Source organism: Microcebus murinus, chromosome 1 (genome assembly GCF_040939455.1).
Source record: "Microcebus murinus isolate Inina chromosome 1, M.murinus_Inina_mat1.0, whole genome shotgun sequence".
NCBI lineage: Eukaryota > Metazoa > Chordata > Mammalia > Primates > Cheirogaleidae > Microcebus > Microcebus murinus.
In genome coordinates, this window is record NC_134104.1 from 77,542,713 (window position 1) to 77,614,801 (window position 72,089).

At 38.9% G+C, this 72,089-nt stretch overlaps 1 protein-coding gene across 1 annotated transcript; it reads left to right on the forward strand.

Moving 5' to 3' along the window:
* The first annotated feature begins 22,232 nt into the window (after positions 1–22,232).
* TRA2B (transformer 2 beta homolog) lies at positions 22,233–42,272 on the forward strand. Its single transcript, XM_012749805.2, has 9 exons — positions 22,233–22,450; positions 33,379–33,512; positions 34,463–34,625; positions 35,711–35,899; positions 37,885–38,000; positions 39,532–39,615; positions 40,750–40,809; positions 41,302–41,375; positions 41,870–42,272. The coding sequence occupies exons 1-9, from the start codon at positions 22,415–22,417 to the stop codon at positions 41,878–41,880; spliced, it is 867 nt and encodes a 288-aa protein (XP_012605259.1). The 5' UTR covers positions 22,233–22,414; the 3' UTR covers positions 41,881–42,272.
* Positions 42,273–72,089: the final 29,817 nt, after the last annotated feature.

Here is a 72,089-nt window from a genome sequence, read left to right on the forward strand (position 1 = left end):
TAGCCAGGCATGGTGGCACATGCCTGTAGTCCCAGCTACCCTGGAGGCTGAGGCAAGAGGATCGCTTGAGCCCAGGATTTTGAGGTTACTGTGAGCTAGGCTGATGCCATGGCACTCTAGCCCAGGCAACAGAGTGAGACTCTGTCTCTAAATAAATAAATAAAATGGAATTTTATTTTAACAGGCGAGACATGGACATGTTTGTGGGTTAAAGGTGGCACTCTCTATCCCTTATGCTGTACCTTATTTTCTTTCTAACATTTATGACCTAATGTGTTAAATGTATATTTGCTCATACATTTATTTTCTGCCCACCCCCCACTACTTTGTGCTCCATGAGGACAGTGACTTTGTTTTCTTCACTTATATATATCCTCAGTGTCCACAGCTGTATCTGGCTCACACTAGGTGCATAGTAAAAATTTTCTGAATGAAAGAATGCATAATTGGTGGAGTTAGATTCCTGAGAAAGTTTGAGAGCATGGACCCTGCAGCACAGATGGAGGGGTACTGGAGTTAGCAGTTACCAAGAGATACCTGGGCTTCACTGCCAAGCAGAAATACAGACCCCAAACAGGGGGCAGATCATGGATCTGCAGCCCCTCCATCCCCTGCCTTTCCCTACAAGCTACCATTCATGCGTGGTCCCTGCTCCAGCCTGATTGTCCCTGCAGGAGAATGCAATTCTCCTCACTGCCCTGCTCCACAATGTAAACCACAAAACTGAGAGGTAAATTCTGGAGTTCTAAAGATTAGAAGAGTTGGTCACTCTGATCTGTTCATTTCTTTCTTTCTTTTTTTTTTTTTTTTTTGAGACAGAGTCTCACTTTGTTGCCCAGGCTGAAGTCAGTGCCATGGCGTCAGCCTAGTTCACAGCAACCTCAATCTCCTGCGCTCAAGCCATCCTACTGCCTCAGCCTTCCAAGTAGCTGGGACTTCAGGCTTGTGCCACCATGCCCAGCTAATTTTTTGTATATACATTTTTAGTTGGTCAATTAATTTCTTTCTATTTTAATAGAGACGTGGTCTCGCTCTTGCTCAAGCTGGTTTCAAACTCCTAACCTCAAGCGATCCGCCTGCCTGGGCCTCCCAGAGTGCTAGGATTACAGGTGTGAGCCACAGCACCCAGCCATTTCTTTCTTATTTCTTTCTTTCTTTCTTTTTTTATTTTTTTTATGACTCCAGTGGCTTTTATTAGTTTTGTCTACTATGCCACAAATTCATAGGGAATAGGTTCCAGCAGCTCAAGGTCCTTTCCCTTTCTTCTCACAAAGTGTGAGATGCCTGTGAATTCATAGGGAATAGATTCCAGCAGCTCGGGCTCCTTTCCATTGCTGCTCACAAAGTGTGCCTTCTCTGGGTGGAGCAGGCTAGCACTTCAGTTGAAGCCAGGTACCTTTCTTTGGCTTCCTTCTTTTTCTGGTCATTTTCCTTCACACGTTTCAGGAAGCTATCTCGGCTCTTAGAGTGCTTAATATGCTCAATATGCACATTAATACTATTGGCAAGAATCTTGCCCTTAGCTTGTTTGTTTACATCAATTCCAACTGCATGCTGGGTAATATTGTAGACTCTTCCAGTTTTGCCATGGTAACATTTGTGGGGCATGCCTTTTTGAACAGTACCCATTCCCTTGATGTCTACAATATTGCCTTTCTTGTAGATTCGCATGTATGTGGCCAAAGGAACAAGTGTATGTTTTCTAAAAGGCCTAGAGAACATGTATCGGGTGCCTCTCCTCTTTCCCTTTGTATTCATCATTTTAGTGAATTACTGGAAGATGGCGGCTCCGGCCGAAAAGCTGATCTGTTCATTTACTGCGGGCAAAGGTGCAGTGGCTCAGCTGGGCAAGCTACATCCAGAAAACCCATTTCCAAGATAAAGATACTAATGGAATACAGCCAGGTATGTCCCAAGAAAGATATACAGTGCCTCTCCTGCCCTAAACTACACACAATCCTACACTAACCTTACTGAGAATTTTCAGTACGATTCAAAGCAGAGGTGTAAACGAGACAAAGATTTATATCAAAGGTAGCTTATCCACAGCATTATTTGTATTGAAAAGCATTGGCAATAGACTAAATTTCCAGTATTAGGGGATTAGTTAAATAAACTATAAAGTAGTCATAAAATAGAATGGTACATCTCCATTAAAAATTATATTTTTCAGGAATTTTCATAATTTGGGAAAATGCTCACAATATAAAGTTATATGAAATCAGCAGAACAGGGAATTGCATATATAATGTGATCCCAGGTTGTAAAGAAAGATAAAACTATACATACATGCATATCCACACATACCGCCTAAGAGTAGTTGAGTGATTTTATGCAATACATTGGAAGGTAGAGCCAGAGGACTGAGCGTGACATGGCATTTTTGTTGTCACACTTTGATTACAGCATGATACTCTAACATGCACATTCTGAGAGTTGACTGAAAAAAAATTAAAAGTCCATAAGGACATAATAGCAGGGTAGCCCAAAGTTGGAAACGACCCAAATGTCCAACTATAAAAGTAAGGGTGAGCTCAGTGGCTTACGCCTGTAATCCTAGCACTCTAGGAGGCCAAGGCAGGAGGATCACCTGAGGTCAGGAGTTAGAGACCAGCCTGAGCAAAAGCGAGACTCCATCTCTACTAAAAATAGAAAAAATTAGCTGGGCATGGTGGCACACGCCTGTAGTCCCAGCTAGTCAGGAGACTGAGGTAGAAGGATCGCTTGAGCCCAGGAGTTGGAGGTTGCAATTAGCTATGATCATGCCACTGCACTCTGGCCTGGACATGACTGTTTCAAAAAAAAAAAAAAAAAAGTAGAATGGATAAGGTGAGGAATATTCATACAATGGCATTTCATACAGCAACAATAATAAATGAACATTTGCAACATGCAACAACCTGGAACTCTCACAAAGGTTGAGCAAAAGAGAAAAGGAGTGTCTAGCATCTGATTCAATATTTATAAAATTGAAAAGCAGGAAAAACTAGTCCATGATGATACATATCAGAATAGTAGTTATGTTGGTGGATAGTGATTAAAAGGCACTGAAGAGGGGCTTCTGAGGGGCTGGTAATGTTCTATTTCCTGATCTGGGTGTGGATTGAATATGTGAGTTCATTTTGTGAAAATGTATCAAGTTGTACATTTAAGATGTATGCAATTTTCTATAAGTATCCTAAACTGTAATTTAAAAGTCTACTTTTAAAATTATCTTTAAGGAAATATAAGAAATATAAGTGACTGAACGGGAAAAGCTAAAATGGGCAGGTACCAGCCTGCAAAATATTAATATTTACACTGCATGGGGCGTGGGAGCAAAAAGCTGTGGCTTTTTAACTAGGCTGATCTCTACCAAGACAAATAGCAACCCATAAAGAACACCATGTGCCCATGGAAAATAATAGTCAATGATGTCTTTTTTTTTTTTTTTTTTAGTTTGAAGGCATTTTGAGCTGACGTCAAAGCATTTATTTCAGGTTCCCTTGGATGAAAGAAGTTTGCTTTTTGAGTCCATCTAATGAAAAGAGAGGGCAGGATTCTCAGCTCCTAACATTCAGCTGTGTAATAATTTGCCTATCTTTATGTCTTACTTCCAAGTGTAATTAGCTCCACCCAGCCAACTCCCAACTAGAAGTCTGTTTAACATAATGATTACAGCTGTGGAGTATGACAGTCCTGGACTGAACACCCAATTGGCTGCCACTTACTAGCTTTGTGACCTTACGCAAGTTTTAAAACTTCTCCCAGTTTCAATTTCCTCATCTATGAAATGGGGTTATCATAGTATCTATCTCATATAGGTAGGTGAGGATCAAATAAAATCAAATCACTTAACCTATATGGCACATTCAAAAGAAATGAACTCTTATATTTACTCAACACATTTTTTCATGATCAGCCTAGTTTCCTGCCCTAACTAGTCTTTCACACTACCTTATTCCACCTCACCAAACTGGTATGTACTAAAAGAATAGCAATTAGCTCATATTAGTAAAAAAGAGAAATATAAAAATACATCTGTCTGGGGATGGGGAGGAGACATAAAGTACATACCAATTATAATGGGAAAGATTTCAGGTTCACACACGCTCACTCCACCAGTTTCCCTTGCAGGATGCATAGCACCTTAACCCTACCCTTTTCCTTAAGTCTTAATAACAATATCCAAGGAAACAAGGAGAAGCTCAGGAATCTGGAGAGGCTGTCCTGACAGGGCTGGGAATAGAGTGAGGCAGGTGAGGCACTCACCTTGGTACGGAATTTTAAATATTGCCAAAAACTTCATAATCAAGATAGATATTTTGGCCGGGCGCTGTGGCTCACGCCTGTAATCCTAGCTCTTGGGAGGCCGAGGCGGGCGGATGCTCAAGGTCAGGAGTTCGAAACCAGCCTGAGCAAGAGTGAGACCCCGTCTCTACTATAAATAGAAAGAAATTAATTGGCCAACTGATATATATATAAAAAATTAGCTGGGCATGGTGGCGCATGCCTGTAGTCCCAGCTACCCGGGAGGCTGAGGCAGAAGGATCACTCGAGCCCAGGAGTTTGAGGTTGCTGTGAGCTAGGCTGACACCACGGCACTCACTCTAGCCTGGGCAACAAAGCGAGACTCTGTCTCAAAAAAAAAAAAAAAAAGATAGATATTTTAATGGAATATTTTTAAAAATCAAAATTAATGCCCAAAAATCCATGATGAAAAATATATCATAATTCAAATAAAGACAGGCAATGAACACTGTCCTGTGGTGAGCACACTAAAAGCCCTGACTTCAGCATTATACAGCATCTAGGTAACAAAAACACTTGCATACCTGGTCCTATCTTTTTTATGCATTCTTTATTTATATCCCTAAGATAATTCTTTTATGTACAATTTGATATCAGTTGAGGAGTAAAATGAAAATGAACAAAAGGGCTGGCAGCAGTGGGTCATGCTTGTAATCCTAGCACTTTGGGAGGCCAAAGCAGGAAGATCACTTGAGTCCAGGGGTTTGAGGTTGCAGTGAACTATGATGACGCCACTATACTTAGCTCCAGCAACAGAAAAAGCCAAAAAAAAAATAATAATAATAATAATAAGCACAAAAGTCAAAAATAAAGGTTAATAAAACTGATAATAAAAACATATTAGTATGAGGCTGGGCGCAGTGGCTCATGCCTGTAATCCTAGCACTCTGGGAGGCCGAGACGGGAGGATCATTTGAGCTCAGGAGTTCCAAACCAGCCTGAGCAAAAGCAAGACCCTGTCTCTACTAAAAGTAGAAAAAAATTAATTGGCCAACTAAAGATATATAGAAAAAAATTAGCCGGGCCTGGTGGCACATGCCTGTAGTCCCAGCTACTCGGGAGGCTAAGGCAGAAGGATGGGTTAAGCCCAGGAGTTTGAGGTTGCAGTGAGCTAGGCAGATGCCATGGCACCCCGGCCCAGGCAATAGAGTGAGACTATCTCAAAAATAAATAAATAAATAAAAATAAAAATTCAAAAAAAACCATATTAGTATGTTCAAGCTTTTTTTTAGTCAAGATTCTTGTTTGCAAACAATAGACACTGATTATGGAAAAGATAGTGTGTCATTTTTAGAATCTCCAGAAATGCTGAGAACAAAGCTCAAAATGATACCATAGAACTTGTCTAGCAAAGATACCGTGGCTGCTGCCACTAAGCACAGCCATCACAGCCCATAACTTCCTATACTACTGGCCCTGGACACTGGATCCCATAGCTAGAACTGCCACCGTACTGCCTCTGGCAGCTGTGCACAGCTGCTGCTGTGGCTGCTACCCATTTCCAGAATGTATTGTGTGCAATCTCAGTTTCTTTGCATCGATAACTTTTCATTCCAAGACAGAGATGGTACCTAGCTCCAGGCAAAGCTAAAAAAACAAGTGCTGTGGTTTGAAAGTGTCCCCCAAAGTTCATGTGTTGGAAACTTGATTCCCATTGCAACAATGTTGAGAGGTGGGATCTTCAAGAGGTGATTAGGTCCTGAGGGGAGCTAATCCTCATGAATGGATTAATGCCATTTTCAAGGGAGTAGTTTCCTGATAAAAGGGTGAGTTTGGCCCCCCTTCTTCTCTTGCTCTCAAGCTCACCCTGTTGTCCCTCTGCCTTCTGCCATGCAGCACAAAGGCCCTCACCGTCTACTCATGGACTTCAGAACTATGAGCCAGAACTATGAGCCAAATAAACTTCTATTGTTTATAAGTTATCCAATCTGAGGCATTCTGTTACAGGAGCACAAAAAAGACTAAGACAACAAATATCTGGGATCCACGGTTCTGTAATGGGAGGCAGGCCCTGCAGCCGCGAGTGGAGATTCTCCCAAACATAAGGAATACAATCGGACGCTAAACAACTATAAAGAGAGACAAATGTCCACCACAATCTACCTCTTTGGCTTCCCAAAATTAACATACACTTTTATTCCCAAACCTAAACTTCTTTTAAAACAATAATTTGTAACATAGTGCAACTACTTCTTACATTCTTAACCCCTCATAAAAGTGGTTAAATCAAAATTTCATCCATTATTGTACCTAAGATCCAGGACCTTGAGATGATGCTAATCCTCGTCTAGTTTTTTAAAATTTCATCTTGAAAATCTGTGCCCTATTCATTAAATTATAAAATTAACAAGCATCTTTTTCTATATAAAATATTGAGGGGAAAGGGAGAAAAATTAGTCTAAAATATATACACAAAAATGTCAATATATGATGTCCTCATTTGTGTAACCTCATTGTGTAACCAAGGCCATAGCTGATATTTATAATATGTTTTCTCAACTACCTATTGTTATCTTTGTCTACAGCTAGCAGTACATTTATTCCTGAGGGATTTGAAGTTTTAGTGGAATTCAATCACATCTGCCTATATAAGGTTACTTTAGTCTTCCATGAACTTTTACCACTAGAGATGGCATTACTGGTAAACAACCCACTAAGAAGTATTCTTCTTAGTGGTGCAACTATTAGAACTTTCATTTGGAGAGAAACCAACAGCTCCTTAGAAACTTCACTATCACTCCCTTATAATTTCATGAGATTCTTCTCCCACCTCATGGCATATGTTTTTTACCAAGATACCTGCTTTCGGTTTGGTAGGTCCTTGCAGCATAATGTCATCAATGTCACAGACTAGTGTATGATTGATAAAATTGATAGTCTGTGGATTGATGAAATAATAAAAGTTCCTATAGCACAGAACCAGTTGACCTAACCCTGATAGGATACAATGGTGTGTTGTTGTCCCTTCTACAATAAAGGTATTCTCAGTTTATTGGAATCAGGAATAAATATAACTTGCTAGATCAATAGCTACTTGCTGGTACTCAAGACTTATATTGATTTCTCCAAAATAGGACACCCTGTCTGGAATAGCAAATGCAAATAGGGTTGTCACCCGATTAGATAACCCACTGTCATTCTCTAAAACTAATCTCTTTTATACACTGTCGAACTGGTGAGTTTAATGGGTTTAAGATAGGAATCACCATCTTTGTGTCTCAGAAGCCTTTGATATTGGCACTAATGTCTGTGATTCTCCAAAATTTCACTATTTTAATATGAAAGGAGTGTTTTAGGTGCTTCCACTTGGTTCTTCCTACCATTGTAACTCCTACTTTATAGGTCAGAAAGCCACTATAGGGATTATGCCACTCACTAAATATGGTAAAATTCCAATGGTAAAATTTCATCAATAAGTGGAATCCAAAATAACAAACAGGCCAGGCATGGTGGCTCACACCTGTAATCCTAGCACTCTGGAAGGCCAAGGCAGGTGGATTGTTTGAGCTTAGGAGTTCAAGACCAGGCTAAACAAGAGCGAGACCCTTGTCTCTACTTAAAAAAAATAGAAATTAGCTGACCACTAAAAATATATATAAAAAATTAGCCGGGCATGGTGGTACATGCCTGTAGTCCCAGCTACTTGGGAGGCTGAGGCAGAAGGATTGCTTGAGCCCAGGAGGAGGTTGCTGCGAGCTAGGCTGACGCCACGGCCCTTTAGCCCGGGCAACAGAGTGAGACTCTGTCTCAAAAAAAAAAAAAAAAAAACAAAAGAAAAGAAAAGAAAAAGAAACAAAATATCAAACACCAAAAATGTAAGAACGTGTTATTAGAGATTAATAAAATGATTGAGAAAAACTGAATTCTTGACCCAGAGATCCAGGCCCAGCATTCTCCAAGCCTACTTGTTCTGATTGAGGTTTGGCACCACCTAGTGGAGATGATCTATTAATATTCCGGTTAAAAGCTGATAGGGGTAATTCTGAGCCCTATGGATGGCCAGGACTTCCAGAACAGATACAATAATTCCAACAATATGTTGATTGATTGATATTTGCTTTATTGGCCCACACTAGGAATACTGGGTCATCCTTTACCTCAGAATATCCACAGAAGCTTTCTACTGGCAAAGAACAGTCACTATTGCTCTATTTTTAAGAGTTGATACTCCTTTTATGAAAGTATTTCTCAGTGCTTTAACAAAAGAAGTATCTTCTGAGTTCTTTCACGCCATAGCTAGAGGGTAAGTGACAGATTGCAAAAGAGAAATCCACTACAACATTCCCATTTCTTTCAATCTTTACATTTGTCCTTCTACTTTATATCAAGTAATGACAAGAAATAAGAGGTATCAAAATTGGAAAGGAAGAGATAAAACTATCATTATTTGCAAATGAAATTCTCCCATATATAGAAAAAGCAACAGAATCTAGAGAAAACCTATTAGAACTAATAAGAAAGTTCAGCAAACTTGCTGCATACAAAATCAACCTACAAAAACAATGGCATTTCACACATAATCATATCATAATCATTTCATAATTCACATAATTCACATAATCATTTCATAATCAATAACCAACTAGAAAATATAATTAAAAATAAAATACTACTCATGATAATAATAAAAATGTAAAAGCATTTAGAAATTAATGAAGACTACATAAGATGTCTTGTAAAAAACTCTTTAAAACTTTTATGAAGGGCATCGAAGTTGATCTGAATAAATGCATAGACAGCTGTGCTTTAGGAATGGATGATTTATTATAAAAATGTCAAATATCCCCAAGTTATGCAATAAATTTGATGCAATCAAAAATCAAAATCTCTCACCTCAGTAATACGGCTATTGTCAAAAGACAAAAACTAACAAATGTTGGCAAGGATGTAGAGAAAGGAAAACATTTGTACACCCCATTGGTGTGAATGTAAAGTAGTACAGCTATTATGGAAAGCAGTATGGAGGTTTCTCAAAAACTAAAAATAGAACTACCAAATGATCCAGCAATCTCACTGCTGGATATATATCCAAAGGTAAGGGAATCAGTATATCGAAGAGACATTTGCACTCCCATTTTTTTTTTTTTTTTTTTTTGAGACAGAGTCTCACTTTGTTGTCCAGGCTAGAGTGAGTGCCGTGGCGTCAGCCTACCTCACAGCAACCTCAAACTCCTGGGCTTCAGCGATCCTTCTGCCTCAGCCTCCCGAGTAGCTGGGACTACAGGCATGAGCCACCATGCCCGGCTAATTTTTTATATATATCAGTTGGCCAATTAATTTCTTTCTATTTATAGTAGAGACGGGGTCTCGCTCTTGCTCAGGCTGGTTTTGAACTCCTGACCTTGAGCAATCCGCCCGCCTCGGCCTCCCAAGAGCTAGGATTACAGGCGTGAGCCACCTCACCCGGCCTGCACTCCCATTTTTATTGAAGCATTATTCACAATAGCCAAGATATGGAATCAACCTTAGTATCCATCAGTGGATACCAAATGGACAAAGAAAATGTGGTATATATATGTGATGGAATACTATTCAGCCATAAAAAAGGATAAAATCCTGTCATTTGCAGCAATATGTATGAAAATAGAGATCATTGTGTTAAGTGAAATAAGCCAGGCACATAAAGACAAATTATTGTATAATATGTTTTCACTTGTATGTGGGATCTAAAAAAAGTGGATCTCATAGAGGCCGAGAATAGAATGGTAGTTACCAGAGGTGGAGAAGGGAAAGGGATAGGACAAAGACAAGTTGGTTAAGGGGCACAAAAATACACTTAGATAGAAGGAATAAGTTCTAGTATTCAATAGTGCAATAGGCAAATTAAAGTTAGTAACAATTTATTGTATATTTTAAGTAGCTAGAAGGGAAGATTTGTAATGTTCCCCAACACAAAGAAAAGAAAAATATTTAAGGTGATGGATATCCTAATTACCCTGATCTAATCATTACACATTATATACATTTATCAAAATATCACATATACCACCAAAATATGTACACCTATGATATATTGATAAAAAAATGAAAAGAAAAAAACCAAAATTTCACATGGATTTTTTTTTGAAGACCTCCATAAATATCTCTACAACTTATTTAGAGGAATAAAATTTCATAAATTACTAAGTCAATCTTAAAAAGAAACAAAAGCATAAAGAGAAAGTATCAGCTGGGGTTAAAACTTAGAAACAGAACCAGTGAGAGATATACATGAAAGAGTTATTGCAAGAAATTGGCTCACACAATTGTGGGGGTTGCCCCAGCAAGTCTGAAATCCGTAGTGACACTCTCAGGAAGGGCAGGCTGAAGCTCTCTGGCATGGGCTGAAACTGTGGTCCACAGGCTAATTTCTTTCTTTTTTTTTTTTTTTTTTTTTTCCAGTAAGGACCTCAAGAGAAAGGGCTAGTTTCTTCTTCAGGGAAAACCCAGCTATGCTTTCTAGGCCTTTAAACTGATTGAATCAGGCACACCCAGTTTATCTAGGGATAATTTCCCTTATTAAAGTCAACAGATTAATGGACTTTAATCACATCTATAAAATACTCTCACAGCAACACCCAGATTAGTTTTGATTGAATAGCTAGCCAAGTTCATACATCAAAAAGATCATCACAAAGGGGACTTGTTCTATTAGTTTTAAAGACATACAATAAAACCTTAGTAATAAAATATTTTTTTAAAAAAAGCAATATTGTTCCAAATACAGTCAGACTCAAGGAACAGAATAGATAGCTTAGAGATAAACCTGAATATACATGGAAATTTAATATGCAATAAAAGTAGCACCACAAAGAAGCCAAAGACAAGTTGTTTAATACCCAATGTTGGGAAAACTGATGAGATATATATGGAGAAAAATAAAATGATCCATATCTCACACCACACACAAAAGTGGACTCTAGATGAAATTTAACCTAAATGTGATAGATGAAAACTGTAAATAGAAGAAAGCATAGAATATCTTTATAACTTATGAACAAGGAAAGACCTCATAAACAAAATTTCTCAGTAGACTGCTAGCCAGAGAGAGTATCAAATACAATAACTATACCAGCAAAGTCTGCATAACACACTAAGAGGCAAGTCATGTGGTCTGAATCAGAGGCCCCGATTTTCGTGGTCCTGGCAAGAAGTTGTAGACAAGTGCCACAAGGAGAAAACAAGTGAGAGACACCTCCCTAGGGACTTCCTGGACTGATCGGGAGGGATGGGGATGACAGGGAATGGGAGGAAGGGTTTTGGCTGGTTGAGCATAAAAAACTGTTTTGTAACTAGTCATGTGACTTCTCACCTTGGTCTGAGAATACTTGTGTTATATTTGTTTAAAACTCAGTCCAGGCCGGGCGTGGTGGCTCACGCCTGTAATCCTAGCACTCTGGGAAGTCAAGGCGGATGGATTGTTTGAGCTCAGGAGTTCGAGACCAGCCTGAGTAAGAGCAAGACCCTGTCTCTACTAAAAATAGAAAGAAATTAATTGGCTGACTAAAAAATATAGAAAAAATTAGCCGGGCATGGTGGCACATGCCTGTAGTCCCAGCTACTCAGGAGGCTGAGGCAGGAGGATCGCTGGAGCCCAGGAGTTTGAGGTTGCTGTGAGCTAGGCTGATGCCATGGCACTCACTCTAGCCTGGGCAACAAAGTGAGACTCTGTCTCAAAAAAATAATAATAATTATGATGGCAATAGTGTAGTGAACATTCATGGATTGCTACTATGAGTGTAAATTAATACAACTTTTCTGGAAAATAAGTTGACAATATGTTTCAGAAGTCCTAAAATGATCATACTTGTTGACAAAGTATTTCTCCTCCTAGGAATCTATCTTAAGCAAAAAAGTTAAAAACTCAGATGTAAATTTATATACAAAAGATCCATTGAATTTTATTATTTAAAATGTTGAAAAATTAGAAAAAACAAAGAAAATGATTAAATAAATTATATACAGCCATATGGTAGAATATTATACAGCCAATATTATACATGTAAGATATAACATCACTTTCATAATAAGGAAAAAAAGCCAATTAAAATGTTCCACTGCCAAAAACATTTCAGTACACAGTGCATAATTTGTTGCTTAACTCTTACTTGTTAAATAAAATTCATGGATGAAAGCAAATACAATTTATAACTTCCAGATATATAATAAGATTTTAATAAATATCCAATTTTTAATTTGTATATCCAACTGCCTACTTGACAAGCTCCACTGTGATGTTTCATGTCTCTTTCCCCCCCAAAAAACTACTTTCTCAAGCTTCCCCATCTCAGTCTGGGGCACCACAGCCCCTCTTGGGTCCTTCTTGACATTTCTGTTCCCTTACCCTCCTGCAATTCCACTCAATTCTGTCTCTAAAATAGATCTAAATCTGCCCATTTCTCTCCATCTCCTTTGCCATTAGTACTATATTGCAGGCCAGGTGCAGTGGCACACGGGGGCTCTTAGCACTCCGGGAGGCCAAGGTGGGCGGATCACTCAAGGTCAGGAGTTCGAAATCAGCCTGAGCAAGAGTGAGACCCCCGTCTCTATGAAAAGTAGAAAAAAATTAATTGGCCAACTAAAAATATATAGACACCAACGCTCTGTTTCTGGTGAAATAAAAATAATAATAAATAAATAAAAATATATAGAAAAAATTAGCTGAGCATGGTGGCGCATGCCTGTAGTCCCAGCTACTCGGGAGGCTGAGGCAGAAGGATCACTTGAGCCCAGGAGTTGGAGGTTGCTGTGAGCTAGGCTGATGCCAAGGCACTCTACCCAAGCAACAAAGTAAGACTCTGTCTCAAAAAAAGAAAAGAAAAGAAAGAGTACTATATTGCAATGATTTCTCTCCCAGACTAATATAATAGCTTCCTAACCGGTCTCTTAGTTTTTGCCTGCTTCCAACCCATTCTTCATCCAATGGGGAGTGTAATTTTACAAAAACCAAGTCAAGTCACTCCTCTGATTAAAAGATTTCAATAGCTCCCCACAGCATTTAAATAACATTTTTAACATCCTTTTTATGGGTTAGACATTGTTCTAAGTACTTCATTGTTTACTAACTCTTTGAATCCTGACAACAAGCCTATGAAGTAGGTATTATTATCATTCTAATTTTACAGATGAGGCAACAGAGGTTAAACTTGCACAGGACCTCTCAGCCACTGGGGAACCAGGAAACCACCCCAGGAAGTCCAGACTCTGCTCTCCGCAACACAAACCTCCTCTAGTATTTAGATATGCCCCCTGGGATGCCATGGGCCAATCTCTCTGTTTCTGAAACCTGTTAAATGGTCTCAATTCAGTGCCTTTGTGACTTGACTTTGTGACTGTTGATCCTCTCACAGGAACACTGGGGTTTTGGGGGGTTTTTTGTTTGTTTGTTTGTTTGTTTGTTTTTGAGACAGAGTCTCCCTCTGTCACCTCTGCTGAAGTGCAGTGGCATCATCATAGCTCACTGTAACTTCAAACTCCTGGGCTCAAGCGATCCTCCTGCCTCAGCCTCCAGAGTAGCTGGGACTACAGGCACGTGCCACCATGCCCGGCTAATTTTTTCTATTTTTCATAGAGATAGGGTCTAACCCTTGCTCAGAATGGTCTCACTCCTGAGCTCAAGTAATTCTCCCACTTGGGCCTCCCAGAGTGCTAGGATTATAGGCGTGAGCCACCACACCTGGCCCACTATTTTATCTGCTCTTTTTGTATTTTTATTTTTATTTTTTTAGAGACAGGGTCTTGCTCTGTAACTCATGCTGGAGTGCAGTGGCATGATCACAGCTTACTGCAGCCTTGAATTCTGAAATCAAGTGATCCTCCTGGTTCAGCCTCCCAAGTAGCTAGGACTACAGGCACGTGCCACAATGCCCAGCTAATTTTTCTTTTTTTCATTATTTTTTGTAGAGAAAGGGTGTCTCTGTCTATATTGCTCAGGCTGGTCTCAAACTCCTGGGCTCAAACGACCCTCCTGCCTCAGCCTCCCAAAGTGCTAGGATTACAGGTATGAGCCACTGTGCCTAGCCTATCTTCTTTTCTTCTGGCTTCTTCTCCAGGTCTTCACAAATAGTGAACTGTAAAATAAGTCATGGCACATATTTACAATGGAATACTATGCAACTGTTTAAAAATATGAGATAAATCTATGAGTACTGACATGGAAAGATGTTTAGCATATTTTAGCTTGCCAAGTGAAAAAAGCAAGTTACAGAATAACATGTTAAAACTTAGAAATAGGCCAGGCACGGTGGCTCACGCCTGTAATCCTAGCACTCTGGAAGGCCGAGGCGGGTGGATTGCTCGAGGTCAGGAGTTCGAAACCAGCCTGAGCAAGAGCAAGACCCTGTCTCTATTATAAATAGAAAGAAATTAATTGGCCAACTAATATATATATATATATATATATATATAGAAAAAATCAGCCAGGCATGGTGGCACATGCCTGTAGGCCCAGCTATTCGGGAGGCTGAGGCAGGAGGATTGCTTGAGCCCAGGATATTGAGGTTGCTGTGAGCTAGGCTGGCACCATGGCACTCACTCTAGCCTGGGCAACAAAGTGAGACTCTGTCTCAAAAAAAAAAAAAAAAAAAACTTAGAAATATGTGTAGCATGATTCCATGTGTTTGTGAAAATAAATTATTAAAATATATCTATCTATCAAAGGTTCAGAGGGTTATACACTACATTTTCTAACTAGGGTGATCTCTGAGGAGTGAGATTGGGAAAGAAAGGAAGATGGGAAAGAGAGTTTTCAATTTTTTTTTTTTTTTTTTTTTGAGACAGAGTCTCACTCTGTTGCCCAGGCTAGAGTGAGTGCCATGGCATCAGCCTAGCTCACAGCAACCTCAAACTCCTGGGCTTAAGCAATCCTTCTGCCTCAGCCTCCCGAGTAGCTGGGACTACAGGCATGCGCCACCATGCCCAGCTAATTTTTTCTATATATACTTTTAGTTGGTCAATTAATTTCTTTCTATTTTTGGTAGACACGGGGTCTCGCTCAGGCTGGTTTTGAACTCCTGACCTCAAGCGATCCGCCTGCCTGGGCCTCCCAGAGTGCTAGGATTACATGCGTGAGCCATCACGCCCGGCCTTTGGTTTATTTTAGGCTGAATTTTTCGTTAGTGCATTAGTGCTGAGGACATTCTAAAGTGATTGGCTATTTCAACTCAAGTATCTACAATACACAGCCACAGTCAGCATATGAACTACATGTTTTCTTAATTTCCTTTCAGTCCTAAACTGGTTCATGAAAATCTGTCTTAATTAAATCTCTAAGTTTTGACTTTCACATTCATATTCCAAGAAGTTAGTGGGTATTCAGTCACTTTATGTACAGAGAGGTAGTGCTACTAGTTCTCTGAGGACACCCTCACACTACTTATTTAAAGGTTTCCTTGATCATCTCTATACTGGTAGTTCCAGATCTATGTTATTCTACCAGCTCTCCCCCAAGCCCCAGATTGCCATAACCAGTACTCACTAGACATCTCCATTTGGGTGTCTCAGGAACACTTCAAATTCCACATGCCCCAAATGCAAATTATCATTCTGTCCTATATGCCCTCATTTTTATTCCTAGTTAATGGCACCACTGTCCCTCCAATCCAGAACCTGGAAGTTGCCCTAGCTTCTCTCTCCTTCACCTCCACATCCCAGCAGTGTTTTGAGGGACTACTCCCAGTAGCAATTCTGAATCAGTCAGTCAGTCAATTCTGAGTTCTTATCTCTCCAAGCAGGAGAGATCAATCATACAATAATTTGAACAGGGGAAACTTAATATATATAATTACTAACTATAACGGGGAATGGGGTAATAAGGGATTAACTAGTGAAAAGAAAAGAGAACTCTAAAGAATACAGGAATAGCAGATATAAGGAAGAGCCCTTACTCTATGTCTGAGAGGAAGTGTCCAAGAAGAACCTCCTTTCCCCTCAAGAGCTGAGATTCAGACCTTATTGGACAGAGCACAGCCACGGCTCATTGGAACACAGAGAAGCTGTTGTGGTGCCACATTGGCAGAGCTTGATGGGAATGTGCCCCCTGGAATTTTTCAGAAACCCTTCCTTTAGGATGCCAGGGACATTTGTTCATGGGGCAATGTCTCACCTACAAAACCGCCTAATGTGTTTCTAGGAGAAGCTGCCTGCCGCTGGGTGCTACATATTGCAGGCGCCTGGCACTGGAGAAGCTGTAAATGCTCTGCTACAAAACCTGGCTGGGAGTGGGGATGGATGCTTTCTCTGGAGGAAGCTGCTGCTACTAGGTGCTGCTGGCTGCCAGGCACTGCAGGAGCCAGGAAACTGGAGAGGCTGTCAGCATCCTGCAGAAGTTCAGTGCTGGAGAAGAGCTAAGAAGAGCTAACCGCAGGAGATGGTCGCTGGGAAGCCTCATGTGCTGCAGGAGCCTGTAGAACACACAATAGAACCAGGAAGTAAAGCCCTTTCCTCCTGGAATGGCTGTCCAATACCCTATACTGACAAAGCTTATGTGCTATCTGGCAAAGAAAAATTTTGAAAGGGCCCAGACACGTTTTCACTGAGCAAGCAAAAAGTATGAATTTGAAGCAACTACACAGCAATTCATGTCCATTCCATCCTCTCTAACCCCATTGCCATTGTTTTAGTTCAGATTCACTCACTTGCTGTCTCTTTTTATTCCTTGTCTGGACTGTAAAGAGTCTAGGAACTGGTCTCCTGGCCTGGCTGCCACTGGTCCAGATGATGATGCTGTGTGAATTTGAAGAAGGAGGTCCTTCCTCTGGGAGTACACAGCACATTACCTGGCTCTCAGATTACACTGACCCTTGCTAAGTTCCACCTGCACAACTCAGAGCAGAAGCCTTACTCTTACCTGCTCCCAGCTCCCAGCCTCCAATCTTCCCTGCCCATATCACTCCTCAAATCCACAGTGCCACCACTTTTTTAAAACCTAAAAATAAAAGCACAACTTACCTTTTTAACACCCCTCAATACTTCCCTATTTTCATTAAATAAAATGTAAACTCCTTAGTAAGACATACATGGTCTTCTGTGATCTGCCCCTTGCCTTTTCTCCAGTATGTTGACTAAATGAGGGGGTGAAGAAATAAAGAAAGAATACGTTAGTGAATTCCAGGGCAGAAGTTGAAAACCAAAGAAGAAATATTAGGAGAGAGAGTCTATGACTCTGTAAGGACCCGCAATAAGTAAGTATGGGGGCAGCCTCTGTCATCGTTCTAAGCTATGGGAATAAGTCTGTTAAAGGGCACTCCCAAGTGGGTGAGTTATTTCCTCCTATATATACCTCCCCTACCAGGACTCAAAGTGTTTTTCATTTTTGTTTCATTTTTTTAAGAGACAGGGTCTCACTCTGTTGCCCAAAGCTGGAGTGCAGTGGCATGGCCATAGCTTACTGTAGCCTCTAACACCTGGGCTAAGAGATTCTCCCTCCTCAGCATTCCAAGAAGCTGGGACTGCAGGTGCACACCACCAGGCCTGGCTAATTTAAAACAATTTTTTTCAGAGATAGGGTCTCACTATGTTGCCCATGCTGGTCTTGAACTCCTAGGTTCAAGTGATCCTCCCACCTTTACCCTCCAAAGTGCTGAGATTACAGACACAAGCCTGCACCTGGCCTGGATTCAAAGTTATCGGGTGTCGGGCAGGTGGGAGGGGGGGCATGGGCAATATATGTAACCTTAATATTTGTACCCCCATAATATGCTGAAAAAAAAATAATTTAAAAAATTATGTAATTACTATTGTATAATTATACTTGCAAATGATATGAATGTGAAGGGGTGCTATAAAAGTGTGTAAACAAGAGATCTAATCAAGAAATAGAATAAGGCCTGAGATCTAAGTAGGATCCATACCAGGTTTAGGTATGTATTAGGAAGAAGGGCATTCCCAGGAAGAAGGAAGAGCTCATTCAAAAGCCCAAGGATGAAGATACATCAAATGTAAGAAACTGTTTGCCTACAGAATAATGAACAAGGGAAAGAGTAGCAGGTAAGAAACACAGTTTGCAGAGAAGTGCGCATCATATTAAGTTTTTTAGACTTTGCTTTAAAAGTTATGGGAAGCCATTAATAGTTTCAGAGTATGTAGTATCATAACCTGACTTATGTTTTTCTCTCCCAACACTTTTTTATAAACATTTCCAAACACAGTGGAAAGAAATGTAAAATGAACACTCATGTTGGAGAAGCACTTAGATTTCACAATTAACATTATGCTCCTGACTTAATTTTTAATTAGATCACAATGACAATTATCCAACTGTTAAAAAGGAGGAAATAAATTTAATCTGTTCTTCTCAGGAAAAATACAAGAAAGTGTAGAACTGGTACAGCCTAGACAATGTAATGATTAAAAATAAGTAAATACATAGAAGTACAAGGGATCATTGCAAAATTTCAAACACAATTATCAGAAGAAAGGTTACTGTACTTGTTTTCTCAGGTTCACCCACCTGTGTGAACTATAACTCTAGCTCCAAGGTAATGGTTTCAATCTTTTATAACCCTATTTCCTCCTATTAGAACTTGAAATAATGTACTTAAAATTGTAAAAACTCTAATTTAGTTTCTTAGATACTTTGAAATTCTACAGATTAATGAATCCAAGAGGCCCTAATAAATGGTGGCAGTGGAGATGAAGAGGAAAAGATAAATTTAAAAAATATATAGGAAGTAAAATTGATGACATGTTTTAACTAATTAAATAAGGAGAGGAATGTAGAAGAATGTTTCCAGAATAGACATTTGAAGGGCACATTAGGGGTAGATTTAAAATGATTATTTTAATTTGGGACAAGTTAATTTTTAGAAGCCTCTGAAATATCCAGGTAAATATTCTAGTAGACAACTGGAATTTAAGCCTAGAACTGAAGAGGGTGTTCAAAACTATAAATATAGATATAAATAAAAGACATAAGCATATAGGTCCCTTATTGAAACCATGAGAGTAGGTCTGTTCTAAAGAATGTCTAAACACGGAGGAGAGTTGTCATATTGAATCACCACCAAATCTCTGGGTCTCAGCCACCTTAAATACCAGCGTTATTACAGATGGCCATTTTACACCCAGCAAGAATCAAATTGCCAGCTCTTATAACTCAATAATAAAAAAGATAAATAACCCAATTAAAAATGAGCAAGCATCAGAATAGACTTTTTCCAAAGAAGATCTACAAATCACCAATAAACACATGAAAAGATTATCATTATTGGTAGGGAAATGCAAATCAAAACCACAGTGAGATGCCACCTTACACCCACTACTAGAGTAGCTATAATTAAAAACAAAACTTGACATAACAAGTATTGGTAGGGATGTAGAGAAACTGGAAGCCTCATACACTATTAGTGGCAGTGTAAAATGTAAAATGAATGCAGCTGCTGTGGAAAATAGTTTGGCAGTTCCTCAAAAAGTTAACTAGGGTCTGGGAAAGGGGTGACAGTGCCATGTCCAGCTGCAAAGGTGGCAAGAAAAAGCCTCTAAAACAGCCCAAGAAGCAAGCTAAGGAGATGGACAAGGAAGATAAAGAGTTCAAACAGAAACAAAAAGAGGAGAAGAAACTTGAGGAGTTAAAAGGAGGCATCAGGGAAGAGCACCCTGGCCACAGGTGGAATTAAGAAATCTGGCAGGCCGGGCGTGGTGGCTCACGCCTGTAATCCTAGCACTTTGGGAGGCCGAGGTGGGCGGATTGCTCAAGGTCAGGAGTTCGAAACCAACCTGAGAGAGACCCCCGTCTCTACCAAAAATAGAAATAAATTAATTGACCAACTAAAAATATATATACAAAAAATTAGCCGGGCATGGTGGTGCATGCCTGTAGTCCCAGCTACTCGGGAGGCTGAGGCAGGAGGATCGCTGAGCCCCGGAGATTGAGGTTGCTGTGAGCCAGGCTAACGCCATGGCACTCACTCTAGCCTGGGTAACAAAGTGAGACTCTGTCTCAAAAAAAAAAAAAAAGAAAAAAAAAAAGAAATCTGGCAAAAAGTAAGTTGTTCCTTGTGCCTGAGGAGATGGTGACCCTTGATTCCTATTTAAACATCTGTATTCACTGCCATAACGTCTTCTGCCACCTATAGCTAAAATGAAGTGTTGTCATGAAGCCTATTGTACATTTAAGAATAACCTTTTGTAAAAAAAAAAAAAAAAAAAAAAAATACAGTGGCTCATTATCTCTTTAGCTGTTTTCACTCAGCCATTCCTACTTTAACTGTGAATTAAAGTAAAAGCAGCCCAGATTCCTGCCAGAATCTGCTCTTTGGTCTTTGTTCTACCCTAAATTCTGTATCTCCTGGAATTAAGCCAACTCATTTGGAAAAAAAACAAAAACAGTTAACTATAGAGTAACCATACACCTCAGCAATTCCATTCCTAGGTATGTATATACCCAAGAGAATTTAAAACATATGTTCATACAAAAACTTATACATGAATGTTTATAGCAGCATTATTCATAATAGCTAAAAAATGGAAACTATCCAAATGTCTATCAAATGGTGAATGGATAAATAAAATGTGATATATCCGTAAAATGGAATATAATTTGACAGTAAAAAGGAAAGAGATACTAGTACATTCTATAACATGGATGAATCTTTTTTTTTTTTTTTTGAGACAGAGTCTCACTCTGTTGCCCAGGCTAGAGTGAGTGCCATGGCATCAGCCTAGCTCACAGCAACCTCAAACTCCTGGGCTCAAGCGATCCCACTGCCTCAGCCTCCCGAGTAGCTGGGACTACAGGCATGCACCACCATGCCCGGCTAATTTTTTCTATATATTTTTAGTTGGGCAATTAATTTCTTTCTATTTTTAGTAGAGACGGGGTCTCGCTCTTGCTCAGGCTGGTTTCAAACTCCTGACCTGAGGCATCCACCCGTCTCGGCCTCCCAGAGTGCTAGGATTGATTGCAGGTGTGAGACACGGCATCTGGCCTAAATTTTGAAAACATACTAAGGAAGCCAGTTACAAAAGACTACACATTGCATGATTCCATTTACATGAAATGTCCAGAAGAGGCAAAGCTACAGATACAGAAAGCAGATTTGTGATTGCCTAAGACTGGGAGGCTTGTGGGAAGGGGGGAGGAGGGTGGACAGATGGAGTAAGGGGTTTTGTTGGTGTGATGAGACTGTTCTAAAATTGTGGTGATGGTCACACAATTCTGTGAACAAAAAACCATTTGAATTATTGAGGGAATTGCATGGTATGTAAGTTATATCTCAACAAAGCTATTTTTAAAAAAATCAAACAGCCCTCTACAAGTATCAAAGTACCTCATCAGCCAGGTTACCATCCTTTTTATTTTAATGGATGGGGAGACTGAAGTGCAGAGGGATCAGGTATCCAACTTCCCAGTTTGTGCTCTGAATTAACCTCCTCTCCTTGTAACACCACTGCAGTTGCAGATGCCTCCAGCACTTAAAATCATAATTTGTAATTATGTTTAACAATTCTCCCATATTAGGCCACTCATTTCTTCAGAATAGAGATAGTGTCTGATTCCTGTGTATCAGAATCTGATTTCTAAAAATGAAAATTTACTCAGGAAAAAGATCTACAACTGATGCTAAATAAATTCACAGTAACCCGGTGTACTGATATTTACCTCTCCAACCAAGGAAAGGCACAAAATGAGACCCAAATAAAGCAGAGAAAGGAATAAAGGGTGGGAGAAACCTAGCATGTCCTCCCACCCCTTCCCTCCTCTAGACGGTTTCTCTGGAAAGTTCCAGAAGGGAGTCAGGCGTGGCTGGTGACATCACTGAGCCCCGTGGCGTCCCCCACACAGGCCACCCGACACCCTAACTTTCCCGCCTCGCAGAAGCCGGAAGACCAGGATGGGGCCGCGCAAGGGGCGGGGCTTACGTCACGTCCGGTTCGGGCCGCGCCACTGCTGGAGAGAGAAGGCTGAGCGAGGAGGGGCGGGGCCAAGAATGCGCGCGTTCTGGGCGGGGGAGGAGCCACCCTGAGGAGCGTCGCGTCACATCCGGTAGAGGTAGAGCCCGTGCGGAGGCGGCGCGGAGCGCTTCGATTCTGAGCGGCTCGGGAACCCGTGCGTCGTGTGAGGCTGTGGCGGAGCCTCTTTAAAGAAGGCGCAAGAGGTTGGCAGCTTCAATTGAAGCACATCGAGCGGCGACAGCAGCCAGAAGTCATGAGCGACAGCGGCGAACAGAACTACGGCGAGCGGGTACGTAGAAGTGGCGTAGGGGGCGGCTGTGTGGTCCCAGCTTCTCGTGTCTCTTTTAGGCCCATCGGCCTTGGGTCGGGAGGCAGGGACGTTTTAGGCCCCTATGTCTGAAGCCGGGAGGGAGGGGAGACAGGGTTTTGAAAGCCCTTGTGGGTAGTGTCGTTAGTCGTGAGGGAGGCCATCGGCTGGTTTGTGTGGCTTCGTACCCGAGATGGCTGTATTTTCCGTTATAACTAGGGGGGAGAAGATTAAAAATGGCCGCTGCGTCCCCTCGGTGGTGGGGGAGGGGAGCGGTATCTTATTTCGCCGTTGCTCTCCTGCGAAGGTCCGCCGCAGCCATCTTGGGCTGGCGGTCCGGGCGCGCTGCCAAAGGCACAAAATGGCGGAGGAGCCGCGCGTTAGCGCGGGCTCAACCCGCCACGGGCCGCGCCTCGCTAGGGCGCGTCGTGGGGTGGGAAAAAAAGACGACGTTTTGGGGGGTTTTTGCCCAGTGTTTAGGTTAACGAAGGACCGTTTCATCAGCCCTGGAAAGGCCGGAATCTAGGGTGTCTTGGGGCCTCTTGACATGGAAACTCATATGAGGGTAGACTAAAGTTCTGGGCCTGTTAGTTGGAGGGAGTTGGCTTTGTGTTTGGCCTAAGTGGAGTGTTTCTGTTTGGTACTGGAAGTTTTACAGCTCAAAATCGTTATCGGAGTATCCTATTAGAGTAGACAACAAAGGTCGCTAAGATTGTCGTGGAGATGTTTTATTCCACGGGAACGTGGGGGAGAAATTGGCGGGCAACAATTTATGGCGCCGTTATTTCTTTTGTTTTGAGAACTACAAACTGTGTTGGTACTTTTTTGTAATTTTCCACCTCTTAAAGGTGGAGTGCGGGGAGGGTTGATTATATTTAGAGAGTAAGATAGTTTCTAGGCTTATAAAATAGCACAGCTTGCCTCTGGGGCCCTGGGTATTAGGTTTGGAAAGCATCGGATGAAGACGCAGAAATAGAAGGCTTGCTAGAACCTAGAACCTTATATATTGGCGGCGAAGGGGAATTTGTTAGGAGAAGGGTAATAAAATCTATTTCTGAGGCTGTTACAGAAATAAGGTTTAGTGTTTTGCAATTTAAGTTCCCGCTGTGCTGATAGAACCGTCTTAAGATCTGAATACTCTTTGTCTAGTAAATTAGGCTGTCAAACTTGAATAAAAAATATTTTAGGTGATTTATTAGGAAGGGTATTTTTAGAAAGAAACTTCCTCTGGGCTCCTTCACCACCTTAGTGAGCTTACTGTATAATTTTGAAACCCAAACTGATTTGAACCAATCAAGCCTTACGTTTACATATTCAGGTGAATATTAGGGTTCTGATTTTGACGTTTTTCCATAGGTTGATAGACTCCAATGTCGCCTGTGTGCGCGATTATTTTTTAAGGTCTTGTTTTCTAAGGACGAAGTTTGGCTTGATCTCACAAGTCGAAGTTGTGACTTTTGGTTTCTGCCGGTTGAATAGACTGTTGAAACTACCCGTTGGTGTTGGAACTGAGAAGCAAATAATTTTAAAGTCTTTAGTTATTAAACAGACCCTCTCTGTACAGGTGTATGGAATATAAAAGAAAATAAAAAAATAACCAGACCAATTATTGGGTACCTTTGCAGTCTTTAGGGAATACAAAATGGTTTCTGACAAGAGGAGCTCAGTTGAATATACATGAACAAGTTACACATGGCATCATTCGGAAAGTGGAAAATTGCCCAAAGAAGAATTAACTCTAGTATGTTTCACATGAGGAAGGAAACTAAGGAAGTGTAGGTCTCAGTTTGAGACATACAGCTCGAGGGAAATTTGAAATTTTTGAATTGTTTGTTTTCTTTAAAAAAATACACTTCAGTGTTTTTCACACTCCTTGATATTTGCTCAATTGTGAAAGAGAAAGTTAACTTAAAATTGTGTTAAAAATCGGTGTTTTTCTTACATAAGAGTCTTGGCTTTCTGGGAGAGATTTCTAAACTTCGAAGTTGATATATTTCCACATTGTTTTTTGTGTTTGCATTCCTATTGAAACCTTTAAATGATTGAAATACACCTAAAACTTTTATCAAGACTCCCAAAGAAAGCTTGGCAAAAGCATAAAGCTGAATGGAACAGTCTAAAAATTATTCAAGGAAAAAAGGTAATACAAGTCTCTTCAAATCAGCTGGAACCTTCCACCTTTTGTTTATCTGTTTCTAATCCAGACACTTCCACACCCAGGCAGCCCCACCTCCCTAGTAACTCTAGGTGAGTTTTTTTTCTGCCTACTCCTTGACTTTAGAAGTAGTTCTTTTCCTAAACAGTAAGGTCGGGTGTGCCGAATAAATTATCTTCAGTTTGGTTGCTAATAAGAGTACGGTCTTTTATAAGAACTTCCATAGAGTTGGTAGCAATTTTAGAGGTGCTGGCTAATATGGGGGTAATTAATCTTTAAACCCTATAATGGTCACAATATGTCGGGTGTGTGAGGTTTGTATGTTGTCTGGGCTTGCACTCAGTTTAATGTTCTATCCTCCTTACCGTTGTGATTAGTTTGTACAAATGAGTCTTTACCTAAAGAATCCAGAAACTATGGAAACAACTATTGTATGGACCAGATGTTTTTAATTTGTCACTCTATCAAGATTACAATAGCAAGCAGTTTAATTATGCTTAGACCCAGCAGATAATCTGATGGAATAGTAGCTGTTATTTTTGTAGAAGCAATGTGTTTGCAACATAGGCACATTATCTTTAGTCTTGTTCTCTATAGAGGTGAATAGCACCTGGTCACCATCCAATCAGAATGCCTTTCAAAATCTGCGGTTTTTCTCCTCTTCTGCTTAATCTTGAAATGTCTTTTTGTATTCTTGTTTTTAGCCCCTAACTCTAAATTCTAATTTTCAGAACAAACATCTCTGAATCTATTTCTTTCTACAGAATTGTAGCCATCACACCAAATTCCTTTAAACAAAGGATTGAATTAATGTCAAGTGGGAGGAAAGAGTGTTTTGTTTCATTGTGAGTCTGGTTAGGTTATTAGTCTCTTGAAACCAGGTTGAAATATTTTTTTTCTTGGTCTTAAGAGTGCTTTATTTAATATTGTGGATATTGTCTGGAGCTAGAAGGTGGCATTTTCAGACTGAAATTACAAGTGATTTTACAAGGTAAGTACTACAGGTTTTGTCAAAGGATTGAAGAGGAATTCAGCTGGTGAGAGAAGTGTTAATGGGATTTGCCTTGTAAGCCTTTTTACTCTTCTTTCTCTTCACTAAAACTCCAAACCTAAGTGGTAAACGATAATGCTTACATAGTTAAGCTAATGTTTTGCCCAAGACAAGGCCTGACTACACATCTCTTGAGCCTTAGCATTATGTTTTGTTATGTTAATCAGTGTTTATACATACTTAATTGTATTGTTTTCTTAAAAACATATGATTGATTAGGAATTTTAAGTGTTTTTACCCAGGTTAGTACTTAGGGGGTATGGGTCACATAGAAATAGGTATTATCATCATTTACTGTTTTTAAGCTGCAAGCCAAAAAAGTTCTTCACCATAGCAAATTATAAGTCTTCAAATTCCCCAAACTCTTTGCTTTGAATTGGGTTTTGAGGGTTATTTTCAGATTACTTTTATCAACATGGATTGTCATATACAACAGTTTGAATGAGGCTTTTTTTTTTTGCATTAATTTTTGCGCTTGGCTCTTAGGTTAAAAGATAGTCTCTGAAATGTCAAAGCATACTTATGTTTGCTTTTACTGGAAAGTACTGTTTTATGAACGGAAATGTAAGGGTCTGTGCTGTTTTTTGCAAGAGATTTCTTTAAAGCACAGACATGTCAGATGGGTTTTTTTTTTTTTCCAGAGACTATTCTTAGTCTGGTAGACAATTTGGCTGCAGGAAAAATAAAATAGACCTTCATATGTTGATAAGAGCATTCATTGACCTTCCTGTAACAGGATCAACGAGTTTTTCTTTGCCCCCTTCGCTCCCTTTTTTTTTTTTTTAGGATATTGCCTGTTAACTTAATGAGTTCATGCATGTTTCATGTTAAATGGATTCCTGTTGTATCCCCTAGAAACATTTAACAAACTGTGTTGATGATGGGACAAGTTTCTGTTTATTTCTAACTAGGGTCTCCTAACCAAATGTACATAATAATGTTAGCCCAATACTTGGTCTTCTGGTTTTATAAAGTGGCCACTTGAAATTAGCTGCTGAGTTGGAATAAACCTAATAATTTATATATTATCTAGTAGTGGTTTTGTTCTTAGAATATAAGAGAAGTAGTTGGAAAGGGGTAGTGAAATAACAGCAGACAGGTGTCCATATTGAAGACGGTAGTGATAGAGCTTTGGCCTCTGTTCCAGTATCTTCTGCATCTAAGCCCTGTATTCTCTACATGATCTTTAGGAGGCCCTAAGGAAACGTGCTTGGGCATTCTGATTCCACGATTACATTTGTGCTGCCAGCAAACATTTCCCATTACATTTTAGTGATGGATATTAAAAGAAAACCAATTATTGTAGCTCCCTTAAATAGCTGTTTAAAATGTTTTTCTTGGATTAAATAAATTAAACAATAATTGACATTAAACTAGACTGGAAATTATGCTTTTACTTAGAAAAGACATCACAACACTTGCCATGGTATTTAATGCCCAGATAGGTATAAAGACATCTCTCATGACTTTTTTTAAGAGAGAAAGCTGTAATTTTTTTCAGAATGAAAGGAAAACTAGGAAAGGAAATGATAGCAAAATAACATTCAAAGGTGAAATGCAGGATAACAAGGAAAACTAGGATGTTTTATATAAAGTCAGTATTTTGCTTAGCGTGTTCAACAGAAGCTATTATACTTTGCTGGTCTGCTAAATTGAGTTTTTAATAATTTGAGGAGGTGTGCTATAATATTCTAATATCGCCACCTTTAAAATAGGATTTCTCCTTTGGATGTCCAGAAGACATTAATATTTTGTTCATTGAGGGGAAAACGTACAGCAAAATTCTTTGAAAATACCACTGTTGGATTCAAGTTTGTTCTGCTTTCCTTCATAGCTACTGGCATATAGTAGGTGGTTGACTTGATTTTGTCTTTTTATGATTTAATTCTAAATTTAGTAATTGAACCATTCATACTATAAAATCTCACTAGAGCAGCATTCCCAGGGGTGGGTTGAACACTACAGATCCAAAATGTCAGATTCTCTGACGTTGCCTTTATACAAAGCTCTAATACAGTACAAAAATGTGTGACGTTAAATAAGTTTCTTTATCCTATTTAGACAAGTCACAGTATTGTAAACCTCTTAAACCCCGAGCCTTTGTCATCATCGTACAAATGAGTTGTCCGTGCTTTCCTTTCTTGCACTTATGTATTAATGTGTCACTTTTTGATAGAGATGTGCTTTTGACACTTAACATTTTCTATTGATGAATACAATAAGTAAGAAGTGTGAAATGTAATTATAGTTCTTAAAATGTTAAATGAACAGTAAATGTTCAGAGGCGCACTTCACATTCATCTTAAGCATGATAAATCTATTTGGAGTAGACAAATGAGAATTGATTACCATATATAGTCTAGAACCAACAGAAAACTGTAGTTTCAGTTTTTTGAGCTGCATATTCTAGTTTCTTTTTTTAAATCCAAATCAACAAAGGGATTTTTTTTCTAGTTTCAGTTTTGGCACTGGATTTTATCCTGGAGTTTTAAAATATTCTTCATCCTGTTCTTTTTCTATTAAGGTTAATGTTGAAGAAGGAAAATGCGGAAGTCGTCATTTGACAAGTTTTATAAATGAGTATTTGAAGCTCAGGAATAAGTGAAGCTGAAATTTGAAAAAATAAAAGAAAGAATGCATGCTAATTATCAGACCAGAAGTCCCACTTGTAGAATATTGAGCAATTTGTGTGAAGTGGGGAAGATGAAAGAAGTCAGAATTTGAAACGGAAGAATGAAGAAAAGAAATAAAAATGAAGTTAAGATAAGAAGTAATCTGGAATCAGAAAGCACTACGCTAAGTAATTACTAGTCTGTTTATGTGTCCCTGTATATTTTGCTAAACATGCATGCATTATTTGTTTAATAGAAGAAAATATATACAGGGTAAAGAAGTGCCTTCCAGGGGAAACGTTTAAATTAGGTAATTCTAATTTTAACTGCTTAGTCAAATGATTGAATGCAATTTTAAAAAATAACCCTTTGTAGTCAAATACAAGGCAGCAGTGAGCTCTCCGGCATGGGTAATAGTTGGCTTCATGTTGTCCCCTCTAGATAGATTTTTCCTCTATCTAATTCTGTTGGTCCTGGGGCTCAAGTACCTCCAGAGTTGTTACTGGTGGTCTGTGCCACCTTCCTGGACTCTTAGAATCCACTGACCCCTCTCCTTCAGTATATTGTAGAATGTTTTGTTTGTTGAAGTTTTCCAAAAGAATGTCGCTAGGATGGTTATAGAACCAACCCCTCAGAATCCAAGTAAAGCTTTGAACAGGACGGTTCTTTTGGTATTAAAGCATTAGGTTTTTACAAATGGCAGGAGTGGAAATTTGTGACCATTTAGACCCTTTGAGGGTGCGTATTTGCTAAATACAGAGGGAGGATTCTTCAAATTGTGTTTGTTAACCGCCTATTCCAGCTGAATGAGTAGGATTAGTGCTAAAAATACAGTAGCTTCCCCTAGAAGTGGGTCACACAAGTGAACAGGATAGTTAATTCAAAGTACAATAATAGCAGTGTGCTTTTAATCCCTTTTCTGCTATCAGCGTTTAGTTAATAATGTTAGAAATATGGATTATAAAGTAGCTTTACTCTGGTTCTCTGCTCCTACTACTTGGAAGATCACATCAAATGTTGTCTTTTCCTTTTCTGTGTGTTTTGTTTTAGCTGACCAGAAGAGTCAGATGATCGGTGTAATGTTGTTACCCTCAGGTGGATGGGACAAGTACACAAATCAAAATAATAACCAGTAATAGCTAACTAACAATTTTCTACCCAATTGAGAATGCCAAGGGTATCATGTCACACATTTCTTCCTGAAATAAAGGCAACTTAACTTTCTCTGAGAGTTGTCAGGTCTTAAGGCTCTTAGAGAAAATTACTTAGATGACATTTCCTGAAGGATCCATTTTCTGGTGGTTTAGGGCCTGTTGTCACAGTGTGAAATTTGTGCTTTTTATATTTAATTATTTCTATGTCTTGCAAACAGAAAGAAAACTATTCACATTTATAGGAGGCAGTTTTTACATTTACTTTTCTTCGTTTGTTGCTTGTAAAATTTCTTGTCACAGATAAACTAATGATAACATTAACCTTAACTTTGCATTCTGAATTACTCAAATAACAGGCAGCTGGCTGAGGTAAAAATTATATGAAGGAATATTTTTATTCAAGCCCATAGATTCTTTTATCAAGGAACCTGAAAGACTCCTAGGGTCTAAAAAGAGAGAAAGATCTGTTAGCCCCTTAAGGGAAAGGAAGCGATTTGGAATCTGATTACATGGCTCAAGCTGGGTAGGATAGAAGGTTAAAATGTTGATTGATGCTAGTAGACCATCTTATCCATTCATTTTTGTTTTCTCCCTTAGCCAAAGCATCTTTGGGTTTAGGGTGTCTCTTCCCCCAGGCTGTTGGGAAGATGGGGGTCCTGGAACTGGCAGCTGTAGGGAAGATTGCATTAATCAGTAGGGCTGATTGATGATAGAGGCAGGCAGAGCAGGGAAGGAGATGCCTTTGGGATGGGAAAAGATCAGATAGGTAGGAACCATATTACTTCTGAAGTTGACTACCTTGATGAGACTTAACTAGCATCATAATTGCATACAGTGTTTTTGAGGGGTGTCAACACCTAACTCCAGGCCTTATTGTAATCTATTTTAAAGACTCCAGTTTCAGACCTTATATTTGAAATGTCATAGAGGTTTAGTGTATACCTCTGTTTATGTGCCAGTGTTCTAAATCTAATATACTGCATCCATTTTTTAAAAGTAATACAGGGATTGAATGTCTATTCCTTCTTCTATCATCTCTTTCAAAATAAATTTTTCTGAGACTTGCTGTTCTCAGAATAGAGAAGTATAGGTTAAAGTATTATGTTGGAAGGCTGTGTTTTATTAGCTGATGTGTTCCCTGCAGGTTATGTATTAGTATATGGCTGAGATCCAGTCTATGAGAACTTAAACCACTGAGCATTTTCCAGGGAATTTTTGGCTTTATTTTATTTGTGCTAACTTTAAGTTCATGATCTCTTTCCTTGAAGTGTTGGTGTCCAGAGTGTTTCTTTTGGTGAAGTTTTAAATCTGTATTGACATCTGCAGTTTTGTCAGTCCTGAAGGTGGATTTCGAAGTATACTTAATTATAAGGGCTTTCCCAATTTGCTTTACAGATTTGCCCATGTATTGAGGTTTAAAGTTAATGTTATTCTTTAGATTGGGCTAATCATTTTAGGTCTCCTTTCTTCTAGACAGGCTAAGTTCCTTTGTATCTATTTGCCCAAGTTAAATGGCCAATATAACTAAAAGAGTTAAAATGTCTTAAGAAAATATCCCTCACAAGAAAGATGGTGGAGGCATTTATCTGTTAGCCCAATGAAGTGTCAGTATAGAAGGGGAAGTTTTTACATTTCAGTATCTCCCTTATTCCTGGTCCAAAATGATTGTTCACAAATACATCTATATAGCCTGCCTAGTTTGGGAGGCTAAGTGAAAACTCTTGTGATTTCACAAATATTGTATCTTTGACCCTTGATCTGGTAGAATGTCACGAGAAAACCTCATTAAGGCTTATTTCCTAAACTGAGAATACTGTCTCTTCCCTCTTAGTAGACAGGCTGGTGAAGCATCTCAGCTAAAGCAAGAGGCTTAAAGAGGATCTTTTCTTTCTACCCATTCTTTCTTTATTGTCAAATTCCTAGGCTGACTAATGTCTCTTAATTATGATTACTTTATTGGTTATCTTTTAACTATTACTATGAGGTACCCATATTCTGCTCTCACTTCCTGAGCAAATTGTTTTATTTGGTTTCCATTAAAAGTTACATACTTCCATGAAATAATCTTTTGCTAGCATTGGGATAAACAAAGGCGTTTACTAGCTTTTGGGTTCCCTGTTTTTATCTTCTCTACCAGATTCATTTTTGCCCATGGTAGAAATGGCAGAAACCACGCCCCCATATTTGAGACCTTTGTCCAAGGTGAGAAGGAGGGCATGAATTGTGCTTCTAAATGTCTCAGTGTTGATATTTGGTAGAAAAATCCAGTGGATTGTTACTTGGGGTCTCCAGGGCTGCGGTGTATCTTTGAAACATTTCTTGGTGTAAAGGCAGGTGTTCTCAATAATAAAGAGTGGGTGCCATCTTTTTTAATCTCTTCAGAGTCACTTAGGCAGGGCTTGGGTAGAGGAATAGGCTGTCACATTTCATGTCACTTCACCATGTATTATAATGGCTTTGAGGTCATTTTTCAGAGTTGTTTGAGGCCTAAAGATCAGAACTTGGTTTACTGGGTGTGAGTTAGTCTTTCCTTCTCCGTTACTTCAAACATTAATTGATCTTTTCTGTGCTGTATATTTTTTGCTGCAAACCACAGAACTATATTCTAAAATATTTTGGGCTGAAATTTAAAATAATTCTGTATCTTTTATCCTTTCAAGAATGACCAGAATACTTTGAAGATCTTCCACAAACAGATCTCTTGTGATAACTTATCTGGAAGCTTCAACTTTGATTCCATACACTGTACAGTGACTTATCGCAAGCTTCGTTTCGAGTCTTGCCATTTCTGTTCTCTCGGGTAGGAAGACTCACTAGACTTTCTAAAGCCTTTCATTTTGCCTAAGTTGGATAGCCTAAGATAAAAGTAATGACTTGATGTCTTAGTTAACTATCAGAGTGAGTGAGTTCTTTTCTTCTTTACTCTTCACCTACTATTTGGTACCTTGGCAGAACTTTCCCTGGTTCTATATTTATGTATGCCTTTTCTGCTGATTAATTGACCTTATGTCTTTGGCTCATTAATGAACTAGTTAATCTTGTTCAGCCTTTGCTGTTTTCTTAGAGATCTTTTTTTGTGCCACTTTCTTACGGGCTAGTCCCAGTTTTGATTGGGAAAGCTATATGGATACATAGTACTTCCCTGGTCTTTGTGTTTTGCCTCCAGTTCCTAAACTACTACTAGTTTACCCTGGCTAATCTCCATTTAGCTGAGGAAGCTGTGGATCTATGGCATCTTCTCTACTCTTCTGCACAATTCACTGCCTTTTTGCTGTAGCTCCATCTGGTTGCTTTGACTCTATTGGGGGCCTTCTACCATGGTTAGATGGATTAGGGTTTTACAAGGTTCAGTGTCCTTCAAGGGTGGTCCTGGCTTTCCAGTAGGTATCTATTTTTCCCTAGGACTTGAAACTGAGATCGTTGTGCTTGCCTGTTTTCCCACTCAAACAAATATAACTTGTGAAAAGTTGAGGTCTTATTTTTAAAAATCAAGCATTTTAAAATTAAGTTCTTAAGTAATTAAGTTTTATGAGTTTTGTAGGGTTTTGTTTTATTGACTGCAACTTAATTGAAAATAGGTATAAAGTATAGACATCATAGTTAACAAGGTTCTTTCTCACCCCAGTGAGTACTATTCCCAAAACAATCCTTGGACAGTTCCCTTAAACTGCTTGACTTTGGCACCCCTTTCTGAAGTGAGTGGGGTCAGATAAGTCTTATCCATGCTCCAAAAAGGTGGAAGAAAGGACAAGTTAATTGACTTATGTCAGTTGGAGCTGTGAAACTATTATACCAGGTATACTCAGTTCCTGCCCTTACCTATGTTTTCTTATCTTGGAAGGGGATTGCTCTCCCTCACCATTTATCTTACAGCAGCTTATTTGTTTTTAAAGTTGCCCAGAAAATATACAAATTAAACTTTTGACATCTACGTGTAGGAATCCCGTTCTGCTTCCAGAAGTGGAAGTGCTCACGGATCGGGGAAATCTGCAAGGCATACCCCTGCAAGGTCTCGCTCCAAGGAAGATTCCAGGCGTTCCAGATCAAAGTCCAGGTCCAGATCTGAATCTAGGTAAGAAAGACTGTCTTGAGATTTTGTTACTCTTAGAAATTGGTGTGTGCTTTGTAAACCAGGAAGGTAGAGAGGGTTAGATCTTTTGTTGGCCTATTTAATATTGGTACTAGAAATAAGTTCTGAGAGACAGAAGACTATAATTGGTTAAGAGCCTGGGCACTTTGGTCAGGGTTCAAATCTTCCCTCTATTTTTGCTGGTTTGGGTGGATTGTACTTAACCTTTTCAACTTTAGCTTCCTTATCTATAAAAGGCACATTAGTGATAGTACCAGTTCTTCAGAGTTGTGAGTGTAAGTAAACTGCTTGTTAATATGGCATGTATACTGAAGGACATTGGCTTTCAGTAATTGTAATTGATCAATAGATACACACATGGTGCTTTTTTTGTTAATGTTGGTCACGAGTAGGCCATACATCCTGGTTTGCCTGGGACAGTCCCAGTTTATGCCTGTTGTCAGGCATAATTAACAGCACTCCTTTTCTCAAACATGTATGGTCGTTCTAGTCAAGAGCCACTCACTGATGTTTTTTTGTTTGTTTGTTTGTTTTTTTAAACTGCTGGGGGAACTACCTGTGATTGTTACTGTGTTAAGCGAATGGTGGGCATAATGGGAGATGTAGAAAAATAGAAGATGGTTTTCTGAGGTGAAAGATCGGCACAAACCAAGCTAGTAAAGTACTGCATGTTTTGCTTTCTAAAGAAATATTTTCCTTTATCTTAATTTGAAAAAATGTTGAAAAGCATGTGGTTTTGGAACACTTCATAGCAAAGTTGACATGACAATGGGTTAAAATTAGGAAAGGTATCGATCCCACTAAATTGGTAAGCATGTTAGCATATGCTTGGATTGTGTTCCTTCTTTGGGGATTTAACTCTAGAGTAATAAAGAATTCAAGACTATATTTGTCAGTTATTTAGTAATAACCTTAAAGTCTTTGTTTTGCAGGTCTAGGTCCAGAAGAAGCTCTCGAAGGCATTATACCAGGTCACGGTCTCGTTCCCGCTCCCATAGACGATCCCGGAGCAGGTCTTACAGTCGAGATTATCGCAGACGGCACAGCCACAGTCATTCTCCCATGTCTACTCGCAGGCGTCATGTTGGGAATCGGGTAAGAGGAAAAACTGTTTTTGAAGCAAAGGATTTTAAGTTAGGACTGATCGTGACAGTGGAGCTTTAGCAGTGAATATGTAACTAAAAGTTTTTTAGAGGCTTTTTAGTGCTTTGAAATTGTCTCTTTTAAGTTAACTCTCCCATGATGGTCTACATTAGGGGTATCAGACATTTAAGCATAGTATTGACACACCATTGTAACTAAGTCTATCAAGCAATACAATTTCATACTATTATTACTAAGTGTTTTTTGGGTTTCATAAACTTATGGGATGCCCTCTTAACTGTGGTTTAATTTTTAAGCTAATTGGGGTGTCGTATTAAGGCTTTTCATGTATGAGGTTCCAAATAAGACAGTATTTACTGTATTTGTGTTATGTGATTTCATTGTATAATCCAAGTGCTTTTGTTGGGACATGGGTTTCTGTTTTTAGGGTGGAATGGAATCTCCCTAATAAATTGTTAGTGTAAGAAGTAAGTGGAACTTTGAGATAAATTCATTATGGTGTTGGGAATGTCAGCCACAAATGATTCATTCTTTTTTCTTGTAATGAATGCAAGCTGCTTTTAATACCTGTTAAAATGGTTCGATGCATTTCATTTATGTGCATATATGAACACTTTGTATATTAGGTTTCTATGAAAATAAAATCAACTACACGTGCTCTTTGTATGTGGGTGGTATGCCTTAATTCAACCTTAAAAATTTTTTTCCTAGCTGATGGAGACAGGTTCTGATTATTCTTGTGTGTGTCTTTTGTGAATATGTGGGCTTTTCTTAGAGTAAATTCATAAGGAGGTGGATTCCTCTTCCAAATTGCCTTCTAAATCTTTGAAAATAGATGGCAGGTTTGCTTTTCACCAGTGTGAATCCCTTTCCCCTACTTAACTAAGGTTTAAATTACTCCTTTTGTGGTCTTTTCTGCTCATTCTCAAAAATGCTTATAAGTGTTTGCTGTAATGTTTTATAATTTCTTTTATTAAAATTGTAAAGTTAGTGACAGTTTTGGCTAGTGAGTGGTTCCCTTTTACTTTGATTTATGGTAAGTTTTCGAAGTTTGAAGTCCATTTTTCTATTTCTAGGCAAATCCTGATCCCAACTGTTGTCTTGGAGTATTTGGGTTGAGCTTGTACACCACAGAAAGAGATCTAAGAGAAGTGTTCTCTAAATATGGTCCCATTGCGGATGTCTCTATTGTATATGACCAGCAGTCCAGGCGTTCAAGAGGATTTGCCTTTGTATATTTTGAAAATGTAGATGATGCCAAGGAAGTAAGTAGAAGTTTATCCATACCTTTTTAAAACACCAGTTTTGTTGTTCAACTCCAAGTACTAATGACCAAGTGCTTGGATGAGGACAGTTTTGCTTTTATGGTATAAATGGGATATACACCTGTAGTTTGAGTTGAAGGAATAAATTCTTTCAGGAACAAATAATTGAAATCAGTAATGCTTTGAACATTTTTTCAACCCTTTATTTTGGGAAATTTCAAATACACACAGAATAACAATTTTGTATGACTTAGGGCAATTGGCCCTATCACTCGGCTTCAATAGTTAGAACCAGCTGTAGTCAGCTATATTCCAATTCAGTCTTTTCCACCACATTTTGAAGTTATGACATAATCATTTGCTGTTTCAGCTTTGTTTTTATATTGTTTGTATAGAATCTATTCAGTGTATATATATTGTTTCGATGTTTATAAACACCTAAGTTTTATGAAAACAGCATTCTCTAGTTTAGGGTTTTTAATCCTTGTTCAAATTAAGCTATTTTCTACAATAGAAAATAACCAAAAGCAACAAAGTTATAACTCAGGAGAGAAAAGGAACTGATTTTTAGTGTATATTGGCAAGTGAATGATTTTCATACATGTATTTTTAATTTGACTTGAGGTAGGATATAAAAAGAGGAAAGAGTATATGAAGTGGATCCCATTTAAGAAATTCAGGCTTCCAGTGCATAAGGATGGTAGCTGAGGTCATCACTAAGGAAGTGTAAGAAAACGCTCTGATAAATATTTAATGCCAAGCCGTCTGATGATCGATTTAGAGATTAGGAATTGAATTGAGCTCTAGGCAAAATCTAATTTTTAAGCCATGCATGGTGGCACCCCTATAGTTCAGCTACTTTGGAGCCCATGGTGGAAGAATCAATTGAGCCTGGGAGTCTGAATCCAGCTTGGGCAACATAGTGAGACCTCTGTCTCTAGAAAATTTTTTTAATGTAAAGAGCTAATTTTAAAAGGAGTAACTTGATTTGCTAGTAGAAATATTAAAAGCTGAATGCAACTTACTATAATGGATGACTTTGTGGAAATTTAAGAGATTTGAAGGGACCTTTTAAGATGTCATTCAGTTTCATTTTTGAAAAAATTGAGATGCCAAAAGGGTATAAATAGGATTTTCCCAAGATCACCAGATTGCATAATTTAATTTTGCTACAAACCACAGTTAGCACTCTGAAAAATACCACAAATTTTTTTATGTGAATCTGTATTGTCAGAAACTAAGCCATAAACAGTAGCTTGAACATTCGAATTAGGAGATAGCATAACATTGGAATTAGAAATTTAAATTATGAACGAACTCTAGTATGTTCAGAATTGGATATTATTTTAAGTGCATGTTGTTTCAGTTAGTATATATTCTGGATAAAAGAACTATATGTATACTTGAGGCTTTTCTTCATCTTTTCATCTTAGCTTTTTGTTTCCAGAGCAAGTCTGGACAATTTTCAAGGATTAAGTAGTAAATATGTTAGGCTCTTTGAGTCATAGGATATCTATCAGTCACAACTATTCAAATCTGGCATTGTAACCCCAAAACAGTCATATGCAAGGGAATGAGTGGTGCGGTGTTCCATTGAAACATTTATAGGCATTGAAATTTGAATTTTTTGTAATTATTACTTGTCCTGTAATACTGGGTTTTTCCCACCTAGCCATGTATATTCTTAGCTAATGGGTCATAGGCAACTGCCCAGATTTGGCCCATAGGTTATAATTTGTCAACTATGCACTGCTTTAGAGCTGGAAACACTGTCAGATTTCAGGTTAGAGATAATTGTTTTTTACAAATGAATAATATTTAGTGGAGAGAACAACCCATTTATAAGTAAACCTTACGATCTTGCCAACATTAAAATAACTTACGTTACACCTAAATTGAAAGGTCAAGTTGGACATTATTCACAGCCATAGAATAATTAGTGGCATTGTCCAGGATGTATATAACAGTTCGTTTATTTTTTAAAGGCTAAAGAACGTGCCAATGGAATGGAGCTTGATGGTCGTAGGATCAGAGTTGATTTCTCTATAACAAAAAGACCACATACCCCAACACCAGGAATTTACATGGGAAGGCCTACCTAGTAAGTTTACTTTCAATGTAAAAATGTAATTTTTACAATTCAGTTCACTTCCTCCAAGAAACATTTGTATGTGGGGGTGGGGGTCTTGGGCATTTTATTTAATCGTGCCACCATCTAAATCATTTTTCCTGTTTTTGAAACTGGCTAAAAATTTATTTCAGTGGAATAATATGCAAAAATACATAAAGTGGAAACATTTTGTACCAAAAATTTTGCTTGACACCTTTAAATCATGGTCCTACTTTCTCATAAAGAAATCTCATAAATTTTGGCTTTACTGGGTAACTGTTCTAATTAGGGCATTTTTCCAATAATAGAAACTTAACCATTATGAATAATAAGTTTATATAAATCGTAAAGTGCATTTTTAAGATTTTTCTTGTATGTGCGTACGTGTGTTTTTAAGTAGAATGGAGAACATGAGTTTCAGATAATTGCACTAGACTGTAAAAGAATATTAACTTTCTCATTTGTCGTGACACTCACCAAGTGTGTACTTGGGGAAAAAACCCTAAATTTGGATTAATTTTTAAAATTTTAATAAAAAGTGCTTATGTGTGGTAGAGATTTTCAGTTATGTACCGTGATTGCTATGTTGTTTTTATTTTTATTTATTTTTTTTTTATTTTTCGGCTGTTAACTTCAACAGGCAATATGTTGTTTTTAATAAGCAGAACAGAACAGGCCGGTGCGGTGGCTCACGCCTATAATCCTAGCACTCAGGGAGGCCGAGGCAGTAGGATCGCTCAAGGTCAGGAGTTTGAAACTAGCTTGAGCAAGAAACCCTGTCTCTACTAAAAATAGAAAGAAATTAATTGGACAACTGAATATATATAGAAAAAATTAGCCGGGCATGGCGGCACATGCCTGTAGTCCCAGCGACTCGGGAGGGCTGAGGCAGGGAGGATTGCTTGAGCCTGGAAATGTGAGGTTGCTATGAGCTAGGCTGATACCACGGCACTCTATCTAGCCCAGACAACAGAGTGAGACTCTGTGTCCAAAAATAAATAAGTAAATAAGCAGAATATTTTCCCACTCTTAAAACAATATTTTCTGTATGGTTTCATTTTCCCTTCCTATTGAAAATATGTGGGATTAGCAGATTGATTTGACTTTTAGTACAAAATAAGTCTGTAGGATCTGGGTGCTTTCTTAATCCAAAGATTATTTTTTAAATACATGATAGTTATATACTTTGTAACAAGGGGAAAGAAAAGGCAGTATTTGTGCATTATCAGTGAGAATTGTAATAGAAATAACACTCATTTTCTAATTAATGGATCAGAAGAAGCCTACTGATAAATCCCATCAGTTTTCTTCAGAACATAAAGAAATTACACTTAAAGAAGTTGCCCAGTCATGTCCGTATAGCTTAGCTGCAGGATATGTTACCCCCAGGACCCAAATGCACTGTGCTACATGGTGTTGAGCTGCTGCTAAATATGTGAATCAGTTTATAATAGCAAAAGTCATGTCTAGGACGATAGAGATGGCCATGTGATATTTTAAAAAGATTTATTATTATTTATAGTGGCAGTTCACGCCGTCGGGATTATTATGACAGAGCATACGATCGAGGCTATGATGATCGGGACTACTATAGCAGATCATATAGGTAAGTTGTGATGTAGAAAGGGTCAACTCTTCTGAATCTCAGTTGCGACATGATTTAAAGCCATACTATATTGCATTTTAGCTTTTGTAAGAAATCCAGGGCTGGAGTTTAAAGCCGATTTTAAGGTTATATGTCTTTTTAATTAATTTGTTATATGTACTTAGTTTCTGTTTGAAAACTATTCTAGAATATAAATAGTGATTAATTGGGATATGTTAATAAACAATACATTTTCTTTTTAAACATTGCGTGTAGACCAACTGAATTCTCTGGTCTAAAGTGACAGCAGAAAAAATAAAACTTAAATCTCAGTTTGTTTTAAAAAGATGTTTCATAAGCCATATTGGATTGGAAGGTCAGCCCTTTATAAAAGCAAATTTGTCTAAGGTGTCATGCACTGGAGGGCAAGGGAAAAACTGATAGTTTTTGAAAAATTCCAGAGAATTAATTCATTTAAAGACATTAGTACTATGGTAAATAGGTTTTTTATTGCCAAAAGTTGGTATTTGGGGGTTTTGGTAGGGAGATGCCCATCATGCTTGAAAAACAAAGATATCTTTGAGAGTACTTCCAAAGATAAAAATAAAGTAAAACTCTCTCTCAGCAGTGGTGGGCAATTTAGACCCTCCCTTGTTAAAATATTAATTTATGTAGTTACTGAGTCTTGGCCACAATTATCCTTGATAACTTAGTGTGCTGTGGGGGTGTGGATGGTTTTTCCACATTATTTGATAATGTTTAAGAGTATTGATAGTTGACACTATCACTATTCGGAAGTGAGTCCTTAAATGTGTTCTCAACATTAGCATTTTATCACTAATGAAAAATTCTTTTGTTCGTTTTTGTTTTAAGCATCATTGTATTGAATGGAACTTAAGGGATTGATTTGTGGAGGCTGAGAAAAATTAAGATTTTTAAAAATAATTCATTCAAGAGCATTTAGTTAAAAATGTTCTGTATTCTAACGATACTTATTTTAGCCACCAGAGAGAGCTCTATGCCAATTTGTGAAAAGTGGCAAAAATGGCTCTTGATCTCTTAAGTAGGTATTATTCATGCTTTGTGGGAGTTTTTATTTTATTGAATAAATGATATAATTCTTTCAAAAACTGAATTTGTTACCTGTCTTCACAGAGGAGGAGGTGGTGGAGGAGGAGGATGGAGAGCTGCTCAAGACAGGGATCAGATTTATAGGTATGTTGAGAAAGGATTTAACTTCTGCACAGCAATAGAAAGCCTCACATAAAAGATACCTAATATTTTGGTAGTTACGTTATAAGTGGATTCACATAAAATTAGAATTCTTGGAGTTCATAAAAATATTTTTATTGAAGCATTAGTGAAATTGAGTTTGGATGTTAGTCCATGAGAGAGTGTGGCTGAAGTTAATTAATGGTAAGGGAATTTTATTAAATATTATACTTAACAAAATTTAAAAGGAAAACAGATTAAAATGGAGCAATGAATATTCAACCTCTCATAGCTTAGAGTGCTTAATTGGTACTTCGGACTTAGAGTGTGCTTCACTCTCTCAAGACTCAGACCTAGAAAACCCCATGACTAATATAAGATTTTGGAACATTCATAAAGGCTTTTGGGGGAACTAATAAAGGGAAGTGTATACTCATGTCATTTAGTCTACCTGTGATCTGTGGAGACTTAGATAATCTTAACATTTGTTTACAGAAGGCGGTCACCTTCCCCTTACTACAGTCGTGGAGGATACAGATCACGTTCCAGATCTCGATCATACTCACCTCGTAAGTTGTTTTTTATGTTAGTCTGATTTTTTTATTTTTGATAGTGCTACTTGCTCTGACCTGCCAAAACATAGGCAACTATTACTTTTGCAGATAATAGGTTAATTCATGTAGTTTTATCTGTTATATTTCACACACTGCAAATGTTTTGGGGGTTTAAGAAAGTTTATAGAAACAACCCTTAGAATCCTATTTTTGCTTTTAATTAAAATAGTAAATGTATAGACTACCTAATTTAGGCTCCTTTGGAAAATGAGTTGTTTAAAACCTTAGCTCTCAGATTGAGTTATACTTCCCAGCTATTTCTGTTATTTAACATAGGGTATCTCATTTATAGTGTAACACTTGTGTAGAGGTCTTCCTCTGTTTCCCAAGAAAGAATCTGGTACATAAGAATTTCCTATTGGCAGAATGGTCTGAAATTGTCAACATAAAAGTACAGTTGATAACCAATTCCCTTAAGTATTAAACCTGATGATTTATTTTCTTCCTAGGTCGCTATTGAAGCATGAAGTTGAAGACTTTCTGAAACCTGCCCTAGAGCTGGGATATTGTTTGTGGACAATATTTTTTATTGTCTCGTTTAAAAAGTGAACAGTGCCTAGTGAAGTTAGGTGACTTTTACACCTTTTATGATGACTACTTTTGGTGGAGTTGAAATGCTGTTTTCATTCTGCATTTGTGTAGTTCGGTGCTTTGTTCAAAGTTAAGTGTTTTCAGGAAAGTATGTTTTGCATGTATTTTTTTACAGTCTAAATTTTGACTGCTGAGAAGTTTCTATTGTACAAAACTTCATTTAAAGGGTTTTCTACTGAATCCAGGGTATTCTGAAGATCGAAGCCTGTGTGTAAAATGCTACCAAATGGCAAAAAGCAACAATAAACAGTTTGATTTTTACTTTTCTTTCTAACATATCAATGCTTAGCAGAACTGTTCAGATTACATTGTCAGTAGTAAATTTAAAGACAAAATGCCCGTTTTCCTCCAGTTCATGAAACGTACCATACTTAATACCTACAATTACAATTAAGTGTTAAAAATTATGCTCTGTAACTCTATACTGCTAGTATTAGAACTAAAAATCTTTCAATACAGCAAATGCTTAATGCTTATATAAATGTGGATTTGTCAGCCTTTATGTAATCTGTAATATATATATAGCAGGGAATAAGAAGAGTTACACAATGTATGCCTTAAAAGGCTATTCCTTAAAGTTGTTACAAGGGGATAATGGTATTTCAACTAGTTATCAGCAAGTGACAATACATTCCACCACAAATGTACTCTTGTTCTTCTAGCTTTTAGACTATATGAAAAAACTGGGTGCTTCAAAGTACGGGATAAGAGAAGGGAACACTACACCTGTGTCATGGATGAACTGAAGACTTTGCCTGTTCATTTTTTAAATATTATTTTCAGGTCCTTTGCTTACCAAAGGAAGCCCAATTTCACTCAAATGTTTTGAGAACTGTGTTTAAATAAATGCAAATGAAAAAAATTGGTGGTGCAACTCAGTTTACAAAAAAAGTATTTTTGTTTTAACCCTGTTACCTGTAAAAGTCTTTCTATGATTTAGTCCCTAATGCAGTGTGTTGCTAAAGGTAAATTTGCATAAAGGTAACTAGATATTAGTGATCATCTCCATTTGGGGGCGAAGTTAAATCTCTGACCTCTACACATACCTTGAGGGTACTGTAAACACATGTTTTTAGTGTTCTTTTTCATTTAGGTAATTTTCATGATCAGTTCTAGGGACATGCTATATAGGCAGGTAATTTTGTTAGCTTGCTAACCTTTATAGTACTTACGAGTCATTTAGTATGCCCCGAGTACTTTGTAAAACATCAGCAATCATATGATGTAAAGTGACTTAGCTTAAGTCAAATAGCTATTTAAGTGGCAATGCCAGTATCTGAACCTAGGCAATCTGTCTGCTCTTAATCATGATGCCATACTGCCTCTAATCTGAGTAGCCAGATGAATGAAAATACTGGTAGTGGAGCATAGGCAGTTTGCAGATCTTAATTTGTAAAACTCACTGGGCAGGGTGTTTTAAAATGTCTGCCAACTTTTGGTAATTCTGTATACATATTGTGCCCCATGTGTGTTTTTCCAGTAAGCATGTGGAATTTAAATACTATATGCCTGCTGCATTATTTCAAGTCCTCAACCAGTAATAAGTGTCTACTCAAATATTTGCATAAGTTGAGTTTTAGAATGTGGTCTAGAAGGGATTGGGTTACAGGGGGATAGCTTAAAGGCTGAGAAGTCTGGTCTTAGTGATGGTGTATATGAAAGAACATGGTATGCTTATAGCTGTCTTACTAAGAGTTGTATTAATTTTCATATCCCTCAATGACAGGATTAAAGATGGTGACCTTTACTTTTACACCCAGAATACACAAAGAATGTGAATTTACTAGGGAAGGGACATGTTTAGGTGAGGATGCTTAACTATTTCGTTCTCAACAGTGCCGTAATTTGTGACCACAATACTTATCCAGTTTCAGCTACCCACAGTCAAACATTTAAGTGGATATTTAATAAAGCAAAAGTTAAATAAAAATATCAAATGGGAAATTCCAGAAAGCACATAATTCTGAATAGTGAGTGAAATCTTGGGCCATCCTTGAGCCCTGTACATGGAGTATCCCTTTGCCCAATATATCCAAGTTGTATACACTGCCTGCCCCGTTAGTTGCTTGGTGGTGGTATGTAGGTTATCAGATCAACTGTCTTTTAACAGTATATGTATAGTTCGGTACTATCCTCAGTTTTAGGCATCCACTGGGGGGTCTTAAAACATATCTCCTGTAGAGAAGGGACTACTTGCCCATTTAACTACCTGCCCTGTAATTTACAGTTCGGAAATAGCATCCTTCCTGGGTGAAACTGCATCTGACAAGTACTGCTACCCTGTCCTCCCTAACCAATACCCAGCCCAAAGTTTGTCCTGGGAATTTATATTGAATAGAGACTGGGACAGAAGGATTAGAAGTAAAATAACAGTAATGGTATTGATAATCCCTGGCATAATCTTGGGTTTTTCTGTCTTAAAACCTGGTTTTTGGCTCCCTAATCCTTCCAGTAAGTTGTTTTTTAAGCTAGTTTGAGTCGCATGTTTTGGGTTTTAGATCAGAAAGAATTTTTTTTTTTTTTTTTTTTTGAGACAGAGTCTTCGCTTTGTTGCCCAGGCTAGAGTGAGTGCCCTGGCGTCAGCCTAGCTCACAGCAACCTCAAACTCCTGGGCTCAAGCAATCCTCCTGCCTCAGCCTCCCGAGGAGCTGGGACTACAGGCATGCACCACCATGCCCGGCTAATTTTTTCTATATATATTAGTTGGCCAATTTCTTTCTATTTATAGTAGAGATGGGGGTCTCACTCTTGCTCAGGCTGGTTTCGAACTCCTGACCTTGAGCAATCCGCCCGCCTTGGCCTCCCAGAGTGCTAGGATTACAGGCGTGAGCCACCGTGCCCAGCCAAGAAAATTTTGACTATTTCAGAAACTGCTACCAGGAGTGTGTTAAAGGCAACAGACCTTGAAGAAAATTTGGAATTTTACCAGGTTGAGGCAGGCTAAAGAGAAGTGCTGAGACACCTGTCCTTTTCTGGGATAAAGTAAGGAGGAATATGGTGTGCTGTAATGGTCATTACTGGATTTGATGAAAGGAAAGCTCTGTTGGGGAACCCTGGGTAACTGCTGCCATAGACCAATTTAATTGGACAAAATATAACCATGGGAGAAGATAAGTCTTGAAATTCTTGCCTCACAGCACAGGAACTCTGGGTTTTTATATGGCAATACTGCTTATAGCTGCAACATTTGCTTACAGGATTGCTGAGTTCAAATAGTTCATAATCATACTGGAGTCTCATGAAAACATTATTCAGGAAATAGGGGAACATGGCTATTTAGATTTCGTGGGAATTAATTTTGAGGATGAGTTATGCTAGATTTGTTAGTGCGCAACAGCACTTTACTTCAGCTTGCCACCTGAGATTTTTTATTTGCTTGGCTATTTTAAGCCTGTACTTAATCCTAGCTTATACCAGGTGGTATCAAAAGGCCAGAGTGCTCTGGGGATAAAGTGATTCAAAGACTAAGAAGTGGTATGAATGCTGAATTGGTTCAATCTCTGTCCCACTCTTTCCTTAGTATGTTTTCTAACAATCCAAAATGTACCTTTTTACATGAGTAAAACCAATTGATGAAATCAAGATTACTGTATTCAAGAGAGCTTTACTTGGCCTGGTAAGAGGAGATAAAATGGGATCCCGGGTTATCAGAGACGCAGTGATAACTAGTCATTAACCTCTATCTTGAAGCTGAAGTAAACAGGGATAATTAGCAGCAAGATAGGTGTGATAATTAGTGTGTCAAGTGATTTGCCACAGGAATTTCGAGCCATGATTAAGTGAATACTCGTTCACAGGAATAAAGCCAACAGACTGCTCTCTGATTGTATAACTAAAAGGCCTCTGGGTCTTGTGAACATGGGCCTGGCACACAGGATCATACACATAAACCCTTTGACTGAAAGGGCAGAAACCCAAAGACCACATGTGATATGATGAACCTTCCTAGCTTTACTAAAGCATTCTGCAACCATTTATTCAGGTTTTGAATAAAGGCAAATAGCTAAATTTAGCCCAGAAATAGCTAAACATCCCTGGTTTTGACTGCTTGATTGAGGCCTTTAATATGTGGATTTTCTTCCACTCTGCCAGCACTGAGACTGCAAGACCAGCCTGGTCCTCAGCCAACTCAATGTGAGGGCAAGGATAAAGAAAGACCTTCATAATGATCCACTTATACTTAATAAAAGTAAATTTTTATTTTCTTTTCCTTTTTTTTTTTTTTTTTGAGACAGTCTGTCACTCTGTTGCCCAGTCTAGAGTGCAGTGGCATCAACCTAGCTCATAACAACCTCAAACTCCTGGGTTCAAGCAATCCTTCTGCCTCAGTGTCCCAAATAGCTGAGACTACAGGCATGTGCCACCATGTCTGGCTAATTTTTTCTATATATATTTAGTTGGCCAATTAATTTGTTTCTATTTTTTTTGGGGGGGGGGGACAGAGTCTCGCTTTGTTGCCCAGGCTAGAGTGAGTGCCGTGGCATCAGCCTAGCTCACAGCAACCTCAAACTCCGGGGCTCAAGCAATCCTTCTGCCTCAGCCTCCCGAGTAGCTGGAACTACAAGCATGCGCCACCATGCCCGGCTAATTTTTTTTTTATATATATATTAGTTGGCCAATTTATTTATAGTAGAGACGGGGTCTCACTCTTGCTCAGGCTGGTTTCCAACTCCTGACCTCAAGCAATCCGCCCGCCTCGGCCTCCCAGAGTCCTAGGATTACAGGTGTGAGCCACCGCACCCAGCCTGATTTTCTTAATGTTTTTTTTCTAGCTTAATCGTAAAAATACGGCATATAAGACATGAAACGTGTTAGTGTATCGTAAGGCTTACAGTCAACAGTCTATTTGTAGTGTTAGAGGTGTCAAAAGTGACATGTAGATTTTTGACTCTAGGAGGTGAGTGCCCCTAACCCCTGTGTTCAAGGGTCAACTATTGGGTATTGGCTTGTTATTAAATGAATTATGGGAGTCAAGGGACACCATCATAGATCAAAAGTCAGAATGGGGCTTAAGGGAACTAGGTGATAAATGGGATTCTGACACCAGGCAGGCTTGGAACCTGATACAACCTGTGGTGGCTTAATTCCCCTCAACAACTTGACTCCCCATAGCCTTGCAATAAAGGCCAAAATGGAAGTTATTAGGACTCCCTCTCGTATTAAAATAGTATATAAAAGTCAGTATTACATCTTGGATTATAAAGATTGGGATAACCAGCAAAACTTGAAAGATGAAGGTATAATTTTCCTGTCCATTTCTCCAGTTTGGCCAATGCATAACATTGATGAATATCTTAAGTGGTGATTTTAAACACGGATGCTAATTCAGATCAAGTTACATTAGTGTAACAAATATGGTCTCTGGCCCTTGGTATTTGCTTGATAATCTAAAAATGTGTTCTTTTCATTCTGATAAACAGAATATTGTCAGACAATACGCATTTCTCTGGGAAGGATAAGTTTACCACTTGTTTCAAGAATTTTCAGGCCGGGCGCGGTGGCTCACATCTGTAATCCTAGCTCTCTGGGAGGCCGAGACGGGCGGATTGCTCGAGGTCAGGAGTTCGAGACCAGCCTGAGCAAGAGCGAGACCTCATCTCTACTAGAAATAGAAATTAATTGGCCACCTAATATATATAGAAAAAATTAGCCGGACATGGTGGCGCATGCCTGTAGTCCCAGCTACTGGGGAGGCTGAGGCAGGAGGATTGCTTGAGCCCAGGAGTTTGAGGTTGCTGTGAGCTAGGCTGACGCCACAGCACTCACTCTAGCCTGGGCAACAAGTGAGACTCTGTCTCAAAAAAAAAAAAAAAAAGAATTTTCAGGTTGCAGAGGTTGGCAAGCTACACCCGATCAACAAAATTAGGCACGTTTCCTGTTTCTGTTTTTTGGAACATAGCTATGCCTATTCACGTATGTATTATGTATGTCTGCTTTCACACTACAATGGCAATATTGAATAGTGATAGACCATGTATCACACAAAACCGGAAATACTAATTATCTGACATTTTACAGAAAAATTTGCTTAATCTAGTCCACAGGTACCTGAACCACCAATTCCACCTGAGCCTGGTTTATATTTATAGTTGGCTCTTTACCCAATATGCCAGCATCAGCCAGAATCAGATAATAGAAGAGAAATCTTCCCAGTGAGAACTAATAGCAATATAACTCATTGTCCTGGTCTGAAAAGTAGCCCAAGGGTTCACGGGTATCTCCTGGACAGTGTCATATTTCATTATGTGATTAAAAGCTAGAAGTAGCAGGATAGTATTGGTAACAAGAAAGCAAAGGCAGTGAACATACATTCTCAGTATGGATACCCACTCACCTAAGCTTCAATATTACTCCCAAAACTGAGAACCTGTTTTGCCAATAATTATGGCCAACCCCAAACTCCAAAGTGAAATATACTTTGATGAGAATAACAATACAATAGTTAATATGTTGTTTACTTTCTGAAGGAGGCAGTAATTTGTTCTCACTGGAAATAACGTTTTGGATCTGCTTTCCTTGTCATATCTATATATGCCCTACACATACCTGAACCACACAACTTGGCTTCTGTTATCTCTCAGTCAGGGTTCTCCGGAGAACCGGAATCATTAGGGTATGGATACATAATTTTAAAGACATCTATTTTTATTCATTTTTTTGAGACTGTTGCTTTGTTACCCTGGCTACAATGAGTGCTGTGGCATCAACCTAGCTCATAGCAACCTCAAACTCCTGGGCTCAAGTGGACCTCTCGGCCTTAGCCTCCCTAGTAGCTGTGATTACAGGTGTGAGCCACCAACTCCCGACTAATTTTCTGTTTCCATTTTTAGTTGACAGGCTAATTTTTTCTGTTTTTATTGGAAATGGGGTCTTGCTCTTGCTCAGGCTGGTCTCAAACTCCTGAAGTTAAGCAATCTTCCTGCATTGGCCTCCCAAGAGTGCTAGGATTACAGGCGTGAGCCACCACGCCTGGCCTAAGACATCTATTTTTATATAGTTGATGTTACCAACTATACATACACTTAGAGTCATTATGTTTATATTATGAACATTTTCCTATGCTTTTAAAGTTTTCGAATGATAATTTCTTATGGCTTTAAAATAGAAATTAACTCGGCCGGGCGCTGTGGCTCACGCCTGTAATCCTAGCTCTTGGGAGGCCGAGGCGGGCGGATTGCTCAAGGTCAGGAGTTCAAAACCAGCCTGAGCAAGAGCGAGACCCCGTCTCTACTATAAATAGAAAGAAATTAATTGGCCAACTGATATTATATATAAAAAAATTAGCCGGGCATGGTGGTGCATGCCTGTAGTCCCAGCTACCCGGGAGGCTGAGGCAGAAGGATCACTTGAGCCCAGGAGTTTGAGGTTGCTGTGAGCTAGGCTGACGCCACGGCACTCACTCTAGCCTGGGCAACAAAGCGAGACTCTGTCTCAAAAAAAAAAAAAAAAAATAGAAATAGAAATTAACTAACCTTTGGTTCTAGTTTATTATTTAATGTACCTTTTACATGTTAATTCAGGTTCTCCATTTTTAAATCGTAAAATGGAATTAAAGATTTTCGAGCACACCAATACATACCACTAGATTATTTTCCAGAAGGACTCTACTAATTTGCCCTCCACCAGAAAATGTATGAAAGTGCCTATCTAAATCCTTAGTCTCACCACATTAAGTATAAAATCTTTTCAAAGTTGGTAAATAAAAGCACTTTGCTCAAGTTTGAGGAAATATGGATTATCTGATTTGAAAGGTCATATGCTTTTGACTGGCTTTGCCTTTAAAGTTTACTTTTTTTTTTTTTTTTTTTTTGAGACAGAGTCTCACTCTGTTGCCCAGGCTAGAGTGAGTGCCGTGGCGTCAGCCTCGCTCACAGCAACCTCAAACTCCTGGGCTCAAGCGATCCTCCTGCCTCAGCCTCCCGAGTAGCTGGGACTACAGGCATGCGCCACCATGCCCGGCTAATTTTTTTTGTATATATATTTTTAGTTGGTCAATTAATTTCTTTCTATTTTTGGTAGAGATGGGGTCTCGCTCAGGCTGGTTTCCAACTCCTGACCTTGAGCGATCCGCCCGCCTCGGCCTCCCAAAGTGCTAGGATTACAGGCGTGAGCCACGGCGCCCGGCCTTACTTTTTGTTCTTTCAGTGCATCCAAAGACACCTAATGCACTGGAAAAGAGCACAACTTCCATTCTCCGTCCCATTCATTTCTGCTTAACTACCCACTACAAGATGGGATGATGAATGCCATACACTTGGCATTTCATAGGAAAACCAAATTATTTGGAATGAGAGTTTATCTGAACCTCTAAGAAGTTAGTTGATAAAGATGTCATGTCTGATTTTGAGACAGTCTCTCACTCTGTTGCCCAGGCTCCAGTGCCATGGCGTCAGCCTAGCTCACAGCAACCTCAAACTCCTGGACTCAAGCAATCCTTCTGCCTCAGCCTCCCGAGTAGCTGGGACTACAGGCATGCACCACCATGCCCAGCTAATTTTTTCTATGTAATTTTAGTTGGCCAATTATTTCTTTCTATTTTTAGTAGAGACGGGGTCTCACTCTTGCTCAGGCTGGTTTCAAACTCCTGGCCTTGAGTGATCTGCCCACCTCGGCCTCCCAGAGTGAAGATGTCATGTCTTAATGTGCAGTTTAACATTATGTCGTTTGTGCTCTCAGTGTCCTGGGGATATAGCAATGGACAAACCCGTTTCCTCATTTTGTCAGATAAGTACAATATAAAGTATGTCGGATATTGACAAGTGCTATGGAGGAAAGTAAGAAAATATTAGTGTGTGAAATAGGTTAGTCACAGAAGGCTGCATTAAATGTGACACTTGAGCAGAGACTGTAAGGTGAGAAGCAAGACGTGGATATTTAGGGAAGGGATTTTCTAGACAGAAGGAATAGGAAGCTCCTTGCCCTGTTTAAGGGATGCCAGTGAGTAAAGAAGCAAGTAGGAGGTAAGATCGGGAACCACATCATTTATCGACAATTGTTAAGGAAAATTTAGCTTTCATGGTGAAATGGGGAAAACCGACGGAGACTCTGAACTTGATTTATAGAAGGCTCTACTATTGAATGTCAAGCAATGTGTATGGATACAAGAATCACCTCTCAATCTAGTGGGAAGAATGGCCACATATGGAGGTGCCCTGGGCTGGCATCTCCCTTGTGAAGCCCCTCAGAATATCCTCCAGGTGTATCTAGTCAGGTATTGCTGCATATTAACCATCCATAAAATCTCAGATGTACAGCTGAGCATTTATTTTGCTCATGAAACTGAGAGGTCAGCTGGGGTGACCCTGCTATGAGCCAGTTGCTCACTCATCTGCAGGACATTTGCAGCGTTGGCTGGTTAGGCTGCAGTGACAGAGACAAGTCTGCTTTATACTGCAGGTGTGTGGGACTGCACATGTCTCTGGCCTCCCTGGACAAATGGGCAAGCCACCACATGTTCCTGGTGGTGATGGCAGAAACACACAATTTGATCCAATGACCCAAATGCATTTCAAGCATCTGTTTGCAGTGGGGGAGATCACAGAGTTAATGGCAAAGAGCAGAGGTAGAGCGATCAATAATCCAATCTACCACACCAAGTTTTATGTGCTGGTATTGGACGTGTTCTTTTTTCAGCTTTCAGCTGCCTGGCATCAAAACCACCTGCCTTTGTTTAGGAAATTCCCCACTAAATGAGTCTTGCTGGGAGGCAGAGCCCACCCAACACCACGAATGCTGAAAATCTCAGGTACTCGTGTACTCAACCTCCTTTGCTTCCAGAGCATATGTGTGTGATCTAGGCTCAGCCAGTCATATGCATCCAAACTTTAAATCAGGAATCAATGATCCCAAGAAGTAGAGACTGGAAAATCTGGGTAGTGTGAATGATAAGGGCACCTCAGAGATGGCAGCAACTATGGGTTAGGGAGGAGATGGGGGCTGCTTCTAGCTCTAGTGGCCAACCTCCCTTTCTGGTACCAGTGGCAGCTGTGAGGTGAGCTGTGTTGTCCAGAGTTTGGCAGTGTCAGTGACCTCATGGGGACAGAGTCTCACTATGTTATCCAGGCTACAGTGCAGTGGTGTCATCATAATTCACCGCAACCTCAAACTCCTGGGCTCAAGTGATCTTCCTGCCTCAACCTCCTGAGTAGCTGGGACTATTGGTGCACACCACCATGCCCAGCTAATTTCTTCTATTCTTAGTAGAGGTATGGGGGTCCTACACTTGCTCGACTGGTCTAACCTCAAGCAGTCCTCTTGTCTCTGCCTCCCAGAGTGCTAGGATTTATAGGCATGAGCCACCGTGCCTAGCCTGTAAAGAGTCTTTAAAGTACCTAATGTTATTTCTAGAAAACCTTTTCTGCTCAAAACAGCTATCGTAATTATTGTTTAGAACCAGGAATGGTAACTGATATAACACTCCTCCCCTGTTATGATGCCTAATTGGTAGCCATCTCTCTAGTCTTCATTCATGTCCCCTCCAATCCATTCTCCACTAGAAAGTGGAAATGAATTTTTTAAAAAGGTAAATCAGAACATAAGATCCTTTGCTTAAATGGCTTCCTGTCCCATTTAGATATAAACCAAAACTTTTTTTAGTGGTCTGTAATCTGTAAGGACTTTCATTGTCTAGCCTGCCTCCCAATCCCTCACCTCTCTCTCCAACCTTACCTTGCAATTTTCTTTTCCTTTGACTACTGGAAGCAGGAGTTTCCTTGGCTTTAGTAACCTGGAGTAGGAGCTTCAACAAGAAGCCACTTGGGGAAGAGGAGGAGGCAAGATGGAGATAAAACTTAAAACTGGGTGCCTTGCTATATTCTCTCCTCCCCGAAAGATTCTCATGAGTCAATAAAATGAGGATTATAACTATTTGTATAGTTCTCTGCATCAGTCTGTTATTTGAATGAAAAAGTTGTCAAGTGAAGCAGTGATAGCAATCAAACCACTGGCATCTTACAACCAACATCTATGTAAAAAAGAAAGAAAAGGTTTGAGCTTAAGTAATTAATTGGAAGAATTTTTTTTCTCCACAAGTTGTTTATTGTATAAATTATACAAAAAGATTAGTTTTGCCTGTTCTAGATCTTCATGTAAACAAAATCAATCTCTGTGTATTCTTTTGTGTCTGGCCTCTTTGCATGTTTTTGTAATTTGCTTACATAGTTGTATATATTAGTGGTTCTTTTTTATTTTTTTATTTTTTATTTTTTATTTTTTTTGAGACAGAGTCTTGCTTTGTTGCCCAGGCTAGAGTGAGTGCCATGGCGTCAGCCTAGCTCACAGCAACCTCAAACTCCTGGGCTCAAGCAATCCTGCTGCCTCAGCCTCCCGAGTAGCTGGGACTACAGGCATGCGCCACCATGCCCGGCTAATTTTTTGTATATATATTTTTAGTTGGTCAATTAATTTCTTTCTATTTTTTTTGGTAGAGACGGGGTCTTGCTCAGGCTGGTTTCGAACTCCTGACCTTGAGCGATCCGCCCGCCTTGGCCTCCCAAAGTGCTAGGATTACAGGCGTGAACCACCGCGCCCGGCCTCATTTCTCTTTAATAAATACCTAGGAGTAGGATTGCTGAGTCATAAAGTAGAAGTACGTTTAACTTTTGACAAAACTTCCAGTTTTCAAAAGTGATTGTACCATTTTATATTCTCACCCCCAGTGTATAAGGACTCCAGTTGCTCCTTATTTTGCTAATATTTAGTGGTATCAGTCTTTTAATTTTAGCTATCTGTTGGTTTTTTAGTGCCATGTCATGTTTTTAATTTGCACTTTGCTGATGACTATTGATGTTGCACATTTTTTCATGTGCTTATTGGCCATTCACATATCTTTTTTGAAGTATCCAAGTCTTTTGCTCATTCTAAAAGTTAGTATATTATACAGAATTCTCCAGAGAAACAGAACCAATAGGATATATATTAATATTTCTAGAAAGAGATAGAAAAGATACTGGCTCAATTATGCAAGTTGAGGATTCCCATAATCTGCCTTCTGCAAGCTAAAGACCCAGGAAAACTGGTGATATAGTTTAAAGCCTGAGAGCCAGAGTGCTAATAGTATAGATTCCACTTTCAGTCTGAAGGCCTGAGAACCAGGAGCACTTAGTGCAGAAGATTGTCCTAGCTCAATCTGTCAGGCACAGAGCAAATTCAACCTTCCTCTACCTTTTTGTTCTATTCAAGCCCTCCATGGGTTGGATGATGTCCACCCACATTTGGAAGGGCCATCTGCTTTACTCAGTTCACCAATTCAAATGCTAATTTCTGGAAATATTCTCACAGGCACACAAAAATGTTTAACCAGATACCTGGGCACCCTGTGGCCCAATCAAGTTGACACATAAAAGTAGCCATCACAAGTTGGTTGTTTTTCTTTTCATTATTGAGTTATAGGAGTTTTCACATAACTTTTTTGTCAGATGTATGTATTGCAAATGTTTTCTCCTGGTCTGTAGGTTGGCTTTTTATTTATTTATTTATTTATTTATTTATTTTTTTTTTTTGAGACAGTCTCGCTTTGTTGCCCAGGCTAGAGTGAGTGCCATGGCGTCAGCCTAGCTCACAGCAACCTCAGACTCCTGGGCTCAGGCAATCTTGCTGCCTCAGCCTCCCGAGTAGCTGGGACTACAGGCATGCGCCACCACGCCCAGCTAATTTTTCCTATATATATTAGTTGGCCAATTAATTTCTTTCTATTTTTTTTTTTTTTATAGTAGAGACGGGGTCTCGCTCAGGCTGGTTTTGAACTCCTGACCTTGAGCAATCTGCCCACCTCGGCCTCCCAGAGTGCTAGGATTACAGGCGTGAGCCACCGCGCCCGGCCTGTAGGTTGGCTTTTTATTTTCTTATTGTCATATTCCAAACAGGAAACTCTTAAAATTTTGACAAAATTCAATTTGCCAACTTTTCAATTTTATGGTTAGTTCTTTCTGGGTTCTAAGACACCTTTGCCTACCACAAGGTTGCAAAAATATTCTATGCTTTTTTTGTTATTATTATTTAGAAGCTTTATCATTTTAGCTTTTATGTTTAAGTCTATGATTCATGTTGAATTTATATGTACAACATGAGATAGAAGTCAAGATTCTTAATAGCCACTGCACTCCAGCCTGGGCAACATAGAAAGACCCCCATCTCTAAAAAAAAAGAAAAAGGAAAAAAAATCGAGATTCTTTTGTCATCCATATGGATATCCAGTTGGTCCAATATCAGTTGTTGAAGAGACTTTCCTTTATCCACTGAATTTCTTTGGACCCCTTGTTAAAAATAATTTGACCATACAAGCATGGGTTTATTTCTAGACTTTCTATTATATTTTATTGATCTATTTGTCTATTCATTTGCCTATACCACTGTTGCTATTGCAAACACCTTTTACGAGTTATTTTATGGGTTAGAATAACATCAGATTGAGCTCAAGAATATGGTTACAGAGTCTTGCAATTACAGCCATCTCTTGATATACTCAGGGGACCCCCATGTGTACCAAAATCCATGCATATTGAAGTCTTGCAGCCAGCTCTGTGGAACTCTCTTATATAAAAAGTCAGCCCTTCATATAAGAGGGTTTCACATCCCGCAAATACTGTATTTTCGTCCACCTTTGGTTGAAAAAATTCAAGTGTAAGTGGACCAAATTAAAAGTTTAAACCTATGTTGTTCAAGGGCTAATAATTACTAAAGCTCAAATGCCTCACACAATTGCAAAATTGCTCATTTTACAAGCCCTTATGGAAATTGGCCACTCATTGTTTCGGCCAGTGAAACAAAAGCAATAGGAAACATTCTGCTGTGGTACAAGTAGTAAAGTCATGCTTTGAACTGCCAAATAACAGGTAGTATAAACATAGAAGATTTTTAAATTAAAAAATTTTTTCTTTGCAGACTGATGGAATCTAGACTCAGTTTAATACTTTTAGTATCCTTGAAGAGAAAACTAGAAAGAACCTTTCTTCTGAAAAATTATCAGAGCAAGTAACTTACAATGAAATATTTGAAGTGGTAGATGAATATTTTGAAACAAATGAGGTATTATGGAAACTCTGTAAATGTATATATTGATGATTTGGGGACTACAACAGAAAGGAGTAAAAGCTTTAATGACAGCCAGGTGCGGTGGCTCATACCTGTAATCCTAGCACTCTGGGAGGCCGAGACGAGACGGGTGGATCGCTCAAGGTCAGGAGTTCAAAACCAGCCTGAGGAAGAGCGAGACCCTGTCTCTACTAAAAATAGAAAGAAATTAGCTGGACAACTAAAAAATATATATAGAGAAAAAATTAGCTGGGCATGATGGTGCATGCCTGTAGTCCCAGCCACTCAGGATGCTGAGGCAGGAGGATCTCCTGATCCCGGGAGATTGAGGTTGCTGTGAGCTAGTTTGACACCATGGCATGCTAGCCTGGGCAACAGAGTGAGACCCTGTCTCAAAAAAAAAAAAAGCTTTAATGACATCATGACATCGGAGTTCATTCTGAAAACCCTGAGATTCAAGTATTACGTTGTTTGAATCATGGAGAAACTCCTGTATATAGAAGTTTGCCTGTACACTGTTGTGTATCTTGCCTATAAATTTGGCCTATAAATTTCAATTCCATGTTATGTCATCAAAATCCAAGACACTATAGTCCTGTTTCAGCTTTATGCAAAGAAAGGGGATAAGAACACCATTATCTCCTGTTTTATACCAAAGTATAAAATAGAAGTTCTTTCCAGAATAAAAGAGTTTTGTCAAATGTTGATGAGCTTGCTTACAGATTAACTGAAAAGTGTGTGTGTGAAAGAGAGAGTCTTCACTTTGCAGATTTGTTGAAGGATAGTTTTTGGCCTCAAAAAAAAAATGGCTTACTTAGCTAACATTTTTGAGCACTAGAATGAACTAAGTTGAAAATTATAAGGACATAGTGAAAATATATGAATGCTTACTGATTGGCTGTGAATTCAAATTAAAACTATGACGAAGTGAAGTTATAATGTTTTAATAGGATGTTTAATCAGTTTTGTAATTTGTATCCTTATGATTTTTTTGAGCAACGTTTGTGAATACCTTAAGAAAAGCTTTCTAAGTGTTTTGAAATACTTGACATGAAAATGTTTAATTGAATTCAAATCCATTTGTATTATCACAATAAAAGTCATCATTAGATTTGTCAGTAAATGAAAAGAAGAGCTGTTAAATTCAAAGAGAGTGATTCCAGTGCCAAGCACAGTGGCTCACATCTGTAAATCCCAGCACTTTGGGAGGCTAAGGCAAGAGGATTGCTTGAGGCCAAGAGTTCAAAACCACCTTGGGCAACATAGCTTGACCTCGTCTCTACAAAACATTAAAAAAAGTTAGCTGGGCATGGTGGCACACACCTGTAGTCCTAGCTACTTGAAGGGCTGAGGCAGGAGGATGATTTGAGCCCAGGAGTTGGAGGTTGCAGTGAGCTATGCTCACCCCATTGCACTCCAGCCTTGGTGACAGAGCAAAACCCCATCTCTTTTAAAAAGACAATACAAGTTAAATAGATCAAATTATCTCAATTCTGATAAATGGAGAAGTTTCTGTCAATCAGAGAAAAAGTGATATCTGTTGCTTTTTCTTTCTGCTTAGGCAAAGCTTAAAAGAATTTCAAGAAGAGGGAGGGGGGAGGGGGGCGGGTATATACATACATAGTGAGTGAGATGTGCACCATCTGGGGGATGGTCATGATGGAGACTCAGACTTTTGGGGGGAGGGGGGGAAATGGGCATTTATTGAAACCTTAAAATCTGTACCCCCATAATATGCCAAAATAAAAAAAAATAATTAAAAAAAAAAAGAAGATGCAATTTATAGTTCATGGAACCATTGTTATAATCGGTTGTTAAGGGGCTTTTAAAATTTCATTTTTTGTGATTAATGATCAACTCTACAATAAAGTTGGTGATGGAAAAAAAAAAGAATTTCAAGAAGAGATCATCTTTAAAAAATAATCAAGAATTGTATAGAACTAGTTTAAACATTAAACTTGTTCAGTTAGTGGAGTCAAGCTCAAGTTTCTCATGAAAATTTTTGAAGATTTCATTTGGAAGAATTCAAAGAACTTATTGGAATTAAATGTTTAATACCCTTACTAGCAATATTTGATTTATCTTAATTATTTCATGTAAAGAAAATGTAATTTTTTTAACCAAGCCCATTATAGATACCCCAGATCTCCACCAGCATCCCCCCAGCACGTGTATTGTCATTTTCTGTGTGTGCCTTGATGTGAGAACAGTTGGGAAGCTCTGCCCTCCAGGGAATGAAGTCCATCAGCTGATGAGCTTCCCCTGGCACATGGGTTTCCATCTAGAATCCTACTGTTTCTTTCTGAAGTACAAACAGATAATCAAGTATCACCAGGCTTTAAATCATCTAAGAATAAAGAAACCTAAACAAACAATTGGAAAAGGGAATTAGGAGGTTAAAGAAGAACCAAAAAACCTGTTCATCAATAATACTGGTAAATTGGACTTCATTAAAATTAAAACATTTTTTTGGTGCTGCAAATAACACCATCAAGAAAGTGAAAAGACAGCCCACAACGTAGGAAAAAATATTTGAAAATCATATATCTGATAAGGGGCTTAAATAACCAAAAATACATATAAAGAACTCTTACAACTCAAAAATATAACTCAAAAAATGGACAAAAAATCTGAACAGACATTTCTCCAAAGATTTACGAATGGTCAACAGGTACGCGAAAAGGTGCACAACATCAGCCTTTAAGGAAATTCAAATCAAAACCACAGTTAGTCACCTCTTCACGCCCACTAGAACGGCAGTAAGAAAAAAAACAAACATAAAACCAGAAAATATCGGGCTCGAGCCTGCAAATCCTAGCACTCTGGGAGGCCCAGGCGAGAGAATTGCTTGAGCTCAGGAGACCAGCCTGAGCCCCGAGCAAGAGCGAGACCTTGTCTCTGGTAAAAATACAGGGCTGCCTGTCAGCTGCACTGCCGGACTCCTGTCCCGTGGCCAGGTAGGGCTTGCTCGGCCAGGAGCCGGCCAGCGCTGGGCTGCAGCTGCGGGGGTGTCCCTGACCCACTGCCTGAGAGAAACGCGACTGTGGCAGAGGACTGCGGTTGGAAACATGGAGCAGAAGGAACAGAAACCAGGGACACAAACTTGTCATGGCCCCTCCAGGGAAGAGAGCTGCGAGCGCCCGGTCCCGGCTCACCTGCCAAGCGCCATACTCGTCCCCTCACCGAGGGGTGTCCCACAGAAAGCCCACTGCCCCGCCCGAAGTAATTGGAGGTCTCAGCTAAGGCCAAAAGGTGTAGGAGGGGTTTTCTAGAGCACCAAATCCTCCAGGCCACGTACCAGCCACAGGAAGAGCCCATGTCCCTCCAAACAATGGAATACTATTCAGCAACAAAAAGGAATGAAGTACTGATAAATGCTAATATGGATGGGCTTTCAATACACTTCAAGTCAAAGAAGTCACTCCACAGAAATGAGTGTTTATTTTTACCATAAACATGTACAAGAATGTTCCTAGTGGCTTTATTCACAATATATTCAAACTGAAAAGAACTCACATGTCCTTCAACAGGAAATGTAGTGGCATATTTATATAATGAAATGCTATGCAGAAATAAAAATAATGAATAACTGCTACATTTGATTACATGGATGAATCTCAGAGACATAATGTTAACTGAAATACACCAGACACAGCCGAGTACATACTATATGATTCCATTGATAGGAAGTTCAAGAACAAGCAAAACTAACTGTTGTTGATAGAAATCTGAAGAGTGATTACTTTTAGGGGGTTGTATTGCCTAGGAATGGGCAAAAGGGAACATTTTTGGTACTAGAAATACTCTATATCTTGATCTGTGTGTGGTTATATGGGTGTTATCATATGTAAAACTCATAAAGCTCTATAATCAAAATCTGTATACTTTTCAGTATATAAATTACACCACGATTAAAGAATTAAACTAAAATGGTAAGATTTGTATAAAAGAAGAATATAGGGAATGGAAGAAAAGTTTTTAAAATTATCATTAATATCATCAGAATGATAAGATAAAATATTACATCTATGAGCCAGAAATATTGTGTGTAAAACCAGGAACAACCAGAGGATAAGATAGAAGAGCTCTTCAAAATTAAAAAGATGATAGATGGAATTTTAGTTCAGAAAAAGGTTGAAAGGTAAAGTTGAGGAAAACTCCCAGAAAGTATAATAGAATACAAGAACCAAAGAGATGGAAAATATGGGTGATAAGAAAAAATTGGAAGAGTATTCCAGAGGTTGGGAATAAAAGAAAGTGCAGAGAAACCAGAGAACATGTAGGGAAGAAAATTATTTAAGATACTGTACAAGTAGATTTCCTAGAACTAAAGGAATGCCACCTTATTGAAAGTTGCCATATTGATGGCAGGAATGTCACCATATTGAAAAGTCCTACCGTGTACCCAGCACACAAAGCCATGTCATGAAACTTCGGAATACTAGAGAGGAAAGATCCTAAGATCGGGGATAGAGCAGGGAAGGAGACATTCAGAAAGGAGAGAAGGAGAACACAGGTCTTAATCAAAGAAATAGAATCAGAATGGCATAGGAACTTTTCAAAAGCAACACTGGATGCTAAAAAATAGTGGGAAAATGCCTACAAAATTCTGAGAAAAAATTATTTTCATCCTAAAATTCTATACTGATCCTAACTTAAGTATAAGGATTGAATAAAGATATTTTCAGACATACAAAGACTTCCTTCTTTCAAGAAAAAAATTTACCTGTACACCTTTTTTTTTTTTTTTTGAGACAGGGTCTCACTCTGTCACCTGGACTAGAGTGCAGTGACATTATAATAGCTCACTGCAACTTCAAATTTCTGGGCTCAGGAGATCCTCCTGCTTCAGCCTTCTGAGTAGCCGGGACTACAGGCATGCAGCACCACTCCTGGCTAATTGCTTTTTTATTTTGTAGAGATGGGGTCTCATTATTGCCAGGCTGGTCTTAAATTCCTGGGCTCAAGCAATCCTCCTGCCTAGGTCTCCCAGAGTGCTGGGATTACAGGCATGAGCCACCACACCCAGACCTAAGAAAGGTCCCAGATAATGTGCTTTGGCAAAATAAGAGCGTAAGCCAGGAAAGAGGCATGGGATCTAAGAGACTGAGGATCCAGCTAGGAGAGCAGCAGATGGAAGACTGGGATGCCTGTTGTGAGCCCAACCTCGAGGTGCCCAAGTCCACTTTGGAAGGAAGTCTCCATGAGGCAAATAAACTGTGTTTTGTGGGAATAATATTGAGAGGCATTAACAGGTTTAAAGTAGTTGGGGAAGATTAGATATATGCACATGAAAAAATTTAGAAAATAGATAAAACAATTTTCAACTCTAGGATAAAAAGCAAAATTTGTATGTGATAAGAAAGCCATTCCTGCACTCTGGGAGGCCGAGGTGGGAGGATCGCTCCAGGTCAGGAGTTCGAAACCAGCCTAAGCAAGAGCGAGACCCTGTCTCTACTAAAAATAGAAAGAAATTAACTGGGCAAAGTGGAGCATGCCTGTAGTCCCAGCTTCTTGGGAGGCTGAGGCAGGAGGATCGCTTGAGCCCAGGACTTTGAGGTTGCTGTGAGCTAGGTTGACACCATGGCACTCTAGTCTGGGCAACAGAGTGAGACTCTGTCTCAAAAAATAAATAAATAAATAATAATAATAATAAAAAAAGAAAGCCATTCCTGTTATAGTACTTGACTCAGAAGTGAACTATACTTAGATGGTCAAAAGAAGTTAGACACTTCCTGTTAACTTTGAAAATTGTCACATCCCTATAGCTTGAGGACAGGAGGAAGAAAAGGGTAGTTGTATAAGAAAAGGATGTTCGGTCCTCAACTTCTGTAACAAGAAATGGATAATGTCTAGAACTAAGTAAAAAATGACAGTATAAACACAGTATTTAGAAGAAGAGGTAAAGACTAGATGAAAAGCTAGAGTAGGTGTTGGTTGTCTCTGAGGAAAAGAACTAGAGGGGAAGTGAGGAGAACTCCCCTGTGTTTTTATTTATGTCTTTTTGTTTCATATGCATTTAAAATTTGATAAAAAGACTTTTTATAAAATAAATTATAAACAATCCTGTTCCTCTCTCCTTTGTTTATTAATCGGAATGCCACACATCTTAACTGAAGGAACTGATTTCATTGAAAGATACAGAAATTCATTGTGCTTGGCTTGAAGTAAAACGAAAAATAAATGTGCAAAAAAGGGTGCGTGTGGTTGTGTGCACATGTGTGCTAATGTAGGCAAGCTTTTCATACTTCTTCTGCATTAAATTTTTTTCTAACCTTCAAAAAGTTTAGTTAATGCTTCTGAATTTCATGTGGGCTGGGAACTCTGAAAACAGGCTCTTCTGTTTGATGTACCCCTTGTTTCTACTGAGAACTTTATGAGCTTTTTGGCTTAGCTGTGTGGTATTTCAGGAAATTTAACCACCCTTTTACTGATCAAAACTGATCTGTTGGGAAATTAAGCAATGCAAAGAGGAGGGGCTCATTATAACTGAAAAGAACAACAGAAAAGAAAATGAATCTCTACTTAGAATATGCAAAGGGTATGAGAAAACAAAACTCATTCTGAAGGATCCACCTATGTTTATGAGCTGTGGTCTTGCTAGTGATTGCAGTGGTTGGCATGTTTTTGAGGATTTACATGACCAAAAGTTGCAAACCTAAAGTGTGAAATTGTAGATTAAAGTAGAGAATACAAATTTTATCCTGTATACAGAATAGTCTTATGAACTAAGTGTTTCTGTTGTTTTAAATTTGATGAGATCATGTGAAACAAAAAATATCTTTTAAAGTCATTTATTTAATAGACAGTTATTATGTTAGACATTTTATGAGGCACTGAGAGCGAAGGTAAGAGGTTGGGGCAGAAGGATACAAAAAGAAATTGGCCGGCTGGGCGCGGTGGCTCACGCCTGTAATCCTAGCACTTTGGGAGGCCTAGGTAGGGGGATTGCTTGAGCTCAAGAGTTCAAGACCAGCCTGAGCAAGAACAAGACCCCATCTCTACTATAAAAATAGAAATTAGCCAAACAACTAAAAATACAAAAAATTAGCCAGGCGTGGTGGCACGTGCCTGTAGTCCCAGCTACTCAGGAGGCTGAGTCAGAAGGATCGCTTGAGCCCAGGAGTTTGAGGTTGCTGTGAGCTAGGCTGATGCCACGGCACTCTAGCCCAGGCAACAGAGTGAGACTCTGTCTCAAAAAAAAAAAAAAAAAAAAAAAAAAAAAGAGAAATTGGCACATGCAAGTCCCTAACTTTAAAGGCCCTTATTCTATCTAATAGAGGAAACAAGACAGGTACTGTAATAAAAATATCACAGTGAAGAAAATGATAAAAAAAAAAAAAAAGAGGCACAGATAAAACCCAAAGTAGCAGCCAGTATTTTGATTGGGGGAATCAGGGCTGGCATCAGGAAGGACATGCCTTATGAGCCTGTGCCTTGGAGGACTGACAGGGCATGGTGGCTGGACATCATAAAAAGGAGTCCTATAGGAAAGGAGTTACAGAACCAGGGGCTTAATAAGATTTACAGAGTTAGTGGGCCAGCCTGGATCTGAAGGCTGGAAGCACTGTCCCTGAGACACTCACTTCCATCCAGCAGAAAGTATGAGGGTGTCCAGCACACCACTCTCTGACTGGAAACTGCTGACATCAGGTACCAGTGGGCCTGCTGACTCAGGCCAAGGGGAGCGTCCAAACCCTAGTCACCCTCAGTGCCTGAGTCTTCTTCACTGCAGCTGTGGGAGCATGGCCAGGTTTGCAAATGGCCTTTCATGCCATTTACCAAGAGTAAGTGCTCACTAATTTTTTTCCCCTGGGCGGGGGAATAAATGACAGTGACTTCCTTGGCATTCTCTCTTGTGGAAAAGATAGTTCGAATGTAGAGAGTCTAGTAAACTGCATTTCTGTACAGGCCCCAGGCTAGAAATTGTATGAATGTATTTGTGGGTTTGCCTATTTATTATCATTTAAAACAGCTAGATGTATGAAACATTAATATAAAGCTTAAAGACAGGGAAAACAATACCATATTTGTTGAGACATGTATATAGTAAAATGATACATATATATGAAGTGAGATGATAAAAAAACAACCATGAGGATAAAAAGTGCAAGTTCAAGATATTGGCTACTTCTTTAGGGGAGGAAGACATACACAGGGAGGTTCTGGTTGAATTTGTATTGTTTTATTTTGTAGTCTGATATTGTAGTGACAATGATAAGGGCATTTCCTGTATTAGTCTCTATACTTTTTTGTGTGCCTGAAATATTTAATAATGTTGCTTTCTCTCGAAAAGTCTTTATTTTTACCCTTCTATGAGCTTTACTGGAGTAGAACTTACATGCAGTAAAATGTACCAATTTTTAGTACACATTTCAATGAATTGTGACAAGTATATAATCATGTAACCACCTCTAAAATTCATGACTTAGCACATTTCTATCACACTCCAAAATTAAAAATATAAAATCAGCTGAGAGCCAAATATTTATACTTCTAACCATGACAGACACTGGTACTCAACCAGTTCTCTCACTTTATACAACTATAAAACTGAACAAAATACATGAAATAGCTATTGAACAACAGGCAACACAGGACTGTAATCCTTGAGAGATGGGAACAAACAAGGTGAGCCTATCTGCCCTGACTTTCCATCCAGGGCCAATTTCTGGACTGTGGTGTTAGGAGGGATAGCCTAACCAGAGCAGAGAAGTGTCCCTGACTTAAAAAGACATAAATCAGAGGTCAAGTCTACTTAGCTGTCTAGAATTTTGATGGCAGAGTGCAAAAGAGAAAGGAGCAATGTCAAGGAGGAATTCCAGAAATCTGTGTAGGAACCTTTGAGTCTTTGGTTAAATACTAAACTGTGCACACACAGCATAAGACTCTAAGAGGCTGGACAAAGAACAATCACCCAGAAAGGAACAACTATCAATTAGCTGTGGGCTAAATAACTACTCAATCTCATACAAGTCTGGGAGATATTCGAGTTTCAACCAGCCAGAGTGGAAATACTTTACAAAAAATGAGACCTCAGTAAACACCTAGAAAGATCCCATCTTAGAAGAAGGACTAAGCTAGCCCTAGAGTTAAAGGTTTCTCTATACCCACCCAAACAAAGCTTAAAAATAAGTTTCAAAAGGGTTAAGCTAATTTCCAACTAAATTAATTCCCCAACAGAATAAAATCCAAAACTCTGTTAAGGAATTTAAAAAAAAACTAGACACTCAACAATGTAGTATCTATAATGTCTAGCATATAATAAAAAATTACTAGATATGGGAAAAAGCAGGAAAGTATGATAATGCATAACTAGGAGCAAAATTAGTCATTAGAAATGTACCCCGCAATGATGGAAATGTTATAAACCCACAGATTCAAAAAGCCCTAAAACCCCCAAGAAAAATAAATAAAAATAAAGGAAATATGCAAGAAACATCATAATCAAATTTCTTAAAACCAATGAAAAATATTAAAAGCACCCAGAGGAAAAACTGTGCATTACATAGGAGAACAATGATAAGACTAACCTCAGACTTCTCATCAGAAATAATGCAAGTCAGAATGCAACATAACAACTGGCCAGGCATAGTGGCTCACACCTGTAATCCCAGTTATTTTGGAGGCTGAGGTGGGAGGATCACTTCAGGCCAGAAGTTGGAGACCAGCCTGGGCAACATAGCAAGATCCCATCAACAAAAAAATAAAAATAAAAAATTAGCCAGGCATAGTGGCTCAACCCTCTAGTCCTAGCTACTTGGGAGGCTGAATGGGGAGGGTCACTTGAACCCAGGAGTTTGAGGCTGCAACGAGCTATGATCAAGCCATTGCACTCCAGTCTGGGTGACAGAGCGAGACTCTGTTTCTAAGAAAACAAAACTAAACAAAACAAAAAAACCAAACCTACAATGTAAGAACCGCTTCAATAATGAAGGTGAAATAAAGACTTTTCCAACAATCACGGCTCAGAGAATTCATTGCCAATATATGTGCTCTGTAAGTAGAAAATGTTATTTTTCAGGCTGAAAGAAAACTATGCCAGCTGGGAAAATGAATGAATACATGGAAGAATAAGGAATAAAATATTAGAAAGATAAGTATGAAGGTAAATGTAAAAGGCTATTTTCCTTATTTAAAATTTCTTTACAAGATAATTCTATTTTTGTTTTATTTTTTGAGACAGAGTCTCACTTTGTTGCCCAGGCTAGAGTGAGTGCCGTGGCGTCAGCCTAGCTCACTCACAGCAACCTCAATCTCCTGGGCTCAAGCAATCCTTCTGCCTCAGCCTCCCGAGTAGCTGGGACTACAGGCATGCGCCACCATGCCTGGCTAATTTTTTCTATATATATTTTTTTAGTTGGTTAATTAATTTCTTTCTCTTTTTAGTAGAGACGGGGTCTGGCTTAGGCTGGTTTTGAACTCCTGACCTCAAGCAATCCACCTACCTGGGCCTCCCAGGGTGCTAGGATTACAGGCGTGAGCCACGATGCCCAGCCTACAAGATAATTCTTTAAAGAAAAAATAACAATGTATTGCAGGGTTTATGATGAATGTAGAAGAAAAATATATATTAGGCCAGGAATGGTGGCTCACGCCTGTAATCCTAGCACTCTGGGAGGCCGAGGTGGGCGGATTGCTCAAGGTCAGGAGTTCGAAACCAGCCTGAGCAAGAGCGAGACCCCATCTCTACTATAAATAGAAATAAATTAATTGGCCAACTAATATATAGAAAAAATATAAATATATATATAATAAAAACTAATATATATAGAAAATTAGCCAGGTCTGGTGGCACATGTCTGTACTCCCAGCTACTCGGGAGGCTGAGGCAGGAGGATCGCTTGAGCCCAGGAGTTTGAGGTTGCTGTGAGCTAGGCTGACGCCACGGCACTCACTCTAGCCTGGGCAACAAAGCGAGACTCTGTCTCAAAAAAAAAAAAAAGAAAAATATATATAAATAATAGCACAAAGAATGGGCAGAATTTTCATTCATATATTATCATTTAAGTTTGTTAAATTATATGTGAATTTGTATTGTTTAAAGACGGAGTGTGATAAGTTAAAGATAAGCCTTGTAAATCCTAGAGCAACTGCCAACAATATAAAACAAAGAATAGCTAATGGGCCAACTGAGTACTAAAAAATACTCAAATAATCCAAAAGAAGGCAGGGGAGGAAGAAGACAAGAACAAAGAACATTTAAAAGAAATAGAAAACAAATAGCAAGACAGTAAACTTTAAAACTAGCCATATAAAAATTATAATAAATATAAATTGATTAGATATTCCAATTAAAATTCAGAGATTGTAAAATTCAGAGGCTGTAAAACCTGTAGATTTTTTAATAAGCAAGACCTAATTATATGCTGTTTAAGAGATGCCCATCAGGGCCGGGTGCGGTGGCTCACGCCTGTAATCCTAGCACTCTGGGAGGCCGAGGCGGGAGGATTGCTCAAGGTCAGGAGTTTGAAACCAGCCTGAGCAAGAGCGAGACCCATCGCTACTAAAAAGAGAAAGAAATTAATTGGCCAACTAAAAATATATAGAAAAAAATTAGCTGGGCATGGTGGCACATGCCCGTAGTCCCAGCTACTCGGGAGGCTGAGGCAGGCGGATCGCTTGAGCCTAGGAGTTTGAGGTTGCTGTAAGCTAGGCTGATGCCACAGCACTCTAGTTTGGGCAACAGAGTGAGACTCTGTCTCAAAAAAAAAAAAAAATGTGCATTAAATAAATACAAAGAGGTTGAAAGTATAAGGATGGAAAAAATATATCACGTAAATGTTAATCTTATGAAAACTATGTAAACATTGATTTTTATAAAAGCTGGAATCTTGCATAATCTTAATATCCAACAATACAATCTTAATATTAAACAATACATGTCAAGACAATGAGATTATCATAGTTAAAGAGGGACATTTTATTATGATAAAAAGATCAGTTCATCAAGAAGACATATAATCATAAATGTGTATGTACTTAATCACAGAGCTTCAACATACACAAAAGTGACAGAACTGAGAGGAGAAAGAGGAATCCACAATTACAGTTGGAGATTTCAACACTTCTCTATGCATAATTAATAGAACAAATAGAAAATCAGTAAGGGTACAGAAGACTTGAACACTATCAATCAACTCAATCTTTTGACATTTACAGAACAATACATTAGTAACTGCAGAATACATATTCTTTTCAAGTGCATGTGTAACATTCATCATGTTCTCTGACTGCAATTTAAAATTGAATTCAATAATAGAAGGATATCTGGAAAATCCCCAAGTATTTGGAAATTAAACAACATGCTTGATTAATGGATCAAAGAAATTGTTAGAAGGGAAATTAGAAAATATCTCAAACTGAATGATAGTGAACACACACTACATCAAAAATTATGAGATTCAGCTACAGCTCTTCCTGAGTATTTCCATTCTTTTCCTATTCACATTCATTGGTCCCTTCAGAGATATTTATCCTAAAGGCCTTGCCCAGTGCAGGGACTGGTCATGTGAGCAAAGGTGCCTTTTGGGATTCCAGCCTCCAGCCATTCGAGTCACTACCACCCATTTGAGTTTCCCAAGCTCAGGCCCCAGACATTGCAGAACACAGTAGAGTTATCCCTGTCTCAAGCTCTCCTCAAGAAAATTGCACATCCTTTTATTTTGTTTATTTATTTATGTTAGATGGGGTCTCACTACATTGCACATGCCGGAGTGCAATGACTTTTAACAGGCACCATCCCACTACTGATAAACACGAGAGTTTTGACCTGCTCTATTTCTGACCTTGGTCAGTTCAACCCTCCTTGGGCAACCTGGTGTCCCCTGCTTCTGGGAGGTCACAATATTGATGCCGAACTTAGTGTGGATACCCTACTACAGCCCCAAACTCCTGGACTCAAGTGATCCTCCTGCCTCAGCCTCCCGAGTAGCAGGGACGACAGGTGTGTGCCACTGTACCCAGCACCACATTATGCTTTAGTAAGCAAAATAAATTATTGTTGTTGCTCTACACCACTAAATTTTGGGTTGATCTGTCATGCAGTAATAGATAACCAGAACAGAGTGAGCAAATGGAAGATTCACCTGGGACTTACTACATTGTAGAAATCCAAGCTAATTGTTTTCTACATAGTGACTCTAGTGTTTCAGCACCTGTACATTCTTTAGGACAGAACGTTATGTTTTATTCATAGTTTGGTCCAGCATTTAATATAATGATTAACACATAACAGGTACTAAAAAACGCTTGTTGAATTAAAATCTATTTATTTATTGTGAAAGTGTGTCATCTTTACTATATCGGTCCTTCTCAAGGAAGGTTTATCTAGTCTATATTCATGTACTCTTTTATGTATCTTATTAGAATTTTATTGTTTTCTTTGAATAAAATCTCTTTGGTGCTAAATCAATAAAATTTTTGTGACTATTGTAAAAAGCTGTTTGCACTTTTGCTGTATGAAAATGGAACAGAAAAACATAATGAACTTTTATCTTATACTATAAAATTTTGCTTCAGTTTAAATTTTAAATACTTCAGTTTTAGGTTGACATCTGTGATATCAAAAGATGCCATTTAATGGTATTAACGGATCAACACCTAAGTGGACAAATAGGAATGACATTTATCGGGTGTCGGGAGGGTGGGGGGGGGAGGAAGGGATGGGTATATACAACCACAACGAGTAAGAAGTGCAACGTTTGGGGGATAGACATGCTTGAAGCTCTTACTCGAGGGGGGAAGGGGGAGCATGGGCAATATAAGTAACCTTAACACTTGTACCCCCATAATACGCTAAAATAAAATTTTAAAAAATCTAAAAAACAAAAAAGATGTCATTTAAAAAGTAAAAAAACATGCTGGGCATGGTGGTGGCTACCTGTAATCCCAGCTATACTTGGGAGGTTGAGGTGGGAGGATCACTTGATCTCAGGAGTGGGCAACATAGCAAGACCCCAACTCTAAGAAGAAAAAAAGAAAAGAAAAGAAAAATAAGCTATCAACTGGGAGAAAATATTTATAAACTATATATCTCATAAAGGATTTGTATCCAGAATATATAGAGCTCTTAACCTTCAACAATAAGATAAACAATACTCAATTTGCAAAATGGGCAAAAGATATACATAAACATTTCACCAGAAAAGACACACAAATGGCTAAGCACATGAAATATGCTCACTATCGGTAGTCATTAGGAAAATGCAGAGCCGGGCACGGTGGCTCACGCCTGTAATCTTAGCACTCTGGGAGGCTGAGGCGGGCGGATTGCTCGAGGTCAGGAGTTCGAAACCAGCCTGAGCAAGAGTGAGACCCTGTCTCTACTATAAATAGAAATAAATTAATTGGCCAACTAATATATATATATAAAATTAGCCGGGCATGGTGGTGCATGCCTGTAGTCCCAGCTACTCGGGAGGCTGAGGCAGAAGGATTGCTTGAGCCCAGGAGATTGAGGTTGCTGTGAGCTAGGCTGATGCCACGGCACTCACTCTAGCCTGGTCAACAAGCGAGACTCTGTCTCAAAAAAAAAAAAAAAATGCAAATTAAAACCACAATAAGATACTGCTTCACACCCATTAAATGGCTTTAATTATAAAGACAGAAAATAACAAGTATTGGTGAAGAAACAGAGAAACTAGAACCCTCATGCATTGCTGGTGGGAATGTAAAATGGTAGAGCCACTTTGGAAAACAGTTGGGCAGTTTTTTAATAAGATAAACTTGTCCTACAACTCAGCCATTCTACTTCTAGGAATCTACCTAAGAGAAATAAAAACACATGTCCACACACAAAAAACATGTAATCAAATGTTCATGGCAGCATTGTTCATAATGGCCCCAAACTAGAAACGACCTACATGTCCACCAATTGATGAATGGATAAACAAAATGTGCTATATCTATACAATGGAATATTATCTGGCATTAAAATTAACATAACTCTAATACATGCTTCACTGTAGATGAACCTCAAAAACATTATGGTAAGTGAAAGAAGCCAGGCACAAACACATTTTATATGATTCGATGTATATGAAATGGCCAAAAGAGGCAGATTTATAGAAACAGAGGGCAAATCAGTGAAAGCCTGAGGCTGGGGGTTAGAGGAGAGAGTAACTCCATGAGGTCACTTTTTGGAATAGTGGGAATGTTCTGAGACAAATTGTGATGATGGCCAGGTGCGGTGGCTCACACCTATAATCCTAGCACTCTGGGAGGCCGAGGCGGGCGGATTGCTCGAGGTCAGGAGTTCTAAACCAGCCTGAGCAAGAGCGAGACTCCCGTCTCTACTATATAAAAATAGAAAGAAATTAATTGGCCAACTAATATATAGAGAAAAAATTAGCCGGGCATGGTGGCACATGCCTGTAGTCCCATCTACTCGGGAGGCTGAGGCAGGAGGATTGCCTGAGCCCAGGAGTTTGAGGTTGCTGTGAGCTAGGCTGATGCCACGGCACTCACTCTAGCCTGGGCAACAAAGTGAGACTCTGTCTCAAAAAAAAAAAAAAAAAAATTGTGATGATAGTTGTACAACTTTATATTTTTCTTAGAGGTCATCACAATCCAGTCTTAGAACATTTCCACTACTCTGAAAAGTCACCTCACGCAGTTACACTCTTCTCCCTCCCCCAGCTGAATTTTATAATATATAAATTATACCTCAATAATGTTGTCTATAAAAAAACCCAGATACTTAATTTTATTAGGGTTTTAAACCAAGAAAGGAGCCGGGCATGGTGGCACATGCCTGTAGTCCCAGCTACTCGGGAGGCTGAGGCAAGAGGATCACTTGAGCCCAGGAGTTGGAGGTTGCTATGAGCTAATCTGATGCCACAGCACTCTAGTTGGAGCAACAGAGTGAGACTCTGTCTCAAGAGTCAATCAATCAATCAAGAAAGGATGCTTGAGGCTGGGTGAGGTGGCTCACACCTGTAATCCTAGCACTCTGGCAGGCTGAGGCAGGAGAATCATTTGAGGCCAGGAGTTAGAGACCAGCCTGAGGAAGAGTGAAACCCCTTCTCTACAAAACAAAATAGAAAA

What these genes read in the sequence shown, in the direction of transcription:
- TRA2B (XM_012749805.2), top strand. Translation starts at nt 22,415, where the DNA reads ATGAGCGACAGCGGCGAACAGAACTACGGCGAGCGG. An exon ending in ATGTAGATGATGCCAAGGAA is followed by an intron (nt 35,900 to 37,884) that starts GTAAGTAGAAGT and finishes TATTTTTTAAAG; the next exon opens with GCTAAAGAACGTGCCAATGG. An exon ending in GACAGGGATCAGATTTATAG is followed by an intron (nt 40,810 to 41,301) that starts GTATGTTGAGAA and finishes ATTTGTTTACAG; the next exon opens with AAGGCGGTCACCTTCCCCTT.